Below are 72,089 nucleotides of genomic sequence, written 5' to 3' on the forward strand. Positions count from 1 at the left end.
ACTCCTGGGGCCTGCATTACAAGGTCAGGTGAGCTGATGACAATTGAGATGCTTGTTGAAAAATATTTAAGCTAGCTAACACTTACAGAGTAACTTACCAAAGATTGTTGAGGCCATCTGAGATACATGGCGTTTTAAGCTGGATAACTCGGCGGTTGTTTCTGCAAGAGTGGGCTCCGCTTGTTCAGCCCGGTGGAGCAAAACAACCTTTTCATCAGCCCAGGCTTTTCTCTCGGCTTCAAACTTCTTTTTTAGTTTTTCTTGTTCGGATACACTAAATTCAAACTTGGAATTGGCCTTTTGGGTCTCACTCTCTTGAGTTTTCAGGCGAGTCTTCAGTTCAGAGATCTCCGATTCAAATTGATTGATGGCGGCCTGTATAAATTCCGGGTTACAGTTAGGGTTATCATAATGCAACATTAAGTCCCAAGCACTTTGCAAGCAAAGATACTTGGCACTTGGGGGCTAATGCATATTTCTGTTCAAGTACTTGGTTAAAACACGGTGAGGACCGGTTCAAATATGCTGTCTAAACCGGCCCTTGGGCGCTACCGGATAAGCCGGTTTTCTTGCAGTGATTACTAAGCTGGTGTTAAGTCTACAACATATTTCATCATAAGTAATAGACTTGGGGGCTGGCATAGTAAGGATAACTAAGGAATAAGCAACGAGAGTTATACCTCAGATTTTTGGTATATTTGTTTCACCATATCAATTTCCAGATCCCGACTGTTGTGCACTTGGTTTACATAACCAGAGACAATGTCTCCAATACTCAGATGAGCATAATCAGTGATGTCCAGCTTGGCTTTGCGGCGTTCCAGAAGTTCTTCCTTGGCGGAGCACTTAGCCAGCGCGGTAGGTCTCCCCGGCTCAACAAAGTCAGTCCGGGTGATTTCAACGTCCGGATCATCCACCTTGGCCGGGCTAGGGATCTCCGGGTTCTCAGAACCTTCCATAACTTGTTCGACAGACGAATCAGTGGCGGGAGTTGGAGCTTCATGGGCTGGTGCGGCCGGCGGCTCATGAGCGGAAGCATTAGGAGCAGCCGTTCTGAGTTCCGGTTCAGCTAAGATCGGCTCTTCGGCCGACTTACTTCTCTTCGCCCTCTTGCTGGGCTTTACTTGTACACTGAAGATTAAAGGGTTAGTACAAAAACATGAGTAAGATAAGCACAAGATAAACAGATTATCATTACCCTGGAGCGGTTTTGAAAGCCGGCATGCTGGACTGCATTGATTCGCCGGAGGAAGGTGAAGTTCCCTGGTAGTTTGAGTCATAAGAATTGAGTGGTTGACGAATGAAACCCGCCAAAGGGTACAAAGAATATAAATCGGAGATAACCTCAATCCGGCGTTTCCTTGTTACATCGGGTAGGCCGGAGGAGAGGTCTGCACCTTTACTGGTCCGGGTCTGCCTCCGACTCTCGTGAATCTGTCGCTTCAAAAGAAATTGAGGATCTTGATAAGCTAAAGGATGTGAAAATCTTACTTTCCGGGTTACCCTTCGGACTTTCTGTCACGGCAAAGGCTCGGAGTCGGAGGAAATTACAATTACCTCTTCAATTACTGCATGACTCGCTCCTGTGTCCTCCTGCTGATAATCAGTGTCAATAAGATGGTTAAAAAACGAGCCTAAGGAGTCAAGAGCTACCTCTGACTCGGAGGTATCGTCCAGATGAAGCATATCCGAGGCGCTAGGTTTGTTCCCCTTCTTACGGGCAGCGGCTTTCCTGGCGGCTTTCTTAGTTTTTCTGGCTTTCTTTGCAGCCTCATGGTCATACTTAACCTTCCAGAATTTATCATCAGCCTGTAAAATATAGCAAGAGTTTTTGAGTAACGACGAAATTTTCAAAGTGGAAAGTAAGATGCTCAAGTTAATGGTTTACCGCTGGAGCTGGGTTAGCCTTGCAGAAAGGGCTTAAGCCCGCTTTCCCGCAATCTGACAGGCTCTCGTTCAGAAGAGACTTGGTCATATCATCAATAACATCCTCAGGTAAGTCGTCGGGGCTGTGCCGTAGAGGATCAGTCTTCTGGCCCGTGTAATCGCACATCAAGCCGGGGCGGCGGCTCAAAGGAATCACCCGCCAGGCAATCCAAACCCGGACCAAGTCAATGCCGTTTAGGCCGTTCCCCAGAAGAGCTTTGATCTTGTTTATGGTGGGGGCAAGTGTTTGACGTTCAGCCGGAGATAATTTGTCTGGTAAGGGGTGAGTTGACTCCAGGCGCAGGGCGCGAAAGCCGGGCAGAGGGTTCTCATTAGCCGGAGAAGTGTCTTGACAGTAGAACCATGTCTGGTTCCAATCTTTAGGGTGACTTGGCGGCTCGGCATAAGGGAAGAGACAGTCTCTCCGTCGTTGGATTGAGATTCCGCCAAGTTCCAAGCTGGGCCCATGGGCATCATAAGCAATTAAGTTATTTGAATCCACTATGAGTGATCGGGATTATTCATTGAGCATTGCCTCTCTAAGCCGGCGATAAGAGCCGCCATGGCTAACGGATACAGTTTTGCCTAAGTATCGTACAAACAGGTTTCACAGGTTGCAGCTGTTATTTTGGATCAAACGGTCATTTAGAAAAGAAAATATTCTAGACCTAAAAACTGGTACAGATGAGTTCGTGAACTCTAATGAGGTCTTTTTACAAGCAAAAGGGGTCTGCTAGTATTGAAAATGGACGCAAAACAACTACCGCATGAGTTCTATACTACTTTTGGATCAAAGGAGACCGCGGTGGAAGAACTACGAAGAAACCGTGATGAACTACAAAGAACACGGAAGAACGCAAAAACCCTAATGCAGATCTGACATTCGAGAAGAGGAATACTTACTGGAGCTGCTGAACAGCAGAGGTGCGTCGCAGTTTTCTGGTCAAAACAGGTTGATGCAGTGGCCTTGGCTGGTGCAGATGCGAAGGTCGACGGCGGCAGTGGAGTTCGGGCTCTGAGGCGTCGAGAGGAGGAAGACGATAGAAAGGGGGAGAATGAGAAAAGACCTGGTCGTGCTTATTTATAAGGGAAGACTGGTAAGTGGGCGCGAAAAACGAGGAGGCCGAAAACATGATTATCCAACGATAGAGACGCCTCGATTTTCGGGACGGTTACTAAGATAAGGATTCGTTGAGATACATTGGGCAAAATGTGCATTAATGGCAGATGACGTCATGGCGGGTCACCAAAAATCCAGAAGATGACGTCACGGCGGGTTATAACTTTTGCACAGACAGAAGCCAGAAGGTTTTTTCTTAAAGTATTGAAGATTGACATGAACCAGTTCAAATCAATCTGGGGCCTAATGTTGGGGATATAACTACTGGCATAACCCGCCCAGGAGGGGCCGGGTTACGTCATGGCGATTCATCATATGAAGCCCAATATCAAGCTTGAAGATGGCGGTTCAGTAAAGGTCCTAAAGCCCATAGGCGACTTAAGGCCCGTAGTGATAAACCGCCGTAATGGCATGACTTGTATTGTAAGGCAAGAATAGTTAAGATACCAAGCCGGACACTGTTTATGAGCCGGCCGGGACTCTGAGAGCCGCTGGGCGTTAACCTCTGTATATAAAGGGACGACCCAGCGGCGGTTCATGGGAGGGAACATCAAATCGGTAGCCAGGCATAGCAGATTCGCTCCCTGGTCATCGAAACCCTAGTAATTCCACCTTAACTGGAGTAGGCTTTTACCTTCACCGTAAGGGGCCGAACCGGTATAACCCTCGTGTCCTTTGTCCCGCTTTAACCCATTCAAGCTTCCTAGTTGCGATGGCTCCACGACTAAGTCCTTTCACGAGGACATCTGCCGTGACAATTCCACGACAACGCTCGTGAGTTGGAGATGGCCAAGCATCACTCCAGCACTCCATCATGTACCCGCTGCTACTCCGAGCGATGTCGATGCAGTTCGAAACTTTTGACCCTCGTTGGTGTTTCATCGAACACGGTGCGAGCGGACATGAGGTCACCACCACCGACGCATGCATCAAGACAGTTGAGGAAGCATGAGTTAAATTATCCTACTCATGATCTGGAGTTAGCAGTTGTGGTACATGCATTGAAGATCTAGAGACACTACCTGATTGGTCACAAGAGTGATATCTACACCGATCATAAGAGCTTGAAGTATATATTCACTCAGACATGTCTGAATTTAAGACAACATCGCTGGCTAGAGTTAATCAAGGATTATGAACCGGAGGTACATTATCATCTAGGTAAGGCGAATGTTGTAGCCGATGCTCTCAGTAGGAAGAAATATGACAACAATCGTAAGTTGAGACCAGAGGCAGAAGAGTTGTATGCGGAGTTGCAACATCTGAACCTTGGTATTCTTGCTAGTGCTATGGAGATAAAAGTGATTGCTACGTTGGAGCAAGAAATACGTAAGGGTCAGCTAGAAGATGAAAAGCTAAAGGAGATAGCTGAGAATGTGGTGATTGGTAAAGCACCTGGCTTCAGAATAGATGAGAATGGAACCTTATGGTTTGGAAAAAGGATATGTGTGCCTGAGGTGAAAGCCATTCATGATACAATTTTGCGTGAAGCACATGAGTCAGCCTATTCTATTCATCCTGGAAGTACTAAGATGTATCTAAATCTTAAGGAGAAGTACTGCTGGTATGGATTGAAAAGAGATGTGGCTGAGTATGTAGCTATATGTGACACTTGTCAGAGGGTAAAGACTGAGCATCAGAGACCCGCTAGTTTGTTGCAACCAATGAAGATTCTTGAGTGGAAACGGGAAGAACTCGGAATGGACTTTATAGTGGGATTACCACATACTCAGCAAGGTTATGATCCTATATGGGTAATAGTGGGTCGTCTCACTAAAGTCGCTCACTTTTTGCCTGTCAAGACTACTTATAGCAGGGCAAGATTGGCACAGCTATACATGGAAAGAATAGTATGTCAGCATGGAGTTCCTAAGAAGATTGTGTCTGATAGAGGTACGCAGTTCACATCCATCTTTTGGCAGAAAGTGCATAAATCTTTGGGAACGAAGTTGAATTTCAGTACAAGATATCATCCTCAGACTGATGGACAGACAGAAAGGCTCAATCAGATTCTTGATGATATGTTGAGAGCTTGTGCATTGTAGTATGGTACTAGTTGGGATAAAAGTTTACCGTATGCGGAGTTCTATTACAACAACAGTCACCAGAATAGTCTAAAGATGGCACCGTTTGAAGCATTGTATGGGCGTAAGTGTAGAACACCGTTGTTCTGGAATCAAACGGGTGAAAGTTAAGTCTTTGGACCAGATGTGCTCAGGAATGCCGAGGAACAAGTCAGGTTGATTAGAGAGAACTTGAGAGTGGCACAAACTCGTCAGAAGAGCTATGCAGATAATCGAAGAAGAGAATTAATTTTCGAAGTAGGAGATTATGTCTATCTAAAAGTATCACCTATGAGAAGTCACTAGTAGAAAAAGGGCCATTTGTCCCGGTTCCAGAGGGTCATTTGTCCCGGTTCTGGAACCGGGACTAAAGGGTCGGGACTAATACCCAAAACCTTTAGTCCCGGTTTGCTTACGAACCGAGACCGAAGGCCCTCCACGTGGCACTGCCTGGGGCGGGGGAGGGAGGACCTTTAGTCCCGGTTGGTGTTACAACCGGGACTAAAGGCTCCACCTTTAGTCCCGGTTGGTAACACCAACCAGGACCAAAAGGCGGCCACGCGTCAGCAGCTCGCAGTCGCTGGGGGTTTTGTTTTTTTGGAAGGGGGGGGGGTTGGGGTTTTGGAGGGTTAATTTAGGGGTTTCATATTGTGTTAGCGAGCTAATAGAGAGAAGTGACCTCTCTTTTTCCATGCTTGGTCGACTCTAGCTACTACACATATAGAGAGAACTCGACGCTAGCTAGTAAGCAAATAAAGGAAACCATTAATTACACAAGATCGTCATGAACATATATAGAGAGAAGTGACATCTCTTTCTTCGTGCTTGGTCGAACAACAAGTTTTCGTATATCTATCTGACGCTGCTACATATGTACAATATATAACATCCCTTACAACAATTTCAATTTCACATGGTATTCTCCTTGTTCAGGTATGACGTGGTCAAGAAAGAATCCCGCCAATTCCTCTTGAATTGCTCGTATGCGATCATGTGGTAGGAGTTCATCCCGCATCTGCCAGATCTAATTTAAAGAAGGGGTCAATACATATATATGAATGAAACTCAACACAATTGATGGTAATATATAAAATAAAATTGTGAATATTGTTTACGTACTTCAAATTGTTTCTCAGAGGAGGCCCGTTTAGAGGTATAGTAGCGAATGAACTTGCATACGTAGTATCCACATAAATGAGTGTTGGGTGCCTGCAACAAGCACTTTACGAGAATAGAGTTCAATCAAACTGATAAGCAAGCATGATAATGGTATTGATGAAACTAGAATCAATGAGAGATGCGTGAAACTAGCTAGTACTACTTACTTTGGGGTGTGTAAATCGCAGCTCCTTCTTTAGACCCGGAACCTTAGCGGTGAACGTTTTCCAAACCCTGGCAGGCAAAGTAAATGATTACTTGATATCAGGAATGAACGAAAGTTGCCGATATGGTCCAGGTATTGATTCAACTTACTTCTGGAGCATTGTAGTCATGTCCGCATAATACTTGGGATCTTTACGGAGCGAGTCTAAGACAATTACTAATGCCCCGTCAAGGTTAATGGATAGCAGAATATAGTGGAAGCTGCGCACGCATAACTCATCAATTACATTACTTAACCACGAGTAAGCGGAACCGAATATGCAGAAGATAGTAACAGTCACTTGAAGTTTTAAGGAAAGAGTATTTCCCTTTTGTTTTGATGTGTAAGGAACGTTTGTAGTAAGTTGTTCTCGGTATCTTCGGCCGCCTTTCGTACCGACCACTCATTTACGGTATTTGGGCTAATGAACCCAACGTCGAAGATTCCTATTTTTTTGCATTCGACCATCTTCAGTCTGCATAATATAGTGAGGATAATTATATATACATGCAATGAACGAGCTGAGCTAGAGACTTAATTATAGAAGTAATACTTACAGACAGTAGCAAGTCATGAGTTGTTTGTCGAGGGCCTTTTGATTGTATAATTTAAATAACTCCACAAATTCAACAGGCAGCAGGTCGACTCCAGGGAAGTCATGCTCTTTTTTAATTCCGACTAACAAATGTCTTTCCCAGACTTCCTGTAGGTTTCCATGTACCAGTCATGCAACTTTTGCATCATCGTTGTTAGATGAGGATGATCAGGTTTGACGAGAGGCTTCCCATGCTCGTATCTAAATACGTCTACTACCTCAGCTGTTTCAAACTGTACATCATCGGGCAGGTAATCATCAAGAGTGGTACCGGGCAGTAGCATCGGATGATTAGCGATATCGCTAGACACCTTGAGTGGGGGGCACGATTGCTTCTCCTGTTCGCCGAGCTGGGGAATTGTTTTCCCACTTTTTTTTTCGCTCTTGCAGCACTAGAAGTACTTCCCGACTGCTACGCTTTAGCATGTGTCTTAGTAATTATGCGGTCATAGTTGGAATCCGGCGGAGGCGGTGGTGGTCGTTTCAGGGCATTGATAGTGCGCTTCACTTTCACCGGATCTACCTTCTCCTTCGGAGGTGGAGTTTTCTTTGCAAAATGGTCCCTTAGTTGGGCATGACATATGTCCTCGTTTTCCTGCTCGGTCCTCTCATATGGTAACTTTTCCAGTGGCTTGAGAGATAGACCGTATCTGAATTGGCTCCCGCCTCTGCTTGTACTGCTAGCCGCCAGAGCGGCGACGTCTCTCTTCCGTCGTTGCTGACGAGGCGGAGAAATCTGACGCACCAAAGGAGCCGGAGCGACGGTGTTTGTCTTCCGCCATTGCCGACGAGGCTGCGGAGGAGGCAGACTGCTCCGACGCCGGAGTAGGCGAAGGAGGAGGCGGAGTGCCCTCACGTGTCGGAGGAGCCGGAGAAGGAGGCGGAGTGCCCTGATCACTCGCCGAAGGAGGAGGAGGCGGAGTGCCCCGATCACTCGCCGAAGGAGGAGGAGGCGGAGTGCCCTGACTCGCTGGAGGAGGAGCAGGAGGCAGAGGCGTCCAGTTTGGAAGCTTGATGTACTCCTTCTGCCATAGACATGTACTCCTCAGAGCATGAACCAGCCGATTCCCCCCTTCACCTGTAGAGTGGTCAAGCTTGAGCTCCTCAAATCCCTCCATTACTTCATCCACCATCACAACAGCATAGCCATTTGGAATCGGACGACAGTGAAAAGTTCCGTTGGGTTGAGGAGGTGCAACAGAGTCGACAGACGCCTTGAAAGTGAGGTTCTGGCATTTCGTCATAAGCTCGCAATGTTGAGCCTCCGTGATAGGAGACGTGAAGTCAGGCTGAACGGGCTCTGTGGAAGCCACGCTACTTCTCCGCTGAGATGGCGGGGTAGCTTCTGGGGTAGCTTCGTGCCGCTGAGATGGTTGCTCAGCAGCTCACTTGCTCTCAGCTTCCTCTAGCTTTTGTAGTCTTGCATTGAGCTTCTACATGTCGCTCAGCTCCTCTTTCCTCTTTCTCTCCCGGCTTTTGTAACCGCCTGCGTCGGGAAACCCAAACTTCCATGGAACGGAGCCTGGTGTGCCTCGTGTTCGTCCAGGGTGCTCAGCATTCCCTACGGCCTCAGTCAGCTCGTCCTTCTCTCTGTCGGGAATGAACGTCCCTTCCTGCGCTGCGGTGATATACTTCTGAAGCTTCGTGACGGGTATTGCAAGTTGCCGAGGCGAGGTTTAAAGATGCTCACCGCCGTGCATGAGTAATTGCATCGTAGGATTGCTGGATGGTGATGGGTTGGATGAGATTTATCATGTAATCGAGTTAGTTTTGTTAGGGTTTGATCCCTAGTATCCATTATGTTCCGAGATTGATGTTGCTATGACTTTGCTATGCTTAATGCTTGTCACTAGGGCCCGAGTGCCATGATTTCAGATCTGAACCTATTATGTTTTCATGAATATATGTGAGTTCTTGATCCTATCTTGCAAGTCTATAGTCACCTATTATGTGTTATGATCCATTAACCCCGAAGTGACAATAATCGGGATACTTACCGGTGATGACCGTAGTTTGAGGAGTTCATGTATTCACTAAGTGTTAATGCTTTGGTCCGGTACTCTATTAAAAGGAGGCCTTAATACCCCTTAGTTTCCAATAGGACCCCGCTGCCACGGGAGGGTAGGACAAACGATGTCATGCAAGTTCTTTTCCATAAGCACGTATGACTATATTCGGAATACATGCCAACATTATATTGATGAACTGGAGCTAGTTCCGTGTCACCCTATGTTATAACTATTGCATGAGGAATCGCATCCGACATAATTATCCATCACTGATCCATTGCCTATGAGCTTTTCATATATTGATCTTTGCTTAGTTACTTTTCCGTTGCCACTGTTACAATCACTACAAAACTTCTACCGTCACTTTTGCCACCATTACCGCTACTATCATATTACTTTGCTACTAAATACTTTGCTACAGATATTAAGTTTCCAGGTGTGGTTGAATTGACAACTCAGCTGCTAATACTTGAGAATATTCTTTGGCTCCCCTTGTGTCGAATCAATAAATTTGGGTTGAATACTCTACCCTCGAGAACTGTTGCGATCCCCTATACTTGTGGGTTATCAAGACTATTTTCTGGCGCCGTTGCCGGGGAGCATAGCTCTATTCTTTGAGTCACTTGGGATTTATATCCGCTGATCACTATGAAGAACTTGAAAGATAAAAGAGCCAAGATTTTTCCCTCAACTACGAGGGGAGGTAAGGAACTGCCATCTAGCTCAGCACTTGATTCACCTTCTGTTTTGAGTAAACTTGCGACACCTACTCCTGCTATTCATTCTAATATGTCGCATGTTATTGATGATGCCACTTCTGCTTTGCATGATACTTATGATGAAACTACTTCTATGCTTGATAATACTGTGCCATTAGGTGAATTTTTTGATGAACAACTTGCTAGGGTTAGAGAGAATAAAATTATTGAAACTGATAATATTGATGAAAGTGATGATGAAGATTCTCCCCCTAGATATGAATTGCCTGTTGTGCCTGAGGGTTATGTTATGGATGAAGAAACTGCTAGAGACTTCTTAGATTGCAATGATAGATCTGATCTTAAGAAATTATTAGCTAAGCTTAAAGAAAAGTCTTTGAATGCTAGAATGAAATATGACCCTGCTTTTGCTACTTCACCTATCTTTATTTCTGATAGGATTATGATTTCTCTGTCGATCCTGAGTTAATTACTTTGGTTGATTCTGATCCTTTCTATGGCTATGAATCAGAAACTGTTGTGGCACATCTTACTAAATTAAATGATATAGCCACCCTATTCACTAATGATGAGAAAACTCGCTATTACTTTATCCTTAAGTTATTCCCGTTCTCATTAAAGGGTGATGCTAAAACATGGTTTAATTCTCTTGATCTTGGTTGTGTGCGTAGTCCCTAGGATATGATTTATTATTTCTCTCCTAAATATTTCCTCGCTTGTCGTGGGATTGTCACGGCAGATGTCCTAGTGTGAGGACTTAGTCGTGGAGCCATCGCAACGTAGTGAACTTAAAGGGGTTAAAGCGGACAAAGGACGCAAGGAATTATACTGGTTCGGCCCCTTACGGTGAAGGTAAAGCCTACTCCAGTTATGATGGGATTGCTATGGTTTCGATGACCAGGGAGCGAATACGCTTTGCCTGGCTCTCGAGTTGTTATTTCTTGTCCTTGAGCCGCCGCCGGGTCATCCCTTTATATACACAGGTTGACGCCCGACGGTTTATAGAATCCCGACCGGCTCATAAACGTGCCCGGCTCGGTTTCTACTCTTTCCTATCTTACAACACAAGTTACACACCTTATGGCGGTTTATGTCTACGGGCCCTAATCTGCCTTTGGGCCCTGGGCTTTTGGATCTCTTATATTAAAGTGCCATACTCCTTGTCTTCATGGGCTTCAATATGAATAACTCATTACAGGTATAACCCGGCCCCTCCTGGGCAGTTTATACTCAGTAGTTATATCCCCAACATTAGGCCCCAGATTGATTTGAACCTGTTAATGTCAATCTTCAACACTTTAGAAAAACTTCTTCTTCAGTACCTTCGAGTAAACCTTGTAATCCCCCGTGACGTCATCTTCCAGGATTATAATAAACCGCCATGACGTCATCTTCCAGGATTATAATAAATCGCCATGACGTCACCTGTTCATTAAAAAACCATATATACCTTACTTTTATTAATGAGCCTCCGAAAATCGAGGCGACAGCTCTGGGACATATCCATTTTTTGGGCTCCTCGATTCCCGCGCCTGTCGCTTATCTCTTTGTCTCATAAATAGGGCCGAGGGTCCCTTTCCTTTTCTCCCCTTGCCTCTTCGTCTTTCTTCCACCTCACGTCGCCTCAGCACTCGAGCGCTGCCGTCGCCGTCGACCTTCACCTCTGCCCCGACCTTGGCCGCTGCATCACCCTGCCCGTACCAGAAAATCGCGGCGCCTCTCCGCTGTTCAACAGTTTTTGGTGAGTTCTTCTTCCTTTCCTCCATAGATCTGTTTAGGGTTCGCATGGGCTCCTCGAAGCTTCATGGTGTTCTTCCCCTGTTCTTCATTAAGGCCTATAGGATAGACTCCAAACGTGATATACTCTTATGCGGTAGTAATGATAATCCTTCTTTTGCCATTAGATCATCTCTTTTGTGTATAAAAACCCGACCCGGAACTTCATGAACTGCTCAAGCACCAACTTTTAGGTCTAAATATTTTCCTTTTCCTGTCATGCGGTAGATCTGAAATTCTAATGTGAAACTTGTTCTTCCTCACTTAGTCATTTTTCGGCTTCAGATCTATACTCTGATTCTCCATCATTGCTATGTTTTGATGTGCTGGAGTGGTATCCATGATAGGAAATTTTGTCTGTCACCTCAAGAGTTGTGTTTAAATTACGTGATGCAATCTGTGTAAATTGAACTTGCACCATTGAGGCTGCAAGAAGTGCCTCCAGACAAGTTCAGTACACAGTTATAGAGTGATAGACTCTGGGTTGACACTGAAATATTTCAATACTGCAAGTTTAGTAGATAGTTGTAGGCATTGAAATATTTCAGTACTGATCGGTTCACACTGAAAGATTTGAGTAGTGCAATTGCAGTACGCACGGGTACACACTGAAATATTTTAGTAGTGCAATGCAATTTCAGTACACACGGGTAGACACCGAAAAATTTCAGTACTGCAGTTTCAGTACACGCACGCAACCCCTGAAATAATTCAATACTGCAGTTTCGGTACACGCACGCAACCCCTGAAATATTTCAGTGTATCAGTTTCAGGACACGCGCGTGGACACTGAAATATTTCTCGGGTGCTGTTTCAGTACAAGCAAGTAGCCGCTGAAATATTTCGGTAGTGCACTTTTAGTACACGCACGTATCCACTGAAATATTTTAGTGGTTCACTTTCAGTACACGCACGTACCAACTAAAATATTTCAGTGGTGTTGTTTCAGTACACGCATGTAGCAACTGAAATATTTCAGTGGTGCTGTTTCAGTACACACACACACGTAGCCACCGAAATATTCTAGTAACGCACTTTCAGTAGAGAGACGTAGACATTGAAATATTTCAGTAGTGCCTTGTCGGTGATCTTGCATCAAAATATTTAGGGCTTCCTAATGATTCAAGAAAAAAACTAGACATAAGCAGTGAAATAATTTTATTAGGGATGTTGGCTTACTCATGTTGCCGTGCTGTACAACCTTTTGCTTCACTTCCTGTAAGTGCTTCTTGCATGTGCTATGCCCTACATGCTGTTTACTCTCATCACAGCAGTGATTTTGCATCTTGCAAAGGTCTTATTAATTCAACATTGACTTCTATGAACTTTGTATTCAAATTTGTATCCTCCTACAGTTGTTGTGACAGATTTCCTTGGAATCTTCAAATTACCGTACTATCATTTTTCCAATACCAACTGTATTCAATCTAAAATTTTCAGTTACTTATATGCTACAGGTGGAATCATGGATTGGTTGCTGAAGATGCTGCGCCTCACAATAAAAATCCCTTGCTCAATCTCAACATCAGAAGCTGTTTTGCATTTCTAGTTGTCTCAGTATTTCATGTGATGTATTTGAATACCAGAAGTTGTTATGCATTAGAAGTTCACTCAGATAATCGTAGTACCTGCAATCTGTGATTTGTGTTATCTGTTTTGTATGTGTGGGATCAAAATCTAATACGGTTCTGATTCCTGTTTTCATGGCCTTGATGCTAAGTTAAGTACATGCTAGTCAGAGTGATCAGAGGGAAGGGTGGCGTTGGTGGGAAATATTTTAGGGTTTTATCATCGTGATAACCCTAGAAAAATAATAGAAACGTCAAAAATCAATGGAACTAGTCATGGATGCTTCTCATGTTGGTACAAGGGTGTAGAAAGAATATAGGTCCATTTGAAGCATGTCGAGAAAAAACCGTCCTTCCACACGGACCCTTACCTCCTACCCGAACGGCCCCCGGTGAAGGAGGTGAATTTTTGGCCATGTTAAGAATGACACCAAAATTTTCCTTGTTGTGGGCATGGCCACCCCAGTGGATCGACAACATGCGCTTGTCGCATCACCTCGGAGAAGTATTTTAAGCACTTAACCGTACTAGAAAATCCATACAAGAATGATACAAAGAAGTAGAAATTTTTTGGGTCCATTTACATCATGTCCGGCAAGTTTGTTTGTACGTGTTCTCCGTGTGTGTGAATGACATGTGGGATCCACATGTAAAAACCACATAGGCAAAAAAGAGGGAACTAAACTACACGAGGGAGTTTCAAACCAAGGGCATTAGTATGTGATCGCGAGGGTGTTACCGCTAAGCTGATGATGCATTTTGATACAAATTACGTGCCCTCAGATTTTAGAAATTCATTTACCATATCTATCATGTGTAACCACTGCTGGTGTCCACGTGTCAGCAGTTTGAAGGGCGGCGCGGGGCAAACCGCACGCGAGGTGCACGGCGCGGGGCAAACCCCACGCGTCCTCACTGTGGAAGGCCTTGGTAGGTGAGACAAATCACCCCCTCGACCCCTCGGTAACTCCAAGAGGCAGCCGCGTTCATTTTCTTCACAAATCGGGTAGAAAACCCTCGTCCTCTCCCACTCCAGCCATACCACCTCGTCCTCTCCCAAACCCTCCTCCCTTCCTCACCACTCCACTCCTCTCCTCCCTTCCAACACGTCCCTCGTCCCCTCGTCGACCGCCGATGAAGCGCGGCCGTGAAGATGCGGCGGACGAGCCGGAGGCAACCATCGGTGGAGAGCAGTCTGCTGCCATGGCTGCCGCCGCGGTTGCAGCGGCTGAGTCCGCCGTAGCGGCGACGGAGGCGGTGCAGCAACTGCTGTGCCTCCTCCCGTTGTCATCCCAGCTGGCGAGCTACCTGACGGCGAGCCTGTGCAGGAGAAGGTCGATGAAGATCTGGACGAGCAGAAGGCAAGGCTGAAGCGCGAGCTCTATGACAAAATCGAGGAGGACTTCTACGAGGGGAACGACGTGGAGGAGATAGAGTTCGAGATGGCTGTGGATCGCAAGAAGGGCAGCGACTTCGACGAGGACGTCATCGACGAGCTATCTGAGGTACTAATCTGATTTTATCAGATTTATATTTCCTGTAAGTACTCTGTTTTTTCATGGCATTGGGGTTTTTCTTGTTAAGTACATGAGCATCAATTTCATATGGGCGTGGTAGTTGAAAGGATCTAGCATAGATTTTCTTGCATAATGAATGGTGGTTTTTGAATCTGAATCATTTTCTTCACGCATTGATGAGGTATTTCTACTCATGTACTGGCCCAACCGTAATGTTTGCGTACATGTAGGATTGTAGGGATCTAGCATATATTTTCTTGTTGGATGGCGGTTTTAGAATCTGATTCATTTTCTAATTCAAATAGACAGAGGAAAAAAACCACTAGTATTGCTAAAACAGAGATTCATTATCTGATTCCATCACGACATGCTTTATTGATTAAGCAAACTTACATCATTCACAAGGGATACATAAATGAAAGAAGTGGGGTAATCAACCCAAATACAAGATAGATGATTCTCATAGCTATTTCTAGCGATCTCATGTGCGACGCCATTGGCTTCCCGAGGACAGTGAAAAAATGCGGCAGTTCCTATCTCCAGAACTAGATCAAAACAATCAGCAATAATACGCGATCCTTCGTTCCACCATGTGTTACCTCGAGTAAAAGCTTGAACAACTTGTAAGCAATCCCATTCTACAATAATTTGATGATAGCCTACAGGTGCTACCAAAGATAGGCCTTCTTTCATTGCCACCGACTCCATCAAGCAGGCAGATGATGCATTTGGAATATAATGGTAATTTACTAAATTGACACAAAGTTGCCATACTGATCTCTTAAAACAACACCCGTCGAGTCATCTCCTTCTTAACTATCATATGATGCATCTACATTCAGTTTTAATTGGTAAGAATCTTGTTCTGACCACTTGATTATTTCTTTGACAACCCCTGTTTTGCATGACAACATTTCCTTTTCTAGCAATTGGTCTGCCTTGTTGCATGAGGACAAAACGAATACCTTGACCTGGTGCATCTGTTTAAAAAGTAAATGGTAGGGTCAAATAAGGCAAAGCCATAACAAGAGCAGTGACCAGACAATTCTTCAATGTTGTGAAGGCCTCAATTTGAGCATCTGACCACTGGAATGAATGTATTTTAGACAACATGCCCTAAATACTCAACTTGTATTTGTAAAACTAGAATTCAATTTCTGAATCTTTTTTTAGACCACTGGAATGAATCTTTTTAGCATATATTTGTAAAACTAGAATTCAAGTTCTGATTTCAATAAATAGACAAAAAACACTTTGTTTTGCATGACAACATTTCCTTTTCCAAGTTAAGTTCCTCCAAAGTATTTTCCTCACCGGTATCATCAGAGTCACAAGATAAGGGATAAAGATAGTAGCCCATAGCTCCTTTATCAATTTCCTTCTAAAACTTATCAGGGGCTGACAATGTTGGAGAATTAGTATTGCTGCTCTCAGAAAGAATAATGGTTTCTTGATTCCAGTAGATAGAAGAATACCCCCTTGTGTGTAACATGGAGGAGTATAATGAAGCCTTTTTTCTGATTCCAATCAGAATTACACCTGTAACAAGTATCAAGTATCATTAAACCAAGCCACATCATGAATTCTTTCATGTGTTAATTATGTACTTCTTGTGCACTAATCTATCAATGCAACTATTCCACCGTCCATATTTATGCATGTCAAATTATTTGGGTCAATTATGTATGTGCATATACGCCTTATTTCCAGCAAATAGATAGTCGTCATGTTACACGTCTGTACTTTTCAAACATTCTAACTAAGAGCAATGTAGCAGAATAGATTAACTGAGTTCTTCTTTGTGTACTAATTCACAGGAGGATGACGATGATGTGGGGTATGACATGGACAGCAGGCACAGCAAGAGCCGCTACATCATGAGGCAGCTGATTGCTGGAAAATTCAAGTACCGTTTCTATGGCAAGCTTGGCTGCCCCTTCTGTGGCAAGGCGTTCAAGGGCGGCATAGATGGCTTGATGCAGGATGCCGTCACCACTGGCAACTCCTACAGTAGGAAGCAAAAGGCCAGTACTCTGGCCAAACATGCGGCCTACGGGCGCTTCCTAAAGATTGTCAAAGTCAATGAGCCCTTCTACATCCCGTTGCGCCGCCGCTGAACAAGGGAGACAAGTGATGTGCTGCTAGACTGCTGCTGCTGCCCCAGGACCGCCGTGTCCTTTTATGTTATCGGTATTCGCTGGTCGACTCTAAAACTTATTGTCTATGGTGTGTAAGAACTTATGTCCTATGGTCTATGGTGGGTGTGAACTTATGGTGTGCGGTGGTTAATCTGCCGTTTATCTAAGTGTTTGCTGCTAACCTGCTTAAGTGGTCTAAGTTGTTATTAGTACTATTTTGATGATGTGTGTTAGGCATTGTACAATGAGGTAGATGCTAAGGGTGGTGCTTAGAAAAATAAACCGGGTTTTTCTGAAGCACCATTTCCTATTTGTACATGACAGATGCCTAGTTATGCGTCCACCCTGTACAAATAAGCACCGGTGCTTAAGAAAAGCCTGGTTTATCTCTCTAAACACCTCGCCTAATCACCTTGCATTGTACAAGGCCATAGCAACTCAAGTATCGTACCGTGGTCTATGTTATGTTAGCTGTGTTAATTTTGCCGTTCTAGAATCGTACGGTGATGCATGCTAGGAACTCTACTACTATGACTATGGTAGTTATAGCTTGGCATGATTATGTTCAGTTTATAACTCAGGATGTTCCAGCCATATCTATGACCAGTTACAACTGAACTATGCATTAGTTTTTGCCAAAAGTAAAGCATGCAAATGATTGCCAATTCTACCTATTGCCAATTGAAGTTTTGTACTGAGGATGCATTAGTTATTGCAATAAGTAGAGGACGCTCATGTTTCCCAAAAGTGCATGTTTCCACTTTCTGGTAAGAACTGAACATGTATCAAATTATGCCAAAAGTAGAGCATGAGCATGAACATGTATCAATTGCTGCTTCCTATTTGTGTTTGAATGGGCTCAACATATCTGGTGATGGTTTAGGGTTTCTATGTGACCGTGATGATAACTCTAGATGTTCCAGCCATATCTATGACCAGTTATAACTCAACTATGCATTAGTTCTTGCCAAAAGTAAAGCATGCAAATGATTGCCAATACAACCGTATTGCCAATTCAATTTTTGTACTGAGGTGGCATTAGTTATAGCAGTAAGTAGAGGATGCTCATGATTGCCAAAGGTACATATATCCACTTTATGATAAGAACTGAACATATATCAAATGATGCTAAAAGTAGAGCATGAGCAAGATCATGTATCAATTGATGCTACCTATTTGGGTTTGAATGGGCTCAACATAGCTGCTCATGGCTCTGCGTGACCGTGATGATAACAGAAACATTTGTTTGCCTACGGTCTTGCTGTCAAATTTCAGTTTGAGTTCTTCGAGGCTTTTCTCTGTTACAAAGACTTTTATCTGAAACTGACATTGCTAGCTTGTATGCAATGATGCAAACCGGGTTAATTAATCTGAAGACAATAATTAAAAGATGTATAACAAAATTAGCAGTCAACTAATATTAAAAAAAATTAAGTGGGTCATTTAACATATGATCCACTTATGACTTTAAGCACACAACCTAGTTGGTCGTGCATAAAATAAGCGCCGTTTAACAAGGGTGTCCAATTGCTTAACCACGTGAAGTTGTGCAAAACCTATGAGGGTTCAACTACTAAAAGAGCGGCCGACAATGATTAAAAAAAGCTACGATCAGGAAATACCTTCTCTCGGAGACGGCGGCGCCGAGTTGATGGCCGCGGATAGTGCGTCGCAAACTAGAAGTGCCCCTATAGCGCGGTAGACGGCGGTAAGGATAAACGGAGGGGGCGGTGAGAAGAACACTGAAGTTCGACCCCTCATGGCGGTGGGCGGTGGCTGGCGACTCCTGTAATCCGTGTGAGCTCGGCGTCTCCGATCTGATCTTGCAGCGGTTGTGGGAGCTGCGGATGGCACGGCCGGGTGGTTAGAATGAGGCGCTGTAATCGCGGGATTTAGGGAGGGGTGGGCCGCGTGAGTTATGTGAGATTTCAATAATATCAAAATGATATCCCAAAAAATCTAGAAAATATTGTCCTTGTTTATAAGTATTAAAAATGGTTTTTTCGTGTCGCATATGCCCGAAAAATGCCATACGTGACAAAACTTGCAATAAATGTTGAAAATGGTCCACATTGTACTAATGACCGAAAAAATCCCGCATGTGACGGAACTTTCAAAATTTGTTGAAGATGGTTGAAACATGGCAAGTAGTCCTAACATGGCCATGACTTGTCATCCTGAAATGTTGGGTTGGTTTCATACAGGTGAGAAACCGAGCTAGTGCTCTCGGGGTGGTGACAGGCTATCCCCGAAAAGCGCGTTTCAGAGACCCTACTTGCGTGTACATGCACTAATGCTCCCAATTTTGCTGCATCACATCCCATGACCACATAGAGCATGCATGCATAATATGCTTTTCATGTTGGGCAAAATTTGGAATGTTTTCACATATATGGAACGAAAATGACCAGTAAACGGCTCTCGGGAGGTCTACCCCCCCCACACACAAATTAAACCGTGATTTTTCCGACCTCCTCTAAATCACCTCTAATTTTGCACACTTGATATGTTGCACAAACATAGCTAGGTTTTCAAGGTTTTATAATTTTTTTTGAATTTATTCTGCCCTGTAGACTGACTGATCAAAATATTGTTTTACACCTTAAGCGGGCATTGTAGGATACATTTGTTTTCAAATTTCTTTCATAGACATGCTTGGCACATCTATTTGAGCATCTAGAACAAATTTGGGGTGATTTGGAGGTGGTGGAAAAATCACATTTTCTACAAAAACTGGCTTAAGTGAGAGCAAATGGCCCCTCGTGTTTAAGCGTGACTTTTTCGACCTTCTCTAAATCACCTATAATTTTGCACACTTGATATGTTGCACAAACATAGCTAGATTTTCAAGGTTTTATAATTTTTTAAATTTTTTGAATTTATTTTGCCTTGTAGACTGACTGATTAAGACAACGGTCTACACCTTAAGCGGGCATTGTAGGATACATTTTTTTTCCAAATTTCTCTCATAGACATGCTAGACACATCTATTTAAGCATGTAGAACAAATTTGTGGTGATTTGGAGGCGGTTTAAAAAAACACATTTTCTACAAAAACTGGCTTAAGTGACCAAATGGTCCCTCGTGTTTTAGCGTGATTTTTTTGACCTCCTCTAAACCACCTCTAATTTTGCACACTTGATATGTTGCACAAACATAGCTAGGTTTTCAATATTTTATTTTATTTTATTTTTTTTGAATTTATTCTGCGCTATAGACTGACTGATCAAAACATCGGTCTACACTTTAAGCGGGCATTGCAGGATACATTTTTTTTCCAAATTTCTTTCATAGACATGCTTGGCACATCTATTTGAGCATCTAGAACAAATTTGGGGTGATTTGGAGGTGGTGGAAAAAATCAAATTTTCTACAAAAATGGCTTAAGTGAGACCAAATGGTCCCTCGTGTTTAAGCGTGATTTTTAGACCTTCTCTAAACCACCTATAATTTCGCACACTTGATATGTTGCACAAACATAGCTAGGTTTTCAAGGTTATATAATTTTTTATTTTTTTGAATTTATTCTGCCCTGTAGACTGACTGATCAAAACAACGGTCTACATCTTAAGCGGGCATTGTAGGATACAACATGTAGAACAAATTTGTGGTGATTTGGAGGTGGTGGAAAAAAAATCACATTTTGTACAAAAACTGGCTTAAGTGAAGACCAAATGGTCCCTCGTGTTTTAGCGTGATTTTTTCGACCTCCTCTAAACCACCTCTAATTTTGCACACTTGATATGTTGCACAAACATAGCTAGGTTTTCAAGGTTTTATAATTTTATAATTATTTTTAATTTATTCTGCCCTGTAGACTGACTAATCAAAACATTGGTCTACACCTTAAGCAGGCATTGTAGGATACTTTTTTTTTTGAAATTTCTTTCATAGACATGCTGGCACATCTATTTGAGCATATAGAACAAATTGGGGTGATTTGGAGGTGGTGGAAAAAAAATCACATTTTCTACAAAAACTGGCTTAAGTGAGATCAAATGGTCCCTCGTGTTTAAGCATGATTTTTTCGACCTTCTATAAATCACCTATAATTTTGCACACTTGATATGTTGCACAAACATAGCCATGTTTTCAACGTTTTATAATTGTTTAATTTTTTTTGAATTTATTCTGCCCTGTAGACTGACTGATCAAAACAACGGTCTACACCTTAAGCGGGCATTGTAGGATACAATTTTTTTCCATATTTCTCTCATAGACATGCTAGGCACATCTATTTAAGCATGTAGAACAAATTTGTGGTGATTTGGAGGTGGTGGAAAAAATCACATTTTCTACAAAAACTAGCTTAAGTGAGACCAAATGGTCCCTCGTGTTTTAGCGTGATTTTTTCGACCTCCTCTAAATCATCTCTAATTTTGCACACTTGATATGTTGCACAAACATAGCTAGGTCTTCAATGTTTTATAATTTTTGAATTTATTTTTCCCATGTAGACTGACTGATCAAAACAACGGTCTACACCTTAAGCGGGCATTGTAGGATACATTTTTTTCCAAATTTCTTTCATAGACATGTTTGGCTGATCTATTTGAGCATGTAGAACAAATTTGAGGTGATTTGGAGGTGGTGAAAAAAATCAACTTTTTTCGACCAGATCTAAATCACCTTAGTTTTTGCACACATGATCTATAAATAACAATGTTTGTCACATGTATGTGACAATGTAAAACAAATTTGGTTTGATTTGGAGATGATCTACAAATTAACTACAATATTTCAAATTTAGTTTAAAGTTAAAATTCAATGATGCAAGGTTTTACATGTTTTTCAATTGTTTTCAAACTTAAACTTTTCACACATGTCCAAGAAAGCCAATGTGGCAAGGTTTTAAATGTTTTTAATTGTAATCAAACTTAAACTTTTCACATAAGGCACGTGTACTAAAAAAAGGAAGTGTTATTTTAGTATAAGTCAACATGTCACATAGGGAAAAAAATTATAGAAAAAAAAAGCCCACCTACCTAACATGATATTTCGCACACCACGGCCCGCATACGACTACAAACCCACTGATATGGGCAAGGATGCATGCCCGTGGTGGGACTAAACTCAGACGCACGCGCACCCAGCAGTGCACAGAGCGCGGTTGCCACGACGGATTGCAACTGCACCCCACCACCACTACCCCCACGTCCTACACGAACCACCTCCCCCATGTCCCCATCCCAGGCGTGAAAAAGCCCCAAATCGACTACATCACTGCCTCATTCTAAGAACCTCCATTGCCGCTTCCATCTCTTCTACAAACAACCCACAAACATCTCTCTTCGAAGCCCACAGTCGCAGGAGGAGGGCAATGGCGGAGGAAGCGTCTGCCAAGCGTCATTGTGGCCAGAGGTCCGACCAGAGCGGCAACCTCGACGTCGTTCACGTTCCCGGTCAAAAGCGCGAGTACACCGTAACCCTCAAAGGGGTTGAGCTCCACGGCAAGGAGACGATGGAGGTCGTCTGCACCAGCGAACCAGACAAGGCCGACGAGATGATCTTTAGGATCAGGAGGAGCGCATGCGGCTCGTATCCCCACATCATCGGTGTTGATGTGGAGTTTACCAAAGATGATGAACCTTCGCAGATGGCAGCAGTTCTGCAGTTCAGCGTGGAGGGTCTCTGCCTCGTGTACCACATCGTTGCGGCCACAAAGTGGTGAAAAATCCTACTCATTCACCCTCTTCCATTCATGAATACTGTTCCCTCGAAATTTCATTAGACTAGTTTCATACTAGATGTACTAGTGTAGTTTGTGAAAATGGATGCACTAGTGCAGTTCCTCAAAGTAGATGCACTAGAATATATTTTGAACCTGATGCACTTGAATAGTATCTGAAATTGTTGCACAAGATTAATTTGTGAGCTTGATGTACCGGTGTAGTTTCTCATCTAGATTCATTAGTGTAGTTTCTGAACTTGATGTAGTGAAGTAGTTTCTGAACTTGGTATGGTGTTATTTTCACCACCAAAAAAACTTAAGAACTTGGTGAAGCAGAGATATATGTTATTTTATTCAACAAAATAAAACTAAACTGGCACTAAGAAAGCAAATAGATCACTGACTCAACTATATATTCCAAAAAGAAAAATAACATGGTGTACTTGATTTTAATTTCATAACTTTGTTTACTAGTTTCTGAACTACATTCATCCATGACTTATATTGTATAAGCATCTACTCCATGTAATATTCACTTGTAAACCGTAAAAAACAGATGATTAAATCTTGAAAAATAAACACTGGTATTCCATGTATTCATCACTTGTCTCTCCCCTAGCAGGCCAAAGCGCCTCAAAGAGTTCCTACAGGAGGAGAAGTTGTTCACCGTTGCCGGTTTCAGCATTAAAAATGACAGGGACAAGCTGAAGATGTCTGGTTTGGAGATAAACCCCAACAAGCACATCGACATTCAGCGCAACTGGAGAGTTCCATACAACGGAAAACCGTATGACTCCTTGGCTGATGTTGCAGCCAGCGTCATCCACCCATTCTACAGCAAGATGAAGAACAAGATCGACAAGCAGGCAGACCATAAACTGTGGGGGGTCAGCCCACTGCCAGATTACCTCATCGAGTACGCAGCAATAGATGCGTACGCCACCTACAAGTCATGAAAGATAATCGACAACATCAAAAGAGGTCTAGAAATTTCAAAAGAGGAGGAAGAGGACCCCTACTACCACTGCCACTATGCGGGATGTGGAGACATCAAAATCTACCTTCGTGTTGCTTGCGCTTGTGCTTGTCCTTTATCTTGTTGTTTGAAATTTGTAGTTTGCTTTTCTTGGGTTAAACCAGCTTGTTTATGTCATGTGTGTCAGAGTTGAACCAGTTTGTTTATGTCCTGTTTGTCAGGGTTGAACAAGTTTGCTTATGTAATCAAGTACATAGTTTGCTTATCTCGTTAAATAAGTTTGCTAGCTTCCTATTTTGTTTATCCATCAAAACAAAAATTCAAGTAAATTGTGAATGGAAATCTGTGGCTTCTCTTCAATACTCCCTTCGTAAACTAATATAAGAGCGTTTAGATCACTATTTTAGTAATCTAAACGCTCTTATATTAGTTTACAGAGGGAGTACTAGTTATCAAAGGAACTAATCACAGAAGGTTGTGCCATGTGTAGTTTGGGTTCAGAATTGTATGGAAAAGAAAACAAGAAGTACAATTAGAGCTAAACTCCATTAACCGAACCTACGAAAAAGGTCCCCCAACGCCCCCAGCTTTATACTATAAAGCAACAACACCAAGCATCCAACAACATTTCAAGACAGATTCAAGTTCAAGGAAGTCACAAATAACCGCTGGGGCAACAACAAAACAAGCCCCAAACATAACAAGTTCATTTCACATCGATACATGGCCCATTTACTGAACCTATATATATAAACATAGGTACGGTAATACACAACAAGTACTCGGAAACAAGAGCTAACATACCAAGTTCATTTCACATCGAAACATGGCCCAGCCAGTTCTAAATGAGGTTGATGGTGATCATCATCCTCAAGTCACGGCGACGGGTATTCGCAAGAGTGAGTAGGATGCCCTGACCTACAGGAAGATTCTTGCCATGAAGGAACTTCTTCCACCCCGCCCGGTTGAAGATAGTGCGACCGTCCGTGCGTACAGAATTGTCTTCATAATCAGATTGGGCGCAACGTTCATGCCTATGTGGATGATATTGTGGTAAAATCCAGAGAGAAGGAGACCTTGATAGACGATCTGAGGGAGACCTTTGGTAATCTCCGGGTCTACAAGATGATGCTTAACCCGGCCAAGTGTGTTTTTGGTGTTCCTGCAGGCAAGCTCTTGGGTTTTCTGGTTTCTCATAGAGGCACTGAAGCTAACCCAGAGAAGATCAAGGCAATCACCTCTCTGGCTAAGCCGGCATGTATAAATGACGTCCAGCGTCTGGCGGGTCGGATCGCTGCTTTAAGTCGGTTTATAAGCCGGTTGGGCGAAAAGGCTATACCGCTGTATCAGATGATGAAGAAAACAGATGACTTTGTCTGGAGTGATGCTGCCAATGCCGCCTTTGAGGATTTGAAAAGACAGTTAGCTGAACCGCCAGTTCTTGCTGCTCCTGTCGATAAGGAGCCCTTATTATTTTATATAGCCGCTAACACACGAGCCGTCAGTGTGGCCATCGTGGTGGAGCGCAAGGAGGCGGGTAAGGAGCATCCGGTTCAGCGGCCGGTTTACTACGTCAGCGAAGTACTTATTGAGTCCAAGCAACGGTATCCACATTGGCAGAAGCTTGTTTATGGGGTATTCATGGCAAGCCGGAAGCTTAAGCAATATTTCCAGGGCCACCCTATCACTGTGATTAGTTCTGCTCCTTTAGGAGATATCATCCAAAACAGAGAAGCCATAGGAAGAGTCGCGAAGTGGGCCATTGAACTTGGGCCTCATGGTCTAAAGTATGTGCCACGTACTGCTATCAAATCTCAAGCATTGGTAGATTTCATCAACGCTTGGACAGAGCTGCAGATGCCTGAAGAGACACCGGATAACACATACTGGACTATTCACTTCGACGGGTCCAGGCAATTGGAGGGCTCGGGGGCTGGAGTGGTGTTAGCTTCCCCTCGAGGTGACAAATTTCGATATGTGTTATAGTTGATGTTTCCCTGTACTAACAATGCAGCTGAGTACGAGGCCTTGCTCCATGGTCTTCGGATGGCTAAGGAGATGAGCTTAAGCCGGGTAAGGTGCCTTGGTGACTCAGATTTGGTGGCTCAACAAGTATCAGGCAAGTGAGATTCTAAGGACCCCCTCATGGCGGCTTATCGCCGTGAAGTTGATGCCATTGCCGGGCATTTTCAGGGTTACCAAGTGGAGCACATTGACCGCAGAAAGAACAAGGCGGCTGATGCCTTAAGCCGGCTGGGCTCTCAGCGAAAGCCGGTGCCGCCTAATACTTTCTTGGATATTCTGCATAACCCTTCTGTCAAGTTACCTACAGAGGAAGACTTGGCTGTTCCTGACCCAGAAGCACAGTTGGTGGCGGCTCTTCACGTCATCCCAGCATGGACAGTGCCATACTTGGCTTACATGACCCGGGGAGAATTGCCTGAGGATGAAACTTTGGCCAGACAAATAATCCAGCGGTCTAAGTCAATGATAATTGCCAATGGCGAGTTGCATCATCGCAGTGTCACTGGGGCTTTTCAGCGTTGTGTTTCCCCTAAGGAAGGTCAAGAAATTTTACGTGAGATTCATGAGGGGGATTGTGGCCATCATGCCGGCTCAAAATCCCTTGTGGCCAAAGCTTTTCGTCATGGTTTTTATTGGCTGACGGCTCATGCTGATGCAGAGGACTTAGTCAGTAAATGTGACGGTTGTCAGAAGTTCTCAAGACGTGCTCACGTGCCGGCTCAAGAGTTAAGGATGATTCCAATCACTTGGCCGTTTGCAGTCTGGGGGCTTGATATGGTTGGGCCTTTCAAAAGGTCCAAGGATAAGAAGACCCACCTCTTGGTGGCGGTTGACAAGTTCACAAAGTGGGTTGAGGCAGAGCCAGTTAGTAAGTGTGATGCAGCCACGGCGGTTCAGTTCATGAAAAAGGTGATATTTCGCTTTGATTTTCCACACAGCATTATAACTGACAATGGTACCAATCTGTCTAAAGGAGCCATGGAAGAATTTTGTCAACGGGAGCATATTCGGCTTGATGTTTCATCGGTGGCTCACCCCCAATCCAATGGCCAAGCTGAGAGAGCCAATTAGGAAATCTTGAAAGGCATCAAGCCCCGGCTTTTGGTCCCTCTGCAGCGGACGCTGGGTTGTTGGGTGGAGGAATTACCCTCTGTGATATGGAGCATCAATACTACTCCTAATAGGTCTACGGGTTACACGCCTTTCTTCATGGTTTACGGAGCCGAGGCGGTTCTCCCTAGCGACATCCGTCATGACTCGCCTCGTGTGGCGGCTTATGTTGAGGCGGACAATGAACAAGCGCATCAGGATGCTCTTGACTTGTTGGACGAACAGCGTGACGTAGCGGCAGCTCGCTCGGCGATTTACCAACAAGACCTGCGCCGCTATCATAGCCGCCGGGTTAAGTCCAGAACCTTTCAGGAAGGTGACTTGGTGCTCCGGCTCATCCAGGATCAAACAGATGCACACAAGTTATCCCCACCTTGGGAAGGGTCCTTTGTGGTCAGCAAGAACTTGCACAACGGATCATACTACCTCATCGATGTTCGAGAACACAAAGATTCATGTAAGTCGGAGGAGGAGACCCGCCGGCCGTGGAATATCGTTCATCTTCGGCCTTATTACACTTGAGCCACCGGCTCTCATAATGTACATATTTCTGTAACCATGTATATATTATGATAAATAATAAGGCAGGACCTCTGTCCTTTTCCCCCGAAAGGTAAATGTGTCATTGTTATTTTCATTGTGACCTCACATGATCGCTTGGGGGCTGATCCGGCGTATGATCGTATTCGAATCTAGCCGTTAATATTATGATCACTGGGGGCAAGCCGCCTTAGCACATCCGCCAGACGAGTGGGAACTTCATTTGACAGAGCCACGACGGCTAAGGCACGTTGTGACCCGGTGTAGAGTTGTTCCACCAGGGTATAAACGGCCTTAAGCTTTGTCAGCATGCTTTGGTTGAGATTGGAACTCCTGGGGCCTGCATTACAAGGTCAGGTGAGCTGATGACAATTGAGATGCTTGTTGAAAAATATTTAAGCTAGCTAACACTTACAGAGTAACTTACCAAAGATTGCTGAGGCCATCTGAGATACATGGCGTTTTAAGCTGGATAACTCGGCGGTTGTTTCTGCAAGAGTGGCCTCCGCTTGTTTAGCCCGGTGGAGCAAAACGACCTTTTCATCAGCCCAGGCTTTTCTCTCGGCTTCAAACTTCTTTTTTAGTTTTTCTTGTTCGGATACACTAAATTCAAACTTGGAAGTGGCCTTTTGGGTCTCACTCTCTTGAGTTTTCAGGCGAGTCTTCAGTTCAGAGATCTCCGATTCAAATTGATTGATGGCGGCCTGTATAAATTCCGGGTTACAGTTAGGGTTATCATAATGCAACATTAAGTCCCAAGCACTTTGCAAGCAAAGATACTTGGCACTTGGGGGCTAATGCATATTGCTGTTCAAGTACTTGGTTAAAACACGGTGAGGACCGGTTCAAATATGCTGTCTAAACCGGCCCTTGGGCGCAACCGGATAAGCCGGTTTTCTTGCAATGATTACTAAGCTGGTGTTAAGTCTACAACATATTTCATCATAAGTAATAGACTTGGGGGCTGGCATAGTAAGGATAACTAAGGAATAAGCACCGAGAGTTATACCTCAGATTTTTGGTATATTTGTTTCACCATATCAATTTCCAGATCCCGGCTGTTGTGCACTTGGTTTACATAACCAGAGACAATGTCTCCAATACTCAGATGAGCATAATCAGTGATGTCCAGCTTGGCTTTGTGGTCTTCCAAAAGTTCTTCCTTGGCGGAGCACTTAGCCAGCACGGTAGGTCTCCCCGGCTCAACAAAGTCAGTCCGGGTGATTTCAACGTCCGGATCATCCACCTTGGCCGGGCTAGGGATCTCCGCGTTCTCAGAACCTTCCATAACTTGTTCGACAGACGGATCAGTGGCGGGAGTTGGAGCTTCATGGGCTGGTGCGGCCGGTGGCTCATGAGCGGAAGCATCAGGAGCAGCCGTTCTGAGTTCCGGTTCAGCTAAGATCGGCTCTTCGGCCGGCTTACTTCTCTTCGCCCTCTTGTCGGGCTTTACTTGTACACTGAAGATTAAAGGGTTAGTACAAAAACATGAGTAAGATAAGCACAAGATAAACAGATTATCATTACCCTGGAGCGGTTTTGAAAGCCGGCATGCTGGACTGCATTGATTCGCCGGAGGAAGGTGAAGTTCCCTGGTAGTTTGAGTCAGAAGAATTGTGTGGTTGACGAGTGAAACCCGCGAAAGGGTACAAAGAATATAAATCGGAGATAACCTCAGTCCGGCGTTTCCTTGTTACATCGGGTAAGCCGGAGGAGAGGTCTGCATCTTTACTGGTCCGGGTCTGCCTCCGACTCTCGTGAATCTGCCGCTTCAAAAGAAATTGAGGATCTTGATAAGCTAAAGGATGTGAAAATCTTACTTTCCGGGTTACCCTTCGGACTTTCTGTCTCGGCAAAGGCTCGGGGTCGAAGGAAATTACAGTTACCTCTTCAATTACTGCATGACTCGCTCCTGTGTCCTCTGCTGATAATCAGTGTCAATAAGATGGTTAAAAAAGGAGCCTAAAGAGTCAAGAGCTACCTCTGACTCGGAGGTATCGTCCAGATGAAGCATATCCGAGGCGCTAGGTTTGTTCCCCTTCTTACGGGCAACGGCTTTCCTAGCGGCTTTCTTAGTTTTTCTGGCTTTGTTTGCAGCCTCATGGTCATACTTGACGTTCCAGAATTTATCATCAGCCTGTAAAATATAGCAAGAGTTTTTGAGTAAAGACGAAATTGTCAAAGTGAAAAGTAAGATGCTCAAGTTAATGGTTTACCGCTAGAGCTGGGTTAGCCTTGCAGAAAGGGCTTAAGCCCGCTTTCCCGCAATCTGACCGGCTCTCGTTCAGAAGAGACTTGGTCATATCATCAATAACATCCTCAGGTAAGTCGTCGGGGCTGTGCCGTAGAGGATTAGTCTTCTGGCCCGTGTAATCGCACATCAAGCCGGGGCGGCGGCTCAAAGGAATCACCCGCCAGGCAATCCAAACCCGGACCAAGTCAATGCCGTTTAGGCCGTTCCCCAAAAGAGCTTTATCTTGTTTATGGTGGGGGCAAGTGTTTGACGTTCAGCCAGAGATAATTTGTCTGGTAAGGGGTGAGTTGACTCCAGGCGCAGGGCGCGAAAGCCGGGCAGAGGGTTCTCATTAGCCGGAGAAGTGTCTTGACAGTAGAACCATGTCTGGTTCCAATCTTTAGGGTGACTTGGCGGCTCGGCATAAGGGAAGAGACAGTCTCTCCGTCGTTGGATTGAGATTCCGCCAAGTTCCAAGCTGGGCCCATGGGCATCATAAGCAATTAAGTTATTTGAATCCACTATGAGTGATCGGGATTATTCATTGAGCATTGCTTCTCTAAGCCGGCGATAAGAGCCGCCATGGATAACGGATACAGTTTTGCCTAAGTATCGTACAAACAGGTTTCACAGGTTGCAGCTGTTATTTTGGATCAAACGGTCGTTCAGAAAAGAAAATATTCTAGACCTAAAAACTGGTACAGATGAGTTCGTGAGCTCTAATGAGGTCTTTTTACAAGCAAAAGGGGTCTGCTAGTATTGAAAATGGATGCAAAACAACTACCGCATGAGTTCTATACTACTTTTGGATCAAAGGAGACCGCGGTGGAAGAACTACTAAGAAACCGTTATGAACTACGAAGAACACGGAAGAACGCGGAAACCCTAATGCAGATCTGACATTCGAGAAGAGGAATACTTACTGGAGCTGCTGAACAGCGGAGGTGCGTCGCAGTTTTCTGGTCAAAACAGGTTGATGCAGCGGCCTTGGCTGGTGCAGATGCGAAGGTCGACGGCAGCGGTGGAGTTCGGGCTCTGAGGCGTCGAGAGGAGGAAGACGATAGAAAGGGGGAGAATGAGAAAAGACCTGGTCGTGCTTATTTATAAGGGAAGACTGGTAAGTGGGCGCGAAAAACGAGGAGGCCGAAAACATGATTATCCAACGATAGAGACGCCTCGATTTTCGGGACGGTTATTAAGATAAGGATTCGTTGAGATACATTGGGCAAAACATGCATTAATGGCAGATGACGTCATGCCGGGTCACCAAAAATCTAGAAGATGACGTCACGGCGGGTTATAACTTTTGCACAGACAGAAGCCAGAAGGTTTTTTCTTAAAGTATTGAAGATTGACATGAACCAGTTCAAATCAATCCGGGGCCTAATGTTGGGGATATAACTACTGGCGTAACCCGCCCAGGAGGGGCCGGGTTACGTCATGGCGATTCATCATATGAAGCCCAATATCAAGCTTGAAGATGGCAGTTCAGTAAAGGGCCTAAAGCCCATAGGCGACTTAAGGCCCGCAGTGATAAACCGCCGTAATGGCATGACTTGTATTGTAAGGCAAGAATAGTTAAGAGACCGAGCCGGACACTGTTTATGAGCCGGCCGGGACTCTAAGAGCCGCTGGGTGTTAACCTCTGTATATAAAGGGATGACCCAGCGGCGGTTCAAGGGAGGGAACATCAAATCGGTAGCCAGGCATAGCAGATTCGCTCCCTGGTCATCGAAACACTAGTAATTCCACCTTAACTGGAGTAGGCTTTTACCTTCACCGTAAGGGGCCGAACCGGTATAACCCTCGTGTCCTTTGTCCCGCTTTAACCCCTTCAAGCTTCCTAGTTGCGATGGCTCCAGGACTAAGTCCTTTCACGAGGACATCTGCCGTGACAATTCCATGACAACGCTCGTGAGTTGGAGATGGCCACGCATCACTCCAGCACTCCAGCGTGTACTCGCTGCTACTCCGAGCGATGCCGATGCAGTTCGAAACTTTTGACCCTCGTTGGTGTTTCATCAAACACGGTGCGAGCGGACATGAGGTCACCACCACCGACGCATGCATCGAGACAGTTGAGGAAGCATGAGTTAAATTATCCTACTCATGATCTGGAGTTAGCAGTTGTGGTACATGCATTGAAGATCTAGAGACACTACCTGATTGGTCACAAGAGTGATATCTACACCGATCATAAGAGCTTGAAGTATATATTCACTCAGACAGGTCTGAATTTAAGACAACGTCGCTGGCTAGAGTTAATCAAGGATTATGAACCGGAGGTACATTATCATCTAGGTAAGGCGAATGTTGTAGCCGATGCTCTCAGTAGGAAGAAATATGACAACAATCGTAAGTTGAGACCAGAGGCAGAAGAGTTGTATGCGGAGTTGCAACATCTGAACCTTGGTATTGTTGCTAGTGCTATGGAGATAAAAGTGATTCCTACGTTGGAGCAAGAAATACGTAAGGGTCAGCTAGAAGATGAAAAGCTAAAGGAGATAGCTGAGAATGTGGTGATTGGTAAATCACCTGGCTTCAGAATAGATGAGAATGGAACCTTATGGTTTGGAAAAAGGATATGTGTGCCTGAGGTGAAAGCCATTCATGATACAATTTTGCGTGAATCACATGAGTCAGCCTATTCTATTCATCCTGGAAGTACTAAGATGTATCTAAATCTTAAGGGGAAGTACTGCTGGTATGGATTGAAAAGAGATGTGGCTGAGTATGTAGCTATATGTGACACTTGTTAGAGGGTAAAGACTGAGCATCAGAGACCCGCTATTTTGTTGCAACCAATGAAGATTCCTGAGCGGAAACGGGAAGAAGTCGGAATGGACTTTATAGTGGGATTACCACATACTCAGCAAGGTTATGATTCTATATGGGTAATAGTAGATCGTCTCACTAAAGTCGCTCACTTTTTGCCTGTCAAGACTACTTATAGCGGGGCAAGATTGGCAGAGCTATACATGGAAAGAATAGTATGTTAGCATGGAGTTCCTAAGAAGATTGTGTCTGATAGAGGTACATAGTTCACATCCATCTTTTGGCAGAAAGTGCATAAATCTTTGGGAACGAAGTTGAATTTCAGTACAACATATCATCCTCAGACTGATGGACAGACATAAAGGCTCAATCAGATTCTTGAAGATATGTTGAGAGCTTGTGCATTGTAGTATGGTACTAGTTGGGATAAAAGTTTACCGTATGCGGAGTTCTATTACAACAACAGTCACCAGAATAGTCTAAAGATGGCACCGTTTGAAGCATTGTATGGGCGTAAGTGTAGAACACCGTTGTTCTGGAATCAAACGGGTGAAAGTTAAGTCTTTGGACCAGATGTGCTCAGGAATGCCGAGGAACAAGTCAGGTTGATTAGAGAGAACTTGAGAGTGGCACAAACTCGTCAGAAGAGCTATGCAGATAATCAAAGAAGAGAATTAATTTTCGAAGTAGGAGATTATGTCTATCTAAAAGTATCACCTATGAGAAGTCACTAGTAGAAAAAGGGCCATTTGTCCCGGTTCCAGAGGGCCATTTGTCCCGGTTCTGGAACCGGGACTAAAGGGTCGGGACTAATACCCAAAACCTTTAGTCCCGGTTTGCTTACGAACCGAGACCAAAGGCCCTCCATGTGGCGCTGCCTGGGGCGGGGGAGGGAGGACCTTTAGTCCCGGTTGGTGTCACCAACCGGGACTAAAGGCTCCACCTTTAGTCCCGGTTGGTAACACCAACCGGGACCAAAAGGCGGCCACGCGTCAGCAGCTCGCAGTCGCTGGGGTTTTTGTTTTTTTGGAAGGGGGGGGGGGTTTGGGGTTTTGGAGGGTTAATTTAGGGGTTTCATATTGTGTTAGCGAGCTAATAGAGAGAAGTGACCTCTCTTTTTCCATGCTTGGTTGACTCTAGCTACTACACATATAGAGAGAACTCGACACTAGCTAGTAAGCAAATAAAGGAAACCATTAATTACACAAGATCGTCATGAACATATATAGAGAGAAGTGACATCTCTTTCTTCGTGCTTGGTCGAACAACAAGTTTTCGTATATCTATCCGACGCTGCTACATATGTACAATATATAACATCCCTTACAACAATTTCAATTTCACATGGTATTCTCCTTGTTCAGGTATGACGTGGTCAAGAAAGAATCCCGCCAATTCCTCTTGAATTGCTCGTATGTGATCATGTGGTAGGAGTTCATCCCGCATCTGCCAGATCTAATTTAAAGAAGGGGTCAATACATATATATGAATGAAACTAAACACAATTGATGGTAATATATAAAATAAAATTGTGAATATTGTTTACGTACTTCAAATTATTTCTCAGAGGAGGCCCATTCAGAGGTATAGTAGCGAATGAACTTGCATACATAGTATCCACATAAATGAGTGTTGGGTGCCTGCAACAAGCACTTTACGAGAATAGAGTTCAATCAAACTGATAAGCAAGCATGATAATTGTATTGATGAAACTAGAATCAATGAGAGATGCGTGAAACTAGCTAGTACTACTTACTTTGGGGTGTGTAAATCGCAGCTCCTTCTTCAGACCCGGAACCTTAGCGGTGAACGTTTTCCAAACCCTGGCAGGCAAAGTAAATGATTACTTGATATCAGGAATGAACGAAAGTTGCCGATATGGTCCAGGTATTGATTGAACTTACTTCTGGAGCATTGCAGTCATGTCTGCATAATACTTGGGATCTTTACGGAGCGAGTCTAAGACAATTACTAATGCCTCGTCAAGGTTAATGGATAGCAGAATATAGTGGAAGTTGCGCACGCATAACTCATCAATTACATTACTTAACCATGAGTAAGCGGAACCGAATATGCAGAAGATAGTAACACTCACTTGAAGTTTTAAGGAAAGAGTATTCCCCTTTTGTTTTGATGTGTAAGGAACATTTGTAGTAAGTTGTTCTCGGTATCTTCGGCCGCCTTTCGTACCGACCATTCATTTACGGTATTTGGGCTAATGAACCCAACGTCGAAGATTCCTATTTTTTTGCATTCGACCATCTTCAATCTGCATAATATAGTGAGGATAATTATATATACATGCAATGAACAAGCTGAGCTAGAGACTTAATTATAGAAGTAATACTTACAGACAGTAGCAAGTCATGAGTTGTTTGCCGAGGGCCTTTTGATAGTATAATTTAAATAACTCCACAAATTCAACAGGCAGCAGGTCGACTCCAGGGAAGTCATGCTCTTTTTTAATTCCGACTAACAAATGTCTTTCCCAGACTTCCTGTAGGTTTCCATGTACCAGTCATGCAATTTTTGCATCATCGTTGTTAGATGAGGATGATCAGGTTTGACGAGAGGCTTCCCATGCTCGTATCTAAATACGTCTAATACCTCAGCCGTTTCAAACTATACATCATCGGCCGGGTAACCATCAAGAGTGGTACTGGGCAGTAGCATCGGATGATTAGCGATATCGCTAGACACCTTGAGTGGGGGGCACGATTGCTTCTCCTGTTCGCCGAGCTGGGGAATTGTTTTCCCACTTCTTCGTTTTTTCACTCTTGCAACACTGGTAGTACTTCCCGACTGCTGCGCTTTAGCATGTGTCTTAGTAATTATGCGGTCATAGTTGGAATCCGGCGGAGGCGGTGGTGGTCGCTTCAGGGCATTGATAGTGCGCTTCACTTTCACCGGATCTACCTTCTCCTTCGGAGGTGGAGTTTTCTTTGCAAAATGGTCCCTTAGTTGGGCACGACATATGTCCTCGTTTTCCTGCTCGGTCCTCTCATATGGTAACTTTTCCAGAGGCTTGAGAGATAGACCGTATCTGAATTGGCTCCCGCCTCTGCTTGTACTGCTAGCCGCCAGAGCGGCGGCGTCTCTCTTCCGTTGTTGCTGACGAGGCGGAGAAATGTGACACGCCAAAGGAGCCGGAGCGACGGCGTTTGTCTTCCGCCATTGCCGACGAGGCTGAGGAGGAGGCAGACTGCTCCGACGCCGGAGTAGGCGAAGGAGGAGGCGGAGTGCCCTCACGTGTCGGAGGAGCCGGAGAAGGAGGCGGAGTGCCCTGATCACTCGCCGAAGGAGGAGGAGGAGGAGGAGGAGGAGGCGGATTGCCCTGACTCGCCGGAGGAGGAGCAGGAGGCAGAGGCGTCCAGTTTGGAAGCTTGATGTACTCCTTCTGCCATAGACATGTACTCCTCAGAGCATGAACCAGCCGATTCTCCCCTTCACCTGTAGAGTGGTCAAGCTTGAGCTCCTCAAATCCCTCCATTACTTCATCCACCATCACAACATCATAGCCATGTGGAATCGGACGACAGTGAAAAGTTTCGTTGGGTTGAGGAGGTGCAACAGAGTCGACAGACACCTTGAAAGTGAGGTTCCGGCATTTCGTCATAAGCTCGCAATGTTGAGCCTCCGTGATAGTATCCACGGGGTAGCTAGGAGACGTGAAGTCAGGCTGAACAGGCTCTGTGGAAGCCACTCTGCTTCTCCGCTGAGATGGCGGGGTAGCTTCGTGCCGCTGAGATGGTTGGTCGGCAGCTCGCTTTCTCTCAGCTTCCTCTAGCTTTTGTAGTCTTGCATTGAGCTTCTACATGTCGCTCAGCTCCTCTTTCCTCTTTCTCTCCCGGCTTTTGTAACCGCCTGCGTCGGGAAACCCAAACTTCCATGGAACGGAGCCTGGTGTGCCTCGTGTTCGTCCAGGGTGCTCAGCATTCCCTACGGCCTCAGTCAGCTCGTCCTTCTCTCTGTCGGGAATGAACGTCCCTTCCTGCGCTGCGGTGATATACTTCTGAAGCTTCATGACGGGTATTGCAAGTTGCCGAGGCGAGGTTTAAAGATGCTCACCGCCGTGCATGAGTAATTGCATCGTAGGATTGCTGGATGGTGATGGGTTGGATGAGATTTATCATGTAATCGAGTTAGTTTTGTTAGGGTTTGATCCCTAGTATCCATTATGTTCCGAGATCGATGTTGCTATGACTTTGCTATGCTTAATGCTTGTCACTAGGGCCCGAGTGCCATGATTTCAGATCTGAACCTATTATGTTTTCATGAATATATGTGAGTTCTTGATCCTATCTTGCAAGTCTATAGTCACCTATTATGTGTTATGATCCGTTAACCCCGAAGTGACAATAATCGGGATACTTACCGGTGATGACCGTAGTTTGAGGAGTTCATGTATTCACTAAGTGTTAATGCTTTGGTCCGCTACTCTATTAAAAGGAGGCCTTAATATCCCTTAGTTTCCAATAGGACCCCGCTGCCACGGGAGGGTAGGACAAACGATGTCATGCAAGTTCTTTTCCATAAGCACGTATGACTATATTCGGAATACATGCCAACATTATATTGATGAACTGGAGCTAGTTCCGTGTCACCCTATGTTATAACTATTGCATGAGGAATCGCATCCGACATAATTATCCATCACAGATCCATTGCCTATGAGCTTTTCATATATTGATCTTTGCTTAGTTACTTTTCCGTTGCCACTGTTACAATCACTACAAAACTTCTACCATCACTTTTGCCACCATTACCGCTACTATCATATTACTTTGCTACTAAATACTTTGCTACAGATATTAAGTTTCCAGGTGTGGTTGAATTGACAACTCAGCTACTAATACTTGAGAATATTCTTTGGCTCCCCTTGTGTCGAATCAATAAATTTGGGTAGAATACTCTACCCTCGAGAACTGTTGCGATCCCCTATACTTGTGGGTTATCAAGACTATTTTCTGGCGCCGTTGCCGGGGAGCATAGCTCTATTCTTTGAGTCACTTGGGATTTATATCCGCTAATCACTATGAAGAACTTGAAAGATAAAAGAACCAAGATTTTTCCCTCAACTACGAGGGGAGGTAAGGAACTGACATCTAGCTCAGCACTTGATTCACCTTCTGTTTTGAGTAAACTTGCGATACCTACTCCTGCTATTCATTCTAATATGTCGCATGTTATTGATGATGCCACTTCTGCTTTGCATGATACTTATGATGAAACTACTTCTATGCTTGATAATACTGTGCCATTAGGTGAATTTTTTGATGAACAACTTGCTAGGGTTAGAGAGAATAAAATTATTGAAACTGATAATATTGATGAAAGTGATGATGAAGATTCTCCCCCTAGATATGAATTGCCTGTTGTGCCTGAGGGTTATGTTATGGATGAAGAAACTGCTAGAGACTTCTTAGATTGCAATGATAGATCTGATCTTAAGAAATTATTAGCTAAGCTTAAAGAAAAGTCTTTGAATGCTAGAATGAAATATGACCCTGCTTTTGCTACTTCACCTATCTTTATTTCCGATAGGATTATGATTTCTCTGTCGATCCTGAGTTAATTACTTTGGTTGATTCTGATCCTTTCTATGGCTATGAATCAGAAACTGTTGTGGCACATCTTACTAAATTAAATGATATAGCCACCCTATTCACTAATGATGAGAAAACTCGCTATTACTTTATCCTTAAGTTATTCCCGTTCTCATTAAAGGGTGATGCTAAAACATGGTTTAATTCTCTTGATCTTGGTTGTGTGCGTAGTCCCCAGGATATGATTTATTATTTCTCTGCTAAATATTTCCTCGCTTGTCGTGGGATTGTCACGACAGATGTCCTAGTGTGAGGACTTAGTCGTGGAGCCATCGCAACGTAGTGAACTTAAAGGGGTTAAAGCGGACAAAGGACGCAAGGAATTATACTGGTTCGGCCCCTTACGGTGAAGGTAAAGCCTACTCCAGTTATGATGGGATTTCTATGGTTTCGATGACCAGGGAGCGAATACGCTTTGCCTGGCTCTCGAGTTGTTATTTCTTGTCCTTGAGCCGCCGCCGGGTCATCCCTTTATATACACAGGTTGACGCCCGACGGTTTACAGAATCCTGACCGGCTCATAAACGTGCCCGGCTCGGTTTCTACTCTTTCCTATCTTACAACACAAGTTACACACCTTATGGCGGTTTATGTCTACGAGCCCTAATCCGCCTTTGGGCCCTGGGCTTTTAGATCTCTTGTATTAAAGCGCCATACTCCTTGTCTTCATGGGATTCAATATGAATAACTCATTACAGGTATAACCCGGCCCCTCCTGGGCGGTTTATACTCAGTAGTTATATCCCCAACATTAGGCCCCAGATTGATTTGAACCTATTCATGTCAATCTTCAACACTTTAGAAAAACTTCTTCTTCAGTACCTTCGAGTACACCTTGTAATCTGCCGTGACGTCATCTTCCAGGATTATAATAAACCGGCATGACGTCATCTTCTAGGATTATAATAAATCGCCATGACATCACCTGTTCATTAAAAAACCATATATACCTTACTTTTATTAATGAGCCTCCGAAAATCGAGGCGACAGCTCTGGGACATATCCATTTTTTTGGGCTCCTCGATTCCCACGCCTGTCACTTATCTCTTTGTCTCATAAATAGGGCCGAGGGTCCCTTTCCTTTTCTCCCCTTGCCTCTTCATCTTTCTTCCACCTCACGTCGCCTCAACACTCGAGCGCTGCCGTCGCCGTCGACCTTCACCTCTGCCCCGACCTTGGCCGCTGCATCACCCTGCCCGTACCAGAAAATCGCGGCGCCTCTCCGCTGTTCAACAGTTTTTGGTGAGTTCTTCTTCCTTTCCTCCATAGATCTGTTTAGGGTTCGCACGGGCTCCTCGAAGCTTCATGGTGTTCTTCCCCTGTTCTTCATTAAGGCCTATAGGATAGACTCCAAACGTGATATACTCTTATGCGGTAGTAATGATAATCCTTCTTTTGCCATTAGATCATCTCTTTTGTGTATAAAAACCCGATCTGGAACTTCATGAACTGCTCAAGCACCAACTTTTAGGTCTAAATATTTTCCTTTTCCTGTCATGCGGTAGATCTGAAATTCTAATTTGAAACTATGAAACTTGTTCTTCCTCACTTAGTCATTTTTCGGCTTCAGATCTATACTCTGATTCTCCATCATTGCTATGTTTTGATGTGCTGGAGTGGTATCCATGATAGGAAATTTTGTCTGTCACCTCAAGAGTTGTGTTTAAATTACGTGATGCAATCTGTGTAAATTGAACTTGCACCATTGAGGCTGCAAGAAGTGCCTCCAGACAAGTTTAGTACACAGTTATAGAGTGATAGACTCTGGGTTGACACTGAAATATTTCAATACTGCAAGTTTAGTAGATAGTTGTAGGCATTGAAATATTTCAGTACTGATCGGTTCACACTGAAAGATTTGAGTAGTGCAATTGCAGTACGCACGGGTACACACTGAAATATTTTAGTAGTGCAATGCAATTTCAGTACACACGGGTAGACACCGAAAAATTTCAGTACTGCAGCTTCAGTACACGCACGCAACCCGTGAAATAATTCAATACTGCAGTTTCGGTACACGCACGCAACCCCTGAAATATTTCAGTGTATCAGTTTCAGGACACGCGCGTAGCCACTGAAATATTTCCGGGGTGCTGTTTCAGTACAAGAAAGTAGCAGCTGAAATATTTCGGTAGTGCACTTTCAGTACACGCACGTATCCACTGAAATATTTCAGTGGTTCACTTTCAGTACACGCACGTACCAACTGAAATATTTCAGTGGTGCTGTTTCAGTACACGCATGTAGCAACTGAAATATTTCAGTGGTGCTGTTTCAGTACACACACACACGTAGCCACCGAAATGTTTTAGTAACGCACTTTCAGTAGAGAGACGTAGACATTGAAATATTTCAGTAGTGCCCTATCGGTGATCTTGCATCAAAATATTTAGGGCTTCCTAATGATTCAAGAAAAAAACTAGACATAAGCAGTGAAATAATTTTAGTAGGGATGTTGGCTTACTCATGTTGCCGTGCTGTACAACCTTTTGCTTCACTTCCTGTAAGTGCTTCTTGCATGTGCTATGCCCTACATGCTGTTTACTCTCATCACAGCAGTGATTTTGCATCTTGCAAAGGTCTTATTAATTCAACATTGACTTCTATGAACTTTGTATTCAAATTTGTATCCTCCTACAGTTGTTGTGACAGATTTCCTTGGCATCTTCAAATTACCGTACTATCATTTTTCCAATACCAACTGTATTCAATCTAAATTTTTGAGTTACTTATATGCTACAGGTGGAATCATGGATTGGTTGCTGAAGATGCTACACCTCACAATAAAAATCCCTTGCTCAATCTCAACATCAGAAGCTGTTTTGCATTTCTAGTTGTCTCAGTATTTCATGTGATGTATTTGAATACCAGAAGTTGTTATGCATTAGAAGTTCACTCAGATAATCATAGTACCTGCAATCTGTGATTTGTGTTATCTGTTTTGTATGTGTGGGATCAAAATCTAATTCGGTTCTGATTCCTGTTTTCATGGCCTTGATGCTAAGTTAAGTACATGCTAGTCAGAGTGATCAGAGGGAAGGGTGGCGCTGGTGGGAAATATTTTAGGGTTTTAGCATCGTGTTAACCCTAGAAAATAATAGAAACATCGAAAATCAATGGAACTAGTCATGGATGCTTCTCATGTTGGTACAAGGGTGTAGAAAGAATATAGGTCCATTTGAAGCATGTCGAGAAAAAACCGTCCTTCCACACGGACCCTTACCTCCTACCCGAACGGCCGCCGGTGAAGGAGGTGAATTTTTGGCCATGTTAAGAATGACACCAAAATTTTCCTTGTTGTGGGCATGGCCACCCCAGTGGATCGACAACATGCGCTTGTCGCATCACCTCGGAGAAGTATTTTAAGCACTTAATCGTACTAGAAAATCCATACAAATCCATACAAGAATGATACAAAGAAGTAGAAATTTTTTGGGTCCATTTACATCATGTCCGGCAAGCTTGTTTGTACGTGTTCTCCGTGTGTGTGAATGACATGTGGGATCCACATGTAAAAACCACATAGGCAAAAAAGAGGGAACTAAACTGCACGACAGAGTTTCGAACCAAGGGCATTAGTATGTGACCGCGAGGGTGTTACCGATAAGCTGATGATGCATTTTGATACAAATTACGTGCCCTCAGATTTGAGAAATTCATTTACCATATCTATCATGTGTAACCACTGCTGGTGTCCACGTGTCAGCAGTTTGAAGGGCGGTGCGGGGCAAACCGCACGCGAGGTGCACGGCGCGGGGAAAACCCCACACGTCCTCACTGTGGAAGGCCTTGGTAGGTGAGACAAATCACCCCCTCGACCCCTCGGTAACTCCAAGAGGCAGCCGCGTTCATTTTCTTCACAAATCGGGTAGAAAACCCTCGTCCTCTCCCACTCCAGCCATACCACCTCATCCTCTCCCAAACCCTCCTCCCTTCCTCACCACTCCACTCCTCTCCTCCCTTCCAACACGTCCCTCGTCCCCTCGTCGACCGCCGATGAAGCGCGGCCGTGAAGATGCGGCGGACGAGCCGGAGGAAACCATCGGTGGAGAGCAGTCTGCTGCCATGGCTGCCGCCGCGGTTGCAGTGGCTGAGTCCGCCATAGCGGCGACGGAGGCGGTGCAGCAACTGCTGTGCCTCCTCCCGTTGTCATCCCAGCCGGCGAGCTACCTGACGGCGAGCCTGTGCAGGAGAAGGTCGATGAAGATCTGGACGAGCAGAAGGCAAGGCTAAAGCACGAGCTCTATGACAAAATCGAGGAGGAGTTCTACGAGGGGAACGACGTGGAGGAGATAGAGTTCGAGATGGCTGTGGATCCCAAGAAGGGCAGCGACTTCGACGAGGACGTCATCGACGAGCTATCTGAGGTACTAATATGATTTTATCAGATTTATATTTCCTGTAAGTACTCTGTTTTTTCATGGCATTGGGGTTTTTCTTGTTAAGTACATGAGCATCAATTTCATATGGGCGTGGTAGTTGAAAGGATCTAGCATAGATTTTCTTGCATAATGAATGGTGGTTTTTGAATCTGAATCATTTTCTTCACGTATTGATGAGGTATTTCTACTCATGTACTGGCCCAACCATAATGTTTGCGTACATGTAGGATTGTAGGGATCTTGCATATATTTTCTTGTTGGATGGCGGTTTTAGAATCTGATTCATTTTCTGATTCAAATAGACAGAAGAAAAAAACCACTAGTATTGCTAAAAACAGAGATTCATTATCTGATTCCATCACGACATGCTTTATTGATTAAGCAAACTTACATCATTCACAAGGGATACATGAATGAAAGAAGTGGGGTAATCAACCCAAATACAAGATAGATGATTCTCATAGCTATTTCTAGCGATCTCATGTGCGACACCATTGGCTTCCCGAGGACAGTGAGAAAATGCGACAGTTCCTATCTCCAGAACTAGATCAAAACAATCAGCAATAATACGTGATCCTTCGTTCCACCATGTGTTACCTCGAGTAAAAGCTTGAACAACTTGTAAGCAATCCCATTCTACAATAATTTGATGATAGCCTACAGGTGCTACCAAAGATAGGCCTTCTTTCATTGCCACCGACTCCATCAAGCAGGCAGATGATGCATTTGGAATATAATGGTAATTTACTGAATTGACACAAAGTTGCCATACTGATCTCTTAAAACAACACCCGTCGAGTCATCTCCTTCTTAACTATCATATGATGCATCTACATTCAGTTTTAATTGGTAAGAATCTTGTTCTGACCACTTGATTATTTCTTTGACAACCCCTGTTTTGCATGACAACATTTCCTTTTCTAGCAATTGGTCTGCCTTGTTGCATGAGGACAGAACGAATACCTTGACCTGATGCATCTGTTTAAAAAGTAAATGGTAGGGTCAAATAAGGCAAAGCCATAACAAGAGCAGTGACCAGACAATTCTTCAATGTTGTGAAGGCCTCAATTTGAGCATCTGACCACTGGAATGAATGTATTTTAGACAACATGCCCTAAATACTCAACTTGTATTTGTAAAACTAGAATTCAATTTCTGAATCTTTTTTTAGACCACTGGAATGAATCTTTTTAGCATATATTTGTAAAACTAGAATTCAAGTTCTGATTTCAATAAATAGACAAAAAACACTTTGTTTTTCATGACAACATTTCCTTTTCCAAGTTAAGTTCCTCCAAAGTATTTTCCTCACCGGTATCATCAGAGTCACAAGATAAGGGATAAAGATAGTAGCCCATAGCTCCTTTATCAATTTCCTTCTAAAACTTATCAGGGGCTAAAAATGTTGGAGAATTAGTATTGCTGCTCTCAGAAAGAATAATGGTTTCTTGATTCCAGTAGATAGAAGAATACCCCCTTGTGTGTAACATGGAGGAGTATAATGAAGCCTTTTTTCTGATTCCAATCAGAATTACACCTGTAACAAGTATCAAGTATCATTAAACCAAGCCACATCATGAATTCTTTCATGTGTTAATTATGTACTTCTTGTGCACTAATCTATCAATGCAACTATTCCACCGTCCTTATTTATGCATGTCAAATTATTTGGGTCAATTATGTATGTGCATATACACCTTATTTCCAGCAAATAGATAGTCGTCATGTTACACGTCTGTACTTTTCAAACATTCTAATTAAGAGCAATGTAGCAGAATAGATTAACTGAGTTCTTCTTTGTGTACTAATTCACAGGAGGATGACGATGATGTGGGGTATGACATGGACAGCAGGCACAACAAGAGCCGCTACATCATGAGGCAGCTGATTGCTGGAAAATTCAAGTACCGTTTCTATGGAAAGCTTGGCTGCCCCTTTTGTGGCAAGGCGATCAAGGGCGGCATAGATGGCTTGATGCAGCATGCCGTCACCACTGGCAACTCCTACAGTAGGAAGCAAAAGGCCAGTACTCTGGCCAAACATGCGGCCTACGGGCGCTTCCTAAACATTGTCAAAGTCAATGAGCCCTACTACATCCCGCTGCGCCGCCGCTGAACAAGGGAGACAAGTGATGTGCTGCTAGACTGCTGCTGCTGCCCCAGGACCGCCGTGTCCTTTTATGTTATCGGTATTCGCTGGTCGACTCTAAAACTTATTGTCTATGGTGTGTAAGAACTTATGTCCTATGGTCTATGGTGGGTGTGAACTTATGGTGTGCGGTGGTTAATCTGCCGTTTATCTAAGTGTTTGCTGCTAACCTGCTTAAGTGGTCTAAGTTGTTATTAGTACTATTTTGATGATGCGTGTTAGGCATTGTACAATGAGGTAGATGCTAAGGGTGGTGCTTAGAAAAATAAACCGGGTTTTTCTGAAGCACCATTTCCTATTTGTACATGATAGATGCCTAGTTATGCGTCCACCCTGTACAAATAAGCACCGGTGCTTAAGAAAAGCCTGGTTTATCTCTCTAAACACCTCGCCTAATCACCTTGCATTGTACAAGGCCATAGCAACTCAAGTATCGTACGGTGGTCTATGTTATGTTAGCTGTGTTAATTTTGCCGTTCTAGAATCGTACGGTGATGCATGCTAGGAACTCTACTACTATGACTATGGTAGTTATAGCTTGGCATGATTATGTTCAGTTTATAACTCAGGATGTTCCAGCCATATCTATGACCAGTTACAACTGAACTATGCATTAGTTTTTGCCAAAAGTAAAGCATGCAAATGATTGCCAATTCTACCTATTGCCAATTGAAGTTTTGTACTGAGGATGCATTAGTTATTGCAATAAGTAGAGGACGCTCATGTTTCCCAAAAGTGCATGTTTCCACTTTCTGGTAAGAACTAAACATGTATCAAATTATGCCAAAAGTAGAGCATGGGCATGAACATGTATCAATTGCTGCTTCCTATTTGTGTTTGAATGGGCTCAACATATTTGGTGATGGTTTAGGGTCTCTGCGTGACCATGATGATAACTCTAGATGTTCCAGCCATATCTGTGACCAGTTATAACTCAACTATGCATTAGTTCTTGCCAAAAGTAAAGCATGCAAATGATTGCCAATACAACCGTATTGCCAATTCAATTTTTGTACTGAGGATGCATTAGTTATAGCAGTAAATAGAGGATGCTCATGATTGCCAAAGGTACATATATCCACTTTATGATAAGAACTGAACATGTATCAAATGATGCTAAAAGTAGGGCATGAGCAAGATCATGTATCAATTGATGCTACCTATTTGGGTTTGAATGGGCTCAACATAGCTGCTCATGGCTCTGCGTGACCGTGATGATAACAGAAACATTTGTTTGCCTACAGTCTTGCTGTCAAATTTCAGTTTGAGTTCTTCGAGGCTTTTCTCTGTTACAAAGACTTTTATCTGAAACTGACATTGCTAGCTTGTATGCAATGATGCAAACCGGGTTAATTAATCTGAAGACAATAATAAAAGATGTATAACAAAATTAGCAGTCAACTAATATTAAAAAAAATTAAGTGGGTCATTTAACATATGATCCACTTATGACTTTAAGCACACAACCTAGTTGGTCGTGCATAAAATAAGCGCAGTTTAACAAGGGTATCCAATTGCTTAACCACGTGAAGTTGTGCAAAACCTATGAGGGTTCAACTACTAAAGGAGCGGCCGACAACGATTAAAAAAAGCTACGATCAGGAAATACCTTCTCTCGGAGACGACGGCGCCGAGTTGATGGCCGCGGATAGTGTGTCGCAAACTAGAAGTGCCCCTATAGCGCGGTAGACGGCGGTAAGGATAAACGGAGGGGGCGGTGAGAAGAACACTGAAGTCCGACCCCTCATGGCTGTGGGCGGTGGCCGGCGACTCCTGTAATCCGTGTGAGCCTGGCGTCTCCGATCTGATCTTGCAGCGGTTGTGGGAGCTGCGGATGGCACGGCCGGGTGGTTAGAATGAGGCGCTGTAATCGCGGGATTTAGGGAGGGGTGGGCCGCGTGAGTTATGTGAGATTTCAATAATATCAAAATGATATCCCAAAAAATCTAGAAAATATTGTCCTTGTTTTTTAAGTATTAAAAATGGTTTTTTCGTGTCGCATATGCCCGAAAAATGCCATACGTGACAAAACTTGCAATAAATGTTGAAAATGGTCCACATTGTACTAATGACCGAAAAAATCCCGCATGTGACGAAACTTTCAAAATTTGTTGAAGATGGTTGAAACATGGCAAGTAGTCCTAACATGGCCATGACTTGTCATCCTGAAATGTTGGGTTGGTTTCATACAGGTGAGAAACCGAGCTAGTGCTCTCGGGGTGGTGACAGGCTATCCCCGAAAAGCGCGTTTCAGAGACCCTACTTGCGTATACATGCACTAATGCTCCCAATTTTGCTGCATCACATCCCATGACCACATAGAGCATGCATGCATAATGTGCTTTTCATGTTGGGCAAAATTTGGAATGTTTTCACATATATGGAACGAAAATGACCTGTAAACGGCTCTCGGGAGGTCTACCCCCCCACACACAAATTAAACCGTGATTTTTCCAACCTCCTCTAAATCACGTCTAATTTTGCACACTTGATATGTTGCACAAACATAGCTAGGTTTTCAAGGTTTTATACTTTTTTTTGAATTTATTCTGCCCTTTAGACTGACTGATCAAAATATAGTTCTACACCTTAAGCGGGCATTGTAGGATACATTTGTTTTCAATTTTCTTTCATAGACATGCTTGGCACATCTATTTGAGCATCTAGAACAAATTTGGGGTGATTTGGAGGTGGTGGAAAAAATCACATTTTCTACAAAAACTGGCTTAAGTGAGAGCAAATGGCCCCTCGTGTTTAAGCGTGATTTTTTCGACCTTCTCTAAATCACCTATAATTTTGCACACTTGATATGTTGCACAAACATAGCTAGATTTTCAAGATTTTATAATTTTTTAAATTTTTTGAATTTATTCTGCCTTGTAGACTGACTGATCAAAACAACGGTCTACACCTTAAGCGGGCATTGTAGGATACATTTTTTTTTTCCAAATTTCTCTCATAGACATGCTAGACACATCTATTTAAGTATGTAGAACAAATTTGTGGTGATTTGGAGGTGGTTTAAAAAAACACATTTTCTACAAAAACTGGCTTAAGTGACCAAATGGCCCCTCGTGTTTTAGCGTGATTTTTTTGACCTCCTCTAAACCACCTCTAATTTTGCACACTTGATATGTTGCACAAACATAGCTAGGTTTTCAAGATTTTATAATTTTTTATTTGTTTGAATTTATTCTGCGCTATAGACTGACTGATCAAAACATCGGTCTACACCTTAAACAGGCATTGTAGGATAATTTTCTTTTCCAAATTTCTTTCATAGACATGCTTGGCACATCTATTTGAGCATCTAGAACAAATTTGGGGTGATTTGGAGGTGGTGGAAAAAAATCACATTTTCTACAAAAATGGCTTAAGTGAGACCAAATGGTCCCTTGTGTTTAAGCGTGATTTTTTAGAACTTCTCTAAACCACCTATAATTTTGCACACTTGATATGTTGCACAAACATAGCTAGGTTTTCAAGGTTATATAATTTGTTATTTTGTTGAATTTATTCTGCCCTGTAGACTGACTGATCAAAACAACGGTCTACATCTTAAGCGGGCATTGTAGGATACAGCATGTAGAACAAATTTGTGGTGATTTGGAGGTGGTGGAAAAAAATCACATTTTCTACAAAAACTGGCTTAAGTGAAGACCAAATGGTCCCTCGTGTTTTAGCGTGATTTTTTCGACCTCCTCTAAACCACCTCTAATTTTGCACACTTGATATGTTGCATAAACATAGCTAGGTTTTCAAGGTTTTATAATTTTATAATTGTTTTTAATTTATTCTGCCCTGTAGACTGACTGATCAAAACATCGGTCTACACCTTAAGCAGATATTGTAGGATACATTTTTTTCCAAATTTCTCTCATAGACATGCTAGGCACATCAATTTAAGCATGTAGAACAAATTTGTGGTGATTTGGAGGTGGTGGAAAAAAATCACATTTTCTACAAAAACTAGCTTAAGTGAGACCAAATATTCCCACGTGTTTTAGCGTGATTTTTTCGACCTCCTCTAAATCATCTCTAATTTTGCACACTTGATATGTTGCACAAACAAAGCTAGGTTTTCAATGTTTTACAATTTTTTAATTTATTTTGAATTTATTTTGCCCATGTAGACTGACTGATCAAAACAACGGTCTACACCTTAAGCGGGCATTGTAGGATACATTTTTTCCAAATTTCTTTCATAGACATGTTTGGCTGATCTATTTGAGCATGTAGAACGAATTTGAGGTGATTTGGAGGTGGTGAAAAAAATCACCTTTTTTCGACTAGATCTAAATCACCTCAGTTTTTGCACACATGATCTGTAAATAACAATGTTTGTCACATGTATGTGACAATGTAAAACAAATTTGGTTTGATTTGGAGATGGTCTACAAATTAACTGCAATATTTCAAATTTATTTTAAAGTTAAAATTCAATGATGCAAGGTTTTACATGTTTTTCAATTGTTTTCAAACTTAAACTTTTTACACATGTCCAAGAAAGCCAATGTGGCAAGGTTTTAAATGTTTTTAATTGTTATCAAACTTAAACTTTTCACATAAGACACGTGTACCGAAAAAAGGAAGTGTTATTTTAGTATAAGTCAACATGTCACATAGGCAAAAAACATTTATAGAAAAAAGCCCACCTACCTAACATGATATTTCGCACACCACGTCCCGCATACGACTACAAACCCAGTGATATGGGCGAGGATGCAGGCCCGTGGTGGGACTAAACTCAGACGCACGCGCACCCAGCAGTGCACAGAGCGCGGTTGCCACGACGGATTGCAACTGCGCCCCACCACCACTACCCCCACGTCCTACACGAATCACCTCCCCCATGTCCCCATCCCAGGCGTGAAAAAGCCCCAAATCGACTACATCACTGCCTCATTCTAAGAACCTCCATTGCCGCTTCCATCTCTTCTACAAACAACCCACAAACATCTCTCTTCGAAGCCCGCAGTCGCAGGAGGAGGGCAATGGCGGAGGAAGCGTCTGCCAAGCGTCATTGTGGCCAGAGGTCCGATCAGAGCGGCAACCTCGACGTCGTTCACGTTCCCGGTCAGAAGTGCGAGTACACCGTAACCCTCAAAGGGATTGAGCTCCACGGCAAGGAGACGATGGAGGTCGTCTGCACCAGCGAACCAGACAAGGCCGACGAGATGATCTTTAGGATCAGGAGGAGCGCATGCGGCTCGTATCCCCACATCATCGGTGTTAATGTGGAGTTTACAAAGATGATGAACCTCCGCAGATGGCAGCAGTTCTGCAGTTCAGCATGGAGGGTCTCTGCCTCGTGTACCACATCGTTGCGGCCACAAAATGGTGAAAAATCCTACTCATTCACCCTCTTCCATTCATCAATACTGCTCCCTCGAAATTTCATTAGACTAGTTTCATACGAGATGTACTAGTGTAGTTTGTGAAAATGGATGCACTAGTGCAGTTCCTCAAAGTAGATGCACTAGAATATATTTTGAACCTGATGCACTTGAATAGTATCTGAAATTGTTGCACAAGATTAATTTGTGAGCTTGATGTACCCGTGTAGTTTCTCATCTAGATTCATTAGTGTAGTTTCTGAACTTGATGTAGTGAAGTAGTTTCTGAACTTGGTATGGTGTTATTTTCACCACCAAAAAAACTTAAGAACTTGGTGAAGCAGAGGTATATGTTATTTTATTCAATAAAATAAAACTAAACTGGCACTAAGAAAGCAAATAGATCATTGACTCAACTATATATTCCAAAAAGAAAAATAACATGGTGTACTTGATTTTAATTTCATAACTTTGTTTACTAGTTTCTGAACTACATTCATCCATGACTTATACTGTATAAGCATCTACTCCATGTAATATTCACTTGTAAACCATAAAAACAGATGATTAAATCTTGAAAAATAAACATTAGTACTCCATGTATTCATCAATTGTCTCTCCGCTAGCAGGCCAAAGCGCCTCAAAGAGTTCCTACAGGAGGAGAAGTTGTTCACCTTTGCCGGTTTCAACATTAAAAATGACAGCTGAAGATGTCTGGTTTGGAGATAAACCCCAACAAGCACATCGACATTCAGCACAACTGGAGAGTTCCATACAACGGAAAACCGTATGACTCCTTGGCTGATGTTGCAGCCAGCGTCATCCACCCATTCTACAGCAAGATGAAGAACAAGATCGACAAGCAAGCAGACCATAAACTGTGGGGGGTCAGCCCACTGCCAGATTACCTCATCGAGTACACAGCAATAGATGCGTACGCCACCTACAAGTCATGGAAGATAATCGACAACATCAAAAGAGGTCTAGAAATTTCAAAAGAGCAGGAAGAGGACCCCTACTACTACTGCCACTATGTGGGATGAGGAGACATCAAAATCTGCCTTTGTGTTGCTTGCGCTTGTGCTTGTCCTTTATCTTGTTGTTTGAAATTTGTAGTTTGCTTTTCTTGGGTTAAACCAGCTTGTTTATGTCATGTGTGTCAGAGTTGAACCAGTTTGTTTATGTCCTGTTTGTCAGGGTTGAACAAGTTTGCTTATGTAATCAAGTACATAGTTTGCTTATCTCGTTAAATAAGTTTGCTAGCTTCCTATTTTGTTTATCCATCAAAACAAAAATTCAAGTAAATTGTGAATGGAACTTTGTGGCTGCTCTTCAATACTCCCTTCGTAAACTAATATAAGAGCGTTTAGATCACTATTTTAGTAATCTAAACGCTCTTATATTAGTTTATAGAGGGAGTACTAGTTATCAAATGAACTAATCACAGAAGGTTGTGCCATGCGTAGTTTGGGTTCAGAATTGTATGAAAAGAAAACAATAAGTACAATTAGAGCTAAACTCCATTAACCGAACCTACGAAAAAGGTCCCCGAACGCCCCCAGCTTTATACTATAAAGCAACAGCACCAAGCATCCAACAACATTTCAAGACAGATTCAAGTTCAAGGAAGTCACAAATAACCACTGGGGCAACAACAAAACAAGCCCCAAACATAACAAGTTCATTTCACATCAATACATGGCCCATTTACTGAACCTATATATATAAAGATAGGTACGGTAATACACAACAAGTACTCGGAAACAAGAGCTAACATACCAAGTTCATTTCACATCGAAACAAGGCCCAACCAGTTCTAAATAAGGTTGATGGTGATCATCATCCTCGGCGACGGGTATTCGCAACAGTGAGTAGGATGCCCTGACCTACCGGAAGATTCTTGCCATGAAGGAACTTCTTCCACCCCGCCCGGTTGAAGATAGTGCGACCGTCCGTGTCCACTGCGTAGGCACAGGTGGTGATGGAGCCCGTTCTGGTAAGGCATAGTCCAGCAGCCATGCCTTCTTCATCCGGCTCGATGCCATAGCTATCAGATAACCTCTTAGGTAATTTCTGAAAACAGTTGATATGATATATGAGCATGTCACGTGCAATTATCAACAAACCATACACTTCAAGACACATATGTCACATCACATCACTACACTACACACTAGTCATCAAATTACTACAGTAATTAAGCATATCATTAGATTATATACTACGTACACTAAGCATATCATCGCATATTACTACACTACATAAGCATATATCGCATTACTACAACACATGCATACCATAAAATTCTGCACTAAATGAATTCTACACTAGGCATATCATCACAGTACTACAACATGCATATCATATTAACTACTACACTAATTAAGCATGCATATCATGTAATTACCACACTAAGTAACATACCATGAGATGCTGTTTAACATTCGTCCTTGTGAGGCGGGTCACGAATGGCATCCCGACGTAGTCTTCACGTAGCGGAAGCATGTCCCAGAGGTTGCCGGTTTCCTCGCCGCTCAGCCTCACTCCTTGGGCATAGAGGGCTTCATCAAGTGGGTTGTCATCATCATCTGAATCCTCACCATCGTCCTCCTCATGAACTTCATCCTCACTATCGGCAATCAAATTCAGATAGATAACAGAAATACTGGGCCTTTCTCCTCTTAAGGAGAAGAGGATCCGTTCACCCCCACTAAGACGCAAGCGGGCGATGAAACGATCCCATTCATCTCCTCCAATCTGGGTTATCGTTCGCCCCTTATCGACCTGCATAGTGTACGGCCCCCCAAGAGCGTCGAAGGTCACGGTGTCTCCGACGAGCTCATTGAATGCCAATCTCACATTGCATGGGACGATCTGTGCAAGAAAAAAACAAATAACAGACATAATGCATTAGTGGAAATAGAAAAAAACAAAAATAATGAACTGTCAGAAGGTTCATATAAATTGTTACCGCTGCAAAAACAAAAGTAGGCTGGAAGTAGATGCCGAACAGCGTGGCAGTACAAAGGCTGGTCCGGCACCGTGACTTGCACCGTCCACATGGTGCTTCCTCCATTCTACACAGAACATGTTGAACTCTAAGTTGAATTGTACGCTACCATAGTACAATACAAAGATCATACATATAATAAATCATAGTGACAACTTAAAATGCAATACCTATTAAATCTGTTTACTATCATCTACCTAAAAAAGCAATGCCAATGACAATGGCAATGCCAGTATCATCTACCTAATAAATCCGAATCCAATCCAATCCAATGTCAGTACTACATACTATAGTGAAGAACGGATGAATTATTTTGATTTATTTTTTCACACATAGGGCCTCATTGTGATTTGCATAGGGCCTCCCTTTTCCCTGGTACGGCTCAGATCCTACACTACGACATCCATCAATCTATGAAAGAACCATCATATCCATCAACAAATCATCTACCACATGTACCAATTAAAATTTCTGGATTAGATCCGCGTCCGGAGGGAGACGCACGCGGTTGGGGAAGGGAAGAAGATTTGCGAGGGGGATGAGGGGAGATCTCACCTACTTACCGGAGTTGGCGGCGGCCACGCAGATCCGGCGGCGAAGAGAGGCGTCGTCTGGAGATGGCGGCGGCAGCGCTTGTCGAGAAGGGGACGAAGAAAGTTGAAAATGATGTTGAGTAGTAGGTGCACTTTGCCAAATGTGGTACATGTGGTGGCGCGTTTGTGTGGATGACAAGGGGACCCCACGTGTTAGTACCCATAGAAAAAATTGGCATTTCCAACTGCCTCACGGGGATTCGAACCAGGGCCATGCGGGTGTGAGGTAAAGGGTCTAGCTAGTTCGGCTGATGCAGTGTGTTCGGCAGAACCAATTTGCCTCTCCTTAAGACATTTATCCAGACACAGACGCACGAAAAAAACCATGCACCGAGGCTGCGCTCCATGTGTGGCATAAGTGGTCCTATGTAGCTGCAACTAGGACCAATGTTGATATATGTTGTTATTAGCTAGGGTACCAACACTATATAATGGCTTATGTGATCCTTGCTAGTAAAGAAACCATGATCCATGTTGGCCCAAGTGGCACGTTTGAGTGCAACGTGTCAATATTGGTGCATTTGGCCCTTATGACATCTGTGAGGCCAAAGAGACCATGATTAGTGAAAGCACATGAAGATTGCTACATGAGGGGCCGTTGGCGTGTCTTGGTATGCACTGTGCGTGCAATGTGACTACAAAAAGTTGTTGCATGTCGAGACGTAGTTTATCGGTGCATGTGGATCCTATAAGCTTATATGTTCCTTGTATGTGGGCATGGTGCGTGTTGGCCCAAGTGACATGTGTCAGTGCATTGTGACATCTATTGGTGCATCTGGCCCTTATACCAATTATTTGTGCAAATAGATCAAGATTGATACATGTTGGTCCATTGTCGCATCTTGGAGTGGAATGTGACTAGAAGAATTGGTGAATGATTTGGACCCCTTTTGGCATGTGTGAGTCCAATGAGACCAATGTTGTTGCGTGTTGGTCAAGATGGTATCGACACGTGCAGTGTGAATATTACTGGTACATGTCCGTCGTTATAGCGTCTGTGTGTCGAAGGAGAACAAGTTTGGTGCATGCTCTTGTGTGCCAACATGTTATGTGGGAACAAAAAAAACTGTCAATAGTTCATTTCTGTGGGCCCAGAAACAATGAGAATTATTTCTGGAGTACCTATTTGTAAATTTTGCACAGTTCTAGTTGGGTGCTAATGTGGAATGTTTTTTTTCCCACGGTGCACTTACAAACTGGACTCACTTGTCAGAAATCATGTCAACCCACCCAAAATGGCGGATAGACCTTGCTGCAACAAATTACCCCAATATGTGTTTTTTTGCAACAAACCTGTAAAGTAGGTGTTCTATGCAAAAGTAACACCAAAAGTAGGTGGTTTGTGCAATTTCCTCGCTAAACCACAGGTCAAAAAATATACAAATTCATGACAAAAAAATTAAAGCGGTTGGGGCGTGCACGAGCGCACGACGCCACGCATCTAGCCTCGGTAACTCCAAACGTCCACCCACACGCCAAATAAAGGCCGCCTCCCCACCCCGGTCTCCCCCACTCCCCACCCCTGCTGCTTTTCTTCCCCAAATCAGCAAAAAACCCTCTCCTCTCACCTCGAACCCTACCTCCTACGAGCCATCAACCACCTCCCTTGCCCATCGTCGTCGGAAGATGAAGGCCGGCCGTGAAGACACGGCGGTGGAGAAGGATGCAGCGGTAGAAGTAGTGGAGAAGCCTGTTGTGGTCATTGCCACCGCGGTTGGCGCGGTCGACGGCGCCGTCGCGGCGATGGGAGGCGTTGCACCATCTGTTGTGACTGCTCCGACCGCCGTCGCAGCGGTCGAGCCTGCTGTCGGGGAGCAGGTGGAGGAGGAGGTGGCGGTGGATCTGGAGGAGCAGAGGGCCAAGCGGAAGCGCGAGCAGTACGAGCTCATCGACAAGTACTACGAGGAGGTCGACGACGAGCTCTCGGAGGTACTACCCTGTTCTGTTCTATTCTCCTACTTTGTTTTTGGGGTTTTCTCCCATGGGGTTTTCTCCTAAATTGCATGCAGCACGGATTAGATTTCGTCCAGATAGGTTATGTTTCTTGATCTCTCCCTTAGGGTTAGGATTAGTACTAGTTGTTTCATACATTTGGAAGGAAACCCCTTCAATCTGAAACCTGGCATGGAACAGTAGTCATGTAGGCCTAAAATCCCCCTGTGCGTGCAATTATTTTGTGAAGATGAGTAAGAATATGATTTAGAAACTGATTATGAATTAGTTCTGCTGTAGAAAACGGTGTATTTGTTAGGTATCACCTCTTTGATTCGTACGATTTCCAAAACGCAGGAATAGGAAAAACGTGGGATTAGAGTGTCATGTCATATTGACTCCTACAGGATTGTATGAGTGTTTGATTGTGCATACTAAAAACGTAGGATTCTTTCAAACAGGTTTGAGTGGATGGAAAATTTCCTACAAATTTGTTTATTTCATGACAGTCAACAAGAGGATCAATGATTAATATCTAGAACTTGAAAAGTTGACATGCAACAGTAAATATTTATCAACGGTGCTTGAGCTTCTATAAATGGTAACTTTTAAAACATGTACTTTGGAAACAACTTTGAATATTTGCTATTGGATGAAGCCAATCCAACGGTGGACAGATGGTAAATCCCAACATTGTTGGCCATTCGATATCTTATTTACTAAAAAAGAAAAATTCCAAGCATGCGTACTATCTAGAATATTCCATTTGTAAGCTTAAGCACAATGCTACCTATGCACAAACAACCTCATAGCACTATGTTTCTCCATTGTTATAGAATCTTGGATACTTTAACAACGCAAACTCTTTTCTTCTAAATGAACTGCTAATGCTTTGAACTTTGTGAATCTGAATGCATATTATGCACAAACGTTATCACTTTTATTAAAGAAAACACACACAAAAAATCCATTGCTACAGTAGCATAGCAATGTAAAGTGCATATGAAATAATTGACATTAACTGTTGCTTTCACGCCCAATGCACGTGTGCCTCGCTAGTAACCAACAATACTATCAATGATGAGAGTTTAAATCAGTAGAACCCCTATTACAACTATGCTGTGTTCCTCAATTGTGCAACCCATTATCTGGTTTTGCTATTCATGAAACTATGCTCCGTTCTTCAATAGTGGCAACCCATTATCTAGTTTTGGTATGCATGAAACTGGGCCACATCATCGAGTTATGCATCTGGTCAGTACTGATGCATGCAGTAACAATTTACGGCCACTGCCTGCCATTAACAACAAACATGGATTAGTTCTTCTCTTGCACAAATCAATCCATGAAACTATGCCACATCAGTAATCATGCATGCCAAGTCCATGCAACAGTACATTTCTAGCAACAAGATTTTCTATTGCATTCTTACTATATAGAATTTTTCATTACTAAGCGTAATCATAATACTCCATATGCACAAAGCTGATACCATATTTTCTCCTTTCTTATAGAATCTTTCATACCTTAACAGTGCAAACTTTTTCTATCTGCTTCATGATTTCCATATAATGAAGTGGACTATGCATCTTATTTTCAATCTGATTGCCAAATCTGTTGAGACCTAGTAAACAGTACATTTATTTAGTTGTCAGAAAAACTAGTTTATTTGATGAAAACCATGAAGGCTTACAGCTATATTGTGAAGACATTTTCTGATTGCAGTCAGTAATTCATTGCAGAGTTTCTTATGTACGCACCCTATGTAATTATTAGCAACAAGGATGAGTAATTAAAGCCATAATTTCTTATGTTCGCAACCGATGTACCTCAATCAAAAATTTCTCTTTTTATACATAATTCATGACATGATTCATATGATTTGTTGTCTTCAAAATATCAAGTGAGGGCAATCTTTTCTTTGTTGATGCGGTAGTTTTACTTTGTAGTATGTACTCATCTAGTTTGAATATAATTAAATTAGATATTTTCTGGTATCTCTTTATGATAAAACCAGATCATACAAAATATTGTTGCAAGAAATGGCAAGAAATGATCCTGTTCTTGGAATTATCTATTTTCAGTATGAAATAAAATATGTGCTTGAATGCAGTAAAATGATTTGTTCATACCCTAAAACCTGAACCCTTTAGTTAATTGTCAACTTAGATTGTACAAATAGGAGTACTTCTTTACAGGGGAGAACATGTACGCATGCAAAGCAAAGAAAAAAGAACAAGAAAGATAACAAATAATACATAAACATATATTGCAATACATGAGGTACATGTTGTGTGAATCATCTGATTGATCATATTTTTGTGTTCCTACTTTCCGAATGTACTTGATACTCTTATGAAATGCTACATTTCTGTATTCCTAATCTGACATAGCTGTCGATCAACTAACACACAGGAAGATGACGAAGACATGGATGATAGTAAGGAGAGCAGGGACAGCAAGAGCCGCTACGTCCTCAGGAGGCTGCGGAATGGGGAAATCCCATACCGCAGCAGCTCCAACAGGCTCTACGGCAACATAGCCTGCCCCTTCTGCTGAGCGAGAATCAAGAGCGACTACGACAGCCTGATCATGCATGGCACCGATATCGGCCGTGGTAATGGAAGGAACCACAAACCCCACGTCCGGGCTGAACATGCCGCTTTTGGTGCCTTCCTCAGGAAGTACGCGAAGGGGCATCTGCCATTCTACCTCCCGAGGCCTCCTCGTTCGGCCAAGATGCCGAGGATCTGATGCGCTACTTGGTTGTTACTGCTGGCCCACCCTAGTTAAGACTGTTTTTATGTTATGGTTGTCGTGTGATACTTCTGCCCCACCGTACTGCTTGAACTTATGCGCCGGTTTATCTTTTGGGTTGCGAGTGTTTAAGATGCTATGTTTAAGTGTTTGGTAGTACATTGCTCATTTCTGGTAATGGCCAACTTCCAATGCTACGTGCTTAGGTACATGCTAACAATATTAAACATGGTTTTCGGAAGCAGCAGTGCCAATTTGTACATGATAGGCACCTAATTAAGCTTCTACCCTGTACTAATAAGCATCGTTGCTTCATTAAACTATTGTTTATCTTGTAAGCACCTACCCTGTACTAATAAGTGCATTGCGGTCAACCTTGCCTAATACCTCCACTATGGTCATATATGGTACATATATGTTATGACTCTAACTGAAGATGCTAATGCTATATCTTGCACTAAATTTGGTATGTTTAGAAATAATGACATTCAAGTTATTTCTATGGACAGTTAAACCATTATAAATGATCTTGTATTAATAGCTGCCAAAAGTAGAGCACACAAATGTTCGCCAGGAGTACATACTGCCATTTGAAGCAAAACAAATGAGCATGCATTAGTAATTGCTAGAAATGTAGCATGCACATGATTGCCAAAAGTACCTATTGCCATTTTTTGACATGCACTTAGGTTGTATAATATATTGCCAAAAGTACATCATGCAAATGATTGGTAGAATGACCTATTGGCAGTTCAACCAAAAGAACTGAGCATGTATCCCTAATTGCCAAAATTATATAATATTCGTGATTGCCAAAAGTATTTACTGCGACAGAAGAGATTGCTATATTGAGGTATGTTATCATACCCTACTTTTTACGGTCTTAGCTGGTGTTAGCAAGCCATCTTTCACCACTCGTCGATGCACGTTTGATAAAGTTCAATCACCAAATCGTAAATGACAAATGTATCATAAGTAGTGCTAACTACAGTGCTACCCAGTACATACCTAAACTACCATTTGGTTAACTTGAATGGGCTCGATATAGCTTGTGATGGCTTGCGTGATCGTCTTGATATCGAAGAAGACACTTGTTTAGCAATGGTCTTGCTATAAAATTTCACTCTGAGCTCTTCCATAGTTTTTGTTTTTTTAGCTTGCACTTCATCAACAAGCTTCCTCGGGCGTCCACGTGCTCTCCGCTTTTTTGGGGAGCTCGGGGTGTCGGGATCCTTTGGGGAGCTCGACGTGTCTGATATCTTGCACTCAACAGTACCGATAATTTCTTGGACATCGTCTTGTGAATTGATAGGTTCCGATGCAATGTGGGCTTCATACATCTCCGCCTGTACAGCAGACATCATTGCATTCGGTAGCGTCATGACACATGTGAATACAATAAAATATCCGTGCTTTTTTGCTAACCGTTATGGGGTACTTGTATGTTTCCATGCGAAGACTGTTGCAATCTGAACGCAGCAAGCTTGAAACTATTTTCTAGCTAAATATATCTATCTGTGACTACATTTGATAAGCGACACATATGTCAGCACATCATTCAGTCATAAGATATTCTACAAGAAAATATAGTGTTTGGCTCACCTGCTCCACTTTGTCGGTAAATACTTCACCGTTCCATGTCAACATGTACTTCAGTGTAAAAAACGCACATGAATGCCTGCAGTGTTTAGTTTAGGTTTTAGTAAACTTGGACGTGTCAGCAAGGAATAATTTAGGAGGTCGTACGTACCCATCATTCTATTGCGGTATGTCGTCATAGCGTACTACTTCCCAGTCAGTAAATTTGATGGGCTTATCTGGTGTTACCAAGCCATCCTTCACCGCTCCGTCCATGCAGGTCTGAATCGCCTCCACCTAGCATAATACGAGTATTACGAAGGGTTACAGTGATTTGGGAGTTCATGTGCCATGCGACAGTAAAGAGGTAGCAAGATAAAGCTTACAAGAGCAGTTTCCTTCGACTCATCAAATTGATTTTTCAAGGAGTTTAGGATTTGAATCTCTTCTTTGTCGAAATTGAACACCATTGCCATCCAGTGGTTATCATTCACATTCAACGGGATGTGGACCTGCCGTAAAGTCAAAGAGGACTCATTCCACGGAATAATGTATATAAGGTAACAATTATGGTTCGGGGGACCCCTGAAATATTTCATCTACACTATCTATTACGATATATGAAAGTGAGGAAAACGGGTACCTTCCGGCGTCCTACAAATTTATTTGCAATACGCTGAAGCAACGAGCTTCCATGGCCCTTTGGAATAACCCCTTTTGTTTGTAAAAGCTTTCTAGTTTCATTGGGGGATATGACTGAGGTAGTATCAGTCTCAACTCCGCTGATGTGAGCATACGCCATAATAACCTGCCAAATTTGTAATCATATAATGATGTGCCAACAGTTCAAATAGTTGATGTACAATGGAGTACAAGGGGCTTACATCACCACAGATGTATTTTTTTATCATAAATTGGCTTCAGTTGTTCCGCTCTTAGGGGAATGTCTTCGATTTGAACGACTTCAACAGGGCCGTGTGTTCCCCGGATGAAAATGGCTGCCTCTTTGTCCTCAGCGGTGAGCACGTAATCATTATCAAACAGAGGCTTCAACGGTGTGATTCGAGGATCATCCTTGTTTGGCAGGACGTGTCTGGCACTTGGTGTTGGAGTCGAAGTACGTGGCGTGGATGCGTCGAACTTAGGAGTCGCCATGAAGGGATCACTGCACACATTGACTTGTTCCTACAACAACAAAAATGGTCAATTATAATTAGCTTGGTAATACTACTTATGTGGTGGGCCATAATTATTACCTCGACGCCTACTTTCTGTGACTCAGATTGTCGGCTGACTTTAGTTTGGTTTTTTAATTCCTATAACAATTATAACAATAATGAATATGGAGGAACATATTCATAACAATAAAAAATGCACAACATGACATACATTCAGTTCCCTCCTTAAGTCCTTAATTTCGTCCTCGAGCAGTGAGAGCCTAGGATTACTGCCAGATTTACTCTTAATGTCGATTAACTCTTCGCTCAGGGTGAGGAATTTCGCATCAAATCTATGCTGAAATTCCATTAACTGTCTGCCTATCTTGTTTTCTTGCTCAGCACAACGTGCATTCAGGGCTGCAACTATCATTTCCACCTGTGCAAACGAAATAACACCCCATTCAGAACAAAGCAAAATGAATGAGTTTCGATGCGACCTTTTACTGATCTTGGAAAATGAAAATTGTCTTTGTTGGGCTTACTTGGTGGCTACTCATATTTTGACCTTGTGATTGTGCTCGAGATGAATCACCTTCATCCTCACGTACAATTTTTTTGCTTCCTGGATCCTTCCTATTGTTGGCCTCTGGTTGTCGAGCACAAATTTCCATCACAACCTTTGAATCAGGTACAATGAATCAGTAGTAGCAAATAAATAACCGGATATATACATGGGTCAAATCTAGAAACACACCAGTCCTATATGAAGACCTCTTGAGGTGTAAGCTTCTGCTCTTATTACGCACGTGCATTCATCCCATCGTGCAACCAATGGTGGGGGTAAGGAGTATACGTCAATTTGCCGGAACGCAGGTGCTCCCAGTACCAAATCTTCACAATAAATTACTTCATCAATATAGAGAGTTATAGAAAAGAAAAACAATTGTACAATGTTAACTAGTGATGTTGCACTAACCTGAAGCAGAGGTAGATTTCCTTGTAGAGATACTTGATCAAGAGAGTTAAATTTGTGTATGGACCTGAACAAGTGTTTCATTGTGAAACATCCCCAGTTCAATTTTTGAAGGCTTTTAATATCCGCAACAAGTTTAAGGTATTTTGCGTCGACATAACATTGTGCTGTTGGTGCTAAAACTATGCCAATAGCGAATAGAACGAACCGTACCAGGAAATCATTGTCCGGAGTTTTGGAACTTAAGATCGCTGTCTCAAGGTCAGCCAGATCAATGCTCCCATTGTTTTGAAATGTGTTAAACAAATTTGGATCCGACGTGCTTTGCAGCTTTTCATGAATATCCTCCCCTTCTATCGCAAGGCCAAATATATGGTGCACGTCTTCTGCGGTGATAGGAATGGGTTTTTTTACCTATGGTAATGGACGATGTCTCACTATTGAAGCTCTTTGCTAGTCTTATCAACATAATGCGCCGGAGTTTAAATTCACGAATCATGTTTAGACACCCAAGACCGGTATCACTTATGATTTTCTCTATGTGTTCTGGGTGACAACAATTTCATGACTTTGGCGAGCCTTGACGGTGAGCACACTAACTTCATATGGCCGTGCTTCCTCAAGATTTCCTGCAAAAGTGGCAATAGATTTTATCGAGTATGAAAGAAGTGTCTGCAAGTACAGTTTTCAAACGAAATGTCAACTACGTACCTCATCGGTCATTTCGGAGACGTATTTTTCTCCATTAGCAGCACTTTTAACAGTAGTTTCCATTTTACTGCACCTATGGAATATAAGCAAAACTGGTTCAATTTATTTGACCTTCACGTTGAGAAATGTGTAACAAAAATGGAATCTTATACACAGGCACGGATGAGTTTATTAAATAATATGAACTACATGTAACTTTAAGCACACTACAGATTTTGGTCATGCATAACATTGGGACAGTTCAACTAGGGTTTTGGGATTGCATAAACATACGACATGTTATTTCATGAAAGAGATACCCTTGTTGTGGTATTACCTCTTCGGAATATTGTGTAGTGTGCCAAGATTGATCATGTTTGATAGTTATTAATGAGAGCTATGATCAGGTAATCTTGACGACTGGAATAACATGTGGGAAACCTATTAGGGCTTTACTAGTAGACGTGCGTGTCCGAGATAGATTACAAAAAGAGCTATGATCACGTAACCTTCTGTCGTCGACGGTGGCGGCCCAATGCTCCATGCGGATAGTGCGTCCCACACTAGATGTGGATGTGTGGCGCTCGGCGGCAGCAACAGGAGCAGCGGCGCATTGACGTGCATAGGAGGCGGCAACAACACCACTGCCGTCCGACCCCTCAGGTGACGTTTCTGGTGGGCGGTGGCGGTGAGCGGCGGGCGGCGGCTACAATCTGATCTTGCAGCAGTCGTGGGAGGTGGTACGGGACCTGGATGCCGCGGGTGGTTACGAGGCAGGAGCTGTAATCGTGGGATTTCAAGAGATCTGGGTGGCGTGAGTCATGGGAGGTTGAAACATTAGCATGTAATTGGCCAAAAAAAGGTAATGTTCCGAAGAAAAAACAAATGTGCCGTCGAGAAAGGAATGCATTTTTTAAGTGGTATAAAATATGTTGTTTGTTCTGAAAATGCCCGAAAATTGTCCGTACGTGACAAAACTTGCAACTTTGCTGAAAATGGTTGAAATTTGTACGTACCCCAATAATTACCATGGCTTGCAACCCTGCAAAGTTGGGTTGATTTCAGGTAGGTCAACAAACCAACATGTGATTTCGGAGGGTGCCAGTCAAGGCCGCAAGGGCGTGTTTGGGGGCACCCCGATGTTTAGTAGATCATCTACAATACAAAATGATGTCTACTATTTCCCATGGAATCCCATGACCAAAACAAGCTGCCATGCGAAATGCTTCTTAGTTTAGACTAAGATTTACACATGAAAAAACTTGCAAACTTAGATGAAAATGGTTCAAACTTGGCATATGTATCCCTAACATGGCCATGGATTGTAACCCTACAAACTTGGCGGTCATTTAATATAGGTCAATAAACCAACACGTGCTTTCGGAGGGTACAAGGATATCCCGGAAGGGCCCGTCTCGGGCCATCTCCTTCAATACACCATGTATATAGGATTCCAAGTTATTTTGATGCCATCCCATGAACCAAATCAAGCATGCATGCATAGTGCGTTCAAGGTTACACATGATTTTCATGATTTTTTCATTTCCTCCCAGACGGTCTACCCCCCTAGACAACCATCGAAAGTGGTAGCACATGATGCCTTAAAGCTTCTTTGCCTAAGGGTGGACCTAATTAACACCATACCAAGTGCGAACATTGGTTAAAACTGGATTACATCCATGGAGTCGATGCAGTACACGCGCTGCCTCCGTTGAGAACCTTCGTGACGCTCCCAGCCAGAAGCGCGACTACACTGTCGAATCTACAAACCAAGTAGATCATGCTTCATGTGGAATGAACCCAACTTATGACATGCAATGGAAAATGTTACATTACAGGCTTCCAGGACAGCATTAAAATGAGTTTCAGCAAAATTTGCAAGTTTTGGCAATTGCGGCCACTTTTCGGGCATTTATGACCGAAAAATGGAAGAAAATGGAAAATCTAGTAGAAACTTACAACCATTGTGCATGCATGCTTCATTTGGTCATGGGAGGCCATGAAATATATTTGACAAAATATAAAGATGGTGTAATCATGGAGGTTCCCCAACACAAGCCCTTCCGGCCGAGCCTGGCGCGCTTTGAGAGCAGATGCTATAGTACTATGCTGACCTGTATGAAATGGACCCAAATTTTTGGGGTGAGTATTGAAGGCCATGTTAGGCCTCCATGCCATGTTTGAACCATTTTTTTTGTAAAGTTTGCAATATGATTCACGTGTGGCCAGTTTTCTAGTATTTTCGGCCGAAAAAATTACTGTACATGCAAAATTTTGTGTAAACTGAATAGCATTTTTGCATGCTTACTTGATTTTGTCATGAGATGCACTTTAAAAGCTTGGGGGAATTTCAAAAATTTCATGTTGTACTTGCTTCACAAAGTACACAGTGCAGTTCGAAGGTTCTAGACGGGAGCAGTTGATGTGCCCGAGGTTTCATACGACATGGAATCCGGTGTAGGCCAATGATCCAACTAGGCTTGGTGTGTCAACTAGGTCCACCATAAGACAAACAAAGTGTAATGCATCATGTGCCCCCTGCTTTCGATGTGTGGCTAGGGGGGTAGACCATGCAGGCGATGTTTCTTTTTCTCTTCGAAATTGCAGAAGGATTATAAATGTTGGCCAAATTAAAAACCATTGTGAATGCATTATTGATTTTCTCATGGGAGATCATGAAATAAAGTTGGCATCATTTGTGGATATTGTAAACACGGAGGTGCTCGAATACGCGCCCTTCCTTTGGGCTAACATGGCATCCTCTGAGAAGACACATGCTAGTTTGTTGACCTTTCTTAAATCAACACAAATTTTTGGGGTAACAACTCATGGTCATGTTAGTCCTCCATGCGAAGTTTGAAGTATTCTTAGTAAAGTTTGCAACTAATGTCACGTGGGGCCAGTTTTCGGCCATTTTCGATAAAAAAAATCCCAATACGTGGAGAAGTTGTCGAAACGGAGAACCATATTTGCATGTTTGCTTGATTTGCTCATGGGAGGGCATGAAAAAAAGTTGGAATCATTTGTATGTGGTGTTAACATGGAGGTGCTTCCGGACTCGCCCTTCCGGGCTAGCCTGGCACCCTCCGAAAATGCTCGATGATTTGTTCACTTATCTTAAGTCAACCGAACTTTTTTGCAGTGACAATTCATGGCCATTGTACGCCTCCATGCCTAGTTTGAACCATTTTCGGCAATGATTGCAAGTGATGTCACGTGCGGCCACATTCGGGCATTTTCGTTCGAAAATGAAAAACTTCGCTAAACTAAAAACCATTTTGCATGATTGCTTGCATTAGTCATGGCATGTATAGTTGTGAAACTTATTTGGAAAATGGACAAGGCCAATTTTGGAATTATATATCATTCATACTTGTTTCGAACCAAAAACCTAGTTCACCCTTATGAAATGTATTTTTTAGCACAACATAATGTTTTTTTAATCTTGATGATATATGTTAAAAGATCCCATAACTCACGCACGCCACCTCTCCCGAAATCCCATGATTGCACCGCCTTCCTCCTAACCACCCGTGGCATCGGGGCCTCCTACCACCTCCACGACCGCTCCAATATAAGATCGGAGACGCCGGGCGTGCGCGCTTTTTGAAATCTCCGGCCGCCGCCGCCATCGTCAGCTTAGGGGTCGGAAGTGACTGCTCTTTTCGCCCCCTCCTCCTCATGTCCCTCTCTCGAGCGAAAATTGTTAAGGAGATCAGCGCGGTACGTATTTGCACTATAGAATCTGTCAGATCTGAATTCAACTGCTAGCACTAATCTTTAAGACTGTACGTACTAGTAATGAGATTGATCTTGACTCGTAGTGTGGCATTTGTTTGGACACCAAGGGTTTGTGCCCCGGTGAGCATCGTATGAGGGAGTTTTTTACCGTCACCCTGCACGCGGGATTTGCAAACAAGACAGTAAGATCCAGTCTGACATGACCCGTAGCAAATATCATTAGAAATTTAGTACTCCGTCCGATCCAAAATTAATGTGTTAGATCCATGTAGATACGCATGTATCTCATCATGTTTTCTGCATAGATACATCCGTATGTACAAAAATTTGTCCACAAATTTTTGGACGGAGGCAGTAATATTGAACGAATATTGTACTCGGACCCTTTGTACTCAGTGAGTTGTTCATAATGTTTACTGCAAAAAGAGTTATATTGCATCTTGATTTCTTAGATGATAAAATGGTTTTGTGTACGTGCATGTTAATTTAAATCTTCTATGGGGTTATATGATAATACTGCTAAGAAGTAGTGAACTATACTATGCTAGTCATCAATGATTGGACAAATTCTTTAGATTAACAGGCAGTTCATATATATTAACAATCGTACATATGCTACTCAGGTAATCCCCTGCTACGACAGATACAGTTTCACACAGAAATTTGGAGTGCCCTTGGTAAAATATGGGAACTTTGAAGCAAGTTTCAGTACCAATGAGGGGTTTGAATTCCCATGTGAGATTACCAATGACAATGAGTTGACATACATTTCAGGGGAGTCTTGGAAGGAATTTGTTAGAGTTTACACGCTACATGTGGGTCAGGAGATTACGTTCAGTACTGACAATTCAGAAGTACCAAGTATTGTGACAACTGGGAATTTGCCTATCATACATCCGAGTAAGATACTTTTTTGCTCCTGCAAGTTTTATTACTCTAACTTTATCATATACCATATATAATAAATTAAATTGTATGTGCTATAATATTGTCCAATTGTCCAATGAGAAAAGAGATATTATTGACAATGTCGCTGTAACTGAGGGGACAAGCTTAAACTGGAGAATGTTGGAGTATGTCATACACCAAGTGATGGACCTTGACAAGTTAGTGGGGCGTCATGATGCTGGAAACTATATATGATCAAGGAAGAGCATATGCATTCCTCCATACGTTGACATGGTCAGATTGCAACAAGAACTTCTCGGTAACCATCTTTCGGTACTTCATTCACTTTGTGTCATTTCAGTATGTTTTTAGCTTTGTTCCAAATTAATTGTTCTTCCTTTACTACATAACATTAAGTTGCCATGTGTTGATGTAAAAAATATTGTTTTCAAACAGAAACTACCTAATAGTGTTGTCCCCGAAGAAATGGAGGAATATGGTGCCATAACCATTGTTTATCATCCACACAGTACTGTGTCAAGTACATACACCATTTCTAATATTGATGGTCGTGTCTGCGTCAACAAATGGAACGAGTTCATGAAGAAGGAAAAACTCTTGCTGTTAGGACAGAAGGTGCTGATGCTGCTGTACCTGGGAGATCATGGGATTTATCTGTTTGTTTCCCATGTTCCTGATGTGCCTCTAGAGTAGTTTTGGCAAAACGTAGTGTGCGAAAATAAATTAAGGGATTTTTAAGTCATTGCTTTAATGACGTACTTTATTTTTATTTCATGGTACTCTTGTGTTCATGCACAACATAGTGGGCAAGAATTTAAATGGTCGTTTACGTTTTTCCATTCGATTGCCTTCATTGCAACTCGGTTTATTCATTATTTTTTAGCAATTTTAACATGCTCCGTCTTACCCCTTATTTTCTCATAATAGTCAAGAAGGTAAGAAATAATCAAAATAACTATTTCATGCAATCATCGTGTAAGATTTATTTCTTACTCTTACCTGTCATGTTAAAAGAGGGTTGGGGGGGTATAAGAGTTATCATGTTAGAACAGCTCTTCTTATTAAGCTGTTATTACATGTAACCATGATAATCGCCTTGATACGATCACAAATATATTATTTCTTCACAATCAACATCACACACAACACATGCAACACCATTACACTAGCCTTCAACAGCTTCGGCGTGAAAACAATTTGTCTCCCTAGTCCTAACATCGTATAAGCTTGGTGCTTCGTAATGGTTGCCACATTGCTCTGACTGTAATTTGTCCTTCCTCCAATGTTGCCACTCTTGGTACATGCATTCTTTTCCCACTGTTTTTGCGCGTTGTAGCTGTTCCCTTCTATCCTGTGCCGCAGCCATTGCATCAAGGGCATACCCACCAACAAGGACACTTGTACCAACAAGATGATCCACGTACTCTAGTTCCCAGCGCCAGAAATCACATGGATCCTATAAATCAAGTGGACACAAATCAAACCAGCACTAACGAAACAGTAGAAAAAATTACTCATGCAGTAAATGTCAACCCAAAGTGTAAAGGGATTGCACATCGTGGTGCTTGCACTTGTAGAACACCCAACCATCATGCTCTTCGGTACTGGAGAGATAGAATCTAACCGTTTCGCCACAGTCAGGGCAAGGGATCAGGGGCACATCAACTGACCGGCCCCTCAGTGCGCACCTAATCGAGCTCGACGACGACATGGTTGATTTGGTGTCAGGCGACTGCGGCAATGACAGACGGTGGTCGTAATCCTTTGGGTAAGAGAAGAACTAGGGACTCCTTCGCTGGGCTAACAAATCCTAACAACAGCACCAGAGCATCGTGCTCCCTCTAAATAGGCTAACTAACAAATCTTCCAACCGACTAACCCACCCTAAAATCACGGACGGACCATCCATGCGCATTACTTGTAAATATATCATCAGATATCACAGGAGATATGTACCCTTCCATCGTACCGCATATCCCTCCCATCTTTTCTTTCCGCATATCGCTCCTTCCTTAACCGCCCAGAAAGTTTTGGTGTCCAGAGGTAGCCGTCGCCGGGATAATCGCCATCACTCTGCGGAAGCCCACGCCGACGCCGGAGTAAAAAGAAAAAGGTATCATCCTCCATGTCTCCTCCCATCTCTTGAAACGTTCATACTTTTTTCTGTTGATTGGACCAAAAAGGAGGTTGTGATGAGATTAGAGATGCCATATTTGTGTGCAAGATCTTTGGTATTTGTTCCTGGCGGCTTAGTTATTCATCGATGGTACTATTTTTGTGCAAGATTGTGTGTGCTTGTCTTTACTTGGAGTAAAGGCCGTTATGAGATTAGATGTGATTGCAAGTTCAAAGTAGTTCATAATACGATCTGGTTACGAAAATATTATGTTGATGGAGCTAATTTTCTAGCCCTTTCTGCTATACTGGATTACTATGAATGATTTGCGTAAGGTTGGAGCGAAGAATTTTATGCAAGAGCTTGGCAATTGGTTGTTAGGGGATCCTAATCATACGATCTAGTTATGGATTTTGTTGTTGTTGTTGGATTTTCTTTACAAGACCTTTAGGCTATGTTGCATTAGTAGGAATGATTTGGATGATGTTTGATTTAGCCACTTAGATGTGGCGTACAAAGACTTGTTCTCAATACTATAGTAAAGGAGGTGCTGTTGAAGGAGGTGCTGGATTATTTAGGACTGATTTGGATGAGGTTGTTCATACCAAATTAGGAAAACAAATTTTAGGAGATTAGAGCTTTTGCTGGAAATTCATGACTCAGTTTGTCTCACACATACCATGCTATTCTATATTACGAGGTATTTAAATAGTCCTATGTTTTAGTGAGAATCGGTAAATTTTGACAATCTGGATCTCATTAATCACATTCTACTATCTAGTGTTGTAGGCACCATGGATTCACATGTGCATGGCAATAAGCGTGCGGAGTATGACAGGTTGTTGCGTGAAGCCCGCCGGGAGATCGACGCGAAGGTCCAACACGAACGTGATGATATGGACAGGGCACTCAAGCAAGAATGTGCGTATGTCAATAGGATGCTTAAGGATGAGCGTGCTGATATGTCTCAAAAGATTAAGCAGATGCATGAAGAGATGGAAAATAAGTTAAAGCAGGACCGCGAGGTCATGGAAAAGAAATTCCAGCAGGCGTACAAGGAGATGCAGCTTAAATTGCAAAAGGACCGGAAGGTTGTCGACGGCCTTATACAGACAGAGCGTGTCAACATGGACGCGAATGTGTTGCTGGCACGTGCCAATATGGACATTAGCACTAGTGCAGAACAGGCCTTTATCACCGGTTCGTAAGGGCCTTTAGTGCCGGTTCTGCAACCGGCACTATGGAGTGGAGACTAAAGGCCCCCCCCTTTAGTACCGGTTCGGCACGAACCGGCGCTAAAGTGCCACCACGTGGCACGAGCCAGGCCCGGGTGCTAGTAGACCATTAGTACCGGTTGGTAGCACCAACCGGTACTAAATGTTTGGGGGGGGGTTTGGTTTTAATTTTTATTTTCCCATTAATTTTGTGTTTTCCATTTAATTCTTTTTTGTTTGCTGGTATTTTACGATACTACATATTGTACACGTTATGCATATATATAAATAGATTTTCTCGTAAAACTGGTCATATATATGTAATCGAATGTCTCACAACCACCATTAATTATTCACACATACACATGTATATACATACAATTTCTCCTACATGTTGCCTTGGTGCCTTCGGAGCACGATGACAAGTGGTTCATGGGGGCGGTAGCGGGTAATAGTATTCTCCTTTGGGATCTATGACCTGGTCGAGCAAAAATCCCGCTATTTCCTCTTGAAGTGCTCGTATGCGCTCCTCTTATAGGAGCTTGTCCCGCACCTCTTTGAACTGTTAAGAAGGAGATCAATATGCATGTGTATTAGTTGTGTGACTAGATATCGACAATCATGTAAGATTTGTGAATAGTGTTCTGGCAAGCGTACCCAGTCCTGTCTATCAGATCTGCTCCTTTCGGACGCCATCATGCAAATGTTCTCGCAAACGTAGTATGCACACACTTTAGTCCCCGGCGCCTGCTTCAGGGCCTTTACGACCATAGAATTTAATCAGATAATAATTAATCAAGCATGTTAATTAATTAATGGTATTGAAACAAGAATTAAAGAGATGGTAGCTAGCTAGCTAGTACTACTTAATTACTTACCTTGGGTCGATACCAACATAGCTTTTGTCACCATTTTCTTGGAGTCACCTTGCTGTACTTTGCCCAAGCCCTACCCGCCGGCAAAGAAAATTAATAAAGGAGTTATTAAAAATAGTTCATATCAGGAAATGATGAACTAAATAGGCCGAGATATAGTTAATAATGATTGAAATAACCAGTCGACTATCCCTTTCATGATGCTGTAGTCACTATTTTTTTTAAGTAGTGAGTCCAGTACTTCAACTTTTCCTTCGTCAACTTTAATATCTAACAAGATCCAGTGGAAGCTGCATGCGCATACGTTTGCATGTATAAATTAAGCGGGCATGTGCATAACACTAATCAACTATAACCCTAAACCCTATACACTTATTAACATGCAGCTAGTAAGCAAAAACAGAATTTGTAGTACAAGATAGTGTGACTCACTCGAAGTTGTAAGTAAGTAGTATATCTTCATTGATATTGAGGCGCTTCAAGAACTCTACCATGTTTTTCTCTACATCTTGTCTACACCATTCCAATTTCCATATGTATTCATTAACGGTATTTGGGTCAATGAACCCAATGCCATAGCGTCCAGCTTTTTTCATTTCATACATCTTCATCCTGCATAATACCACAGAAAAGAATATATAGTGAGGATATATAATTACAGGTAATTAATGATCAATCAATGAGCACTAGAGCTAGCTTGAGACTAAAATTACAGAAAGAAATCACTTACAGACAATAGCAACTAACGATAGATTTGTCGAGTGCATCTTGATTGAATAACTGAAATAGTTCTGAATACTCAACAGCCAGAGCTTTCTTATGGAAGTAATGATCTTCCTCGACTTGCACCATGAGGGACTCTCGATTGGAAATCTTGGTAATTTTCATGTACCAATCATGCAATTCATACATTCTCGTTGGGAGGTTCTTGACCTCCTCGGGCTC

At 42.9% G+C, this 72,089-nt stretch overlaps 2 protein-coding genes across 2 annotated transcripts; both read left to right on the plus strand.

The window, feature by feature from the left end:
* Positions 1 to 22,114: 22,114 nt before the first annotated feature.
* On the plus strand, positions 22,115 to 23,421 carry LOC141021606 (uncharacterized). Its single transcript, XM_073497451.1, has 2 exons — positions 22,115 to 22,461; positions 23,088 to 23,421. The coding sequence occupies exons 1-2, from the start codon at positions 22,115 to 22,117 to the stop codon at positions 23,419 to 23,421; spliced, it is 681 nt and encodes a 226-aa protein (XP_073353552.1).
* Positions 23,422 to 49,254: 25,833 nt separating this feature from the next.
* On the plus strand, positions 49,255 to 50,639 carry LOC141021607 (uncharacterized). Its single transcript, XM_073497452.1, has 2 exons — positions 49,255 to 49,560; positions 50,301 to 50,639. The coding sequence occupies exons 1-2, from the start codon at positions 49,255 to 49,257 to the stop codon at positions 50,637 to 50,639; spliced, it is 645 nt and encodes a 214-aa protein (XP_073353553.1).
* Positions 50,640 to 72,089: the final 21,450 nt, after the last annotated feature.

This window comes from Aegilops tauschii, chromosome 4, assembly GCF_002575655.3.
Source record: "Aegilops tauschii subsp. strangulata cultivar AL8/78 chromosome 4, Aet v6.0, whole genome shotgun sequence".
Taxonomy (NCBI): domain Eukaryota; kingdom Viridiplantae; phylum Streptophyta; class Magnoliopsida; order Poales; family Poaceae; genus Aegilops; species Aegilops tauschii.

Excerpts from the sequence above, each read along its gene's own strand:
- LOC141021606 (XM_073497451.1), top strand. The coding sequence starts at position 22,115 with ATGGCGGAGGAAGCGTCTGCCAAGCGTCATTGTGGCCAGAGGTCCGAC. Across the intron at positions 22,462-23,087 it reads ATCGTTGCGGCCACAAAGTG|GCCAAAGCGCCTCAAAGAGT; the intron begins GTGAAAAATCCT and ends CTCCCCTAGCAG.
- LOC141021607 (XM_073497452.1), top strand. The coding sequence starts at position 49,255 with ATGGCGGAGGAAGCGTCTGCCAAGCGTCATTGTGGCCAGAGGTCCGAT. Across the intron at positions 49,561-50,300 it reads TCTGCAGTTCAGCATGGAGG|CTGAAGATGTCTGGTTTGGA; the intron begins GTCTCTGCCTCG and ends TAAAAATGACAG.